Below are 72,089 nucleotides of genomic sequence, written 5' to 3' on the forward strand. Positions count from 1 at the left end.
AATGCCTTGCAGGTTTTTTATATTAAGCCTGTTAGAATTAGCTCATACCCTTTTTGTCCAATCATCTTTCTACACAGCTGTCTGTACTTTAAACATAAAAAATGGACAATTTCCCTTGCATCTTTGTGTTCATTCTGAAGGCGTCCATGTATAAGTTTTAAGTCTTTCTCTTAATCCTATTAATTTTAATGTCAGTAGATTTTCATCAAGCCTTTAGGAGAACAGTGGCCTTTGCTCCCAAACTTTGGGGGCCAGAGACACTTTAAAACCTATGATGTCAATAGATTTTTTGGGGGATGTGATGTTTTAGAAGGATCTAATTAGCTAATATCTTTAAACAAGATATTCCAAAATGACTACTATGTTTACAAAATTTAGAAGTAATGTTATATTTGTTTAAAATAAAATCTTGTTGAAATACTTATTTATTTTTCTTGGTAAGATTTATGAGTTTTTATTTTGATCCCTGTTCTGTGTTATGTATATCCAATATACAGGGTATAAAAATAGTTAATAAAAAAGTAACAAACTTAATAGCTAGGATCTAAGTGAACTGTGAATATAGATGAATTAGGTAAATACAAATGCAATAAATACAAATAAAGTTTTCATGTAATTTACTATCTTAAAGTCATTATGTGAAGTTTAAAAAGATAGTCATAAAATGTCATTATATATCCCTTATAAATGGTTCATTTATAAGGTAAAATACTAGAACATCAGTTCTTAAATATAAGTTTAAGCTTATACCTTGATAGCTTTATATTTTAGGAATACTAATAAAATTGGTGACTAAGAGTTCAAAGTTACTTTAACTTCCTAGGTTCTTCTTAGAGTTGACATTATGATTAGTATGTGAAATTAAAACTTCCAGATGAAAGGGAAACAACGCTATACAAAAACTCTTTTAATAAAAATGTTATATAGGCCAGGCGCAGTGGCTCACGCCTGTAATCCCAGCACTCTGGGAGGCCAAGGCGGGAGGATTGCTCAAGGTCAGCAGTTCGAAACCAGCCTGAGCAAGAGTGAGACCCCGTCTCTACTATAAATAGAAAGATATTAATTGGCCAACTAATATATATAGAAAAAAATTAGCCAGGCATGGTGGTGCATGCCTGTAGTCCCAGCTACTCGGGAAGCTGAGGCAGGAGGATTGCTTGAGCCAAGAAGTTTGAGGTTGCTGTGAGCTAGGCTGACGCCACGGCACTCTAGCCTGGGCAACAGAGTAAGACTCTGTCTCAAAAAAAAAAAAAATGTTATACAACATAAGTATTAGTTTTGTTAGGGTTAGGGTTTATAGGCATTTATGGAAATAAACTTTCCTCTCAGGACTGCTTTAGCTGTGTCCCACAGGTTTTGATAACTTGTGTCAACTTTGTCATTTAGTTCAAAGAATCTTTTGATTGCCATATTTTTTTTTTTTTTTTTTTTTTTGAGACAGAGTCTCGCTTTGTTGCCCAGGCTAGAGTGCCATGGGGTCAGCCTAGCTCACAGCAACCTCAAACTCCTGGGCTCAAGTGATCCTCCTGCCTCAGCCTCCCGAGTAGCTGGGACTACTGGCATGCACCACCATGCCCGGCTCATTTTTTCTATATATATTAGTTGGCCAATTAATTTCTTTCTATTTATAGTAGAGACAGGGGTCTCACTCTTGCTCTGGCTGGTTTTGAACTCCTGACCTCAAGCAATCCCCCGGCCTCAGCCTCCCAGGGTTCTAGATTACAGGCATGAGCCACCGCGCCTGGTCTATTAGGTTTTCACTAACTAAAACTAAAGTTTAAAAGGATTCATGACACACACACAAAAAATAAAATAAAAAAAATAAAAGGATTCATATTTATACCTATATAATTTTATCACCTTTAGAATCTTTTGATGGCTATCTCTCTTGGTTAAATTATTTTATAGTGGTTTGTGATTATATATGAACAAATGCTTTAAGCCTTTGATATTTGCTGACCTTTCTAAAACTTAAATTCTAAATCCAGCCTTTTGACCTTAAACTAGCTTTTTATACATTAGGATCACTAAAAGTCTAAGACAGACATTAGATTAATTTTATGTGTCAAAACCATCCAGGGAACATTGTCAAAAATAAAATGGTGTTTAACTTTCTTTGGGCTGTACTTGTATGTTATTAATATACTAGTATTGTAAAATATTGACATGTCTTGGTATGTGTTATCAGTAATAATTATAGTTATTATGTAAATTCCTATATGTCACGAAATAACCAATTTGGTTTGCCAACTCTAACCATGGCTGGTCAAGTTTTATCATCTTTTGAGTTATTATTTTACTTTGCTTCATCTCAGAAAGTGGTTCTTTCTGGCTAAGTCTAAAATTGGCTTCTTCAAGTAAAGGCCATAGAAAGGACTGACAAATCCACTTAAATACTGGTTTCTAATAACTTTCGAGATCATTTATACCACTGGACTAAAACAAAACAAAGTTCCAAGACTTTAAGTTTAATTAAAAATCTGATATGACCATGAGTATAGCTAACTCAAACCTCATGAGATGGAACTAAATTTTCATATAAAGACTCTTTATTTAAAATATTACTAGGGCCAGGCGCGGTGGCTCACACCTATAATCCTAGCTCTCTGGGAGGCCGAGGCGGGCAGATCGTTTGAACTCAGGAGTTCGAAACCAACCTGAGTAAGAGCAAGACCCCGTCTCTATTATAAATAGAAATAAATTAATTGACCAACTAATACATATAGAAAAAATTAGCCGGGCAGGGTGGCGCATGCCTGTAGTCCCAGCTACTCGGGAGGCTGAGGCAGGAGGATTGCTTGAGCCCAGGAGTTGGAGGTTGCTGTGAGCTAGGCTGACGCCATGGCACTCACTCTAGCCTGGGCAACAAAGCAAGACTCTGTCTCAAAAAAAACCCAAACAAACAAACATTAATTCTTTTCCTAATTCTTTTGTTTTCCAGAATCCTGACAAATTTTAGGTAATTAGCAAGTTTACCTGATCTCTGGGACCTTAAAACCATGGAATCTACCAAAGCTCTGTTCAAATATCCTCCCTCTAAGCCCCGTGAATGCTGCAGAAGAGGGGGCATGCCAGATTGTAAGGGCCAATTCTGAGGGATGGAATTAGTTTAGACCTCCAGATCAAAGAGGGACACACATAAGCCCAAAAGAATACTAAATGGAATACTTTTCCTTTTCAGGCCACGTGCTGTAGATATCCATCCCAATCATAAAAGATTTTTTTTCCCTGCTTCTTATAGACTTAGAACTTACTGAGTGTAATTTTTATGAGTTATAGATTATACAAAAGAAAATATAATGAGTAATTTATCAGCCACCTTAGTATAAATTACTAAATTCCCTTAGCTTAAATGTTAATAATGGTTATATTTGCTACAAGTCTACCACTACACCTAAGAATATAGTATCTCAATACTTGTAGGTAAATTAGTTTTGTAGCTTTGCCTTTGATATTTTGCATTTTACTCTTATGTCATCTAAAGGATTTTAGAGTATTCGTGAGTGCCTGTCTATCTCCAGTCCTGTTTGGCTTATTTAATTGGCTGTAAGCCCCAGTTTGGCTCTTCAGTTCCCTTTGCCACAAGGGTCCCACCGAGGGACTAGAAGGACCCAGGGCAGGGAGCCACACCACCCTGGGAACGGATGGGACAAAATGAAAGTTTGGCCATAGATGCTGCCTATGACAGATCTTGGCCAAAAGGGGGGAATTGTGAACTAAAATGTTCACCCCCACACACACACCGGCTGACTGAATGGACCCCCTCGTGGCCAAAGGAATATCCTAAACCAAAATTGCCTGCCAGGAGGAGGGAGGTCAGACTTGCCTTATCATGCCCTCCTCCCTTCTTGAGGACTTCCTTTGTAACCCATTAACAGGCCTAAGGGTATGTAAGACACACCTGCAGGTCCTCAATTCTTGTAACAAATGGTGGCTTATCTCTGATAAATAGTTTATGTTAAAACATCTAAGCCTTCAGACAAAGCTTCATGTCTTTAGCCAATTACAATTCAAAGAATCTTTAAACCCGTCTGTAACTGTAAGCGCTCTGCTTTGAGATGGCCCTCCTTTCTGGGCCAAAGCAATGTATGCCTCTCAAGTATTGATTGATGACTTTACCTGTAACCCCTGTCTCTGAAATGTATAAAAACCAAACTGTAACCCAGCCACACTGAGTCCACTTGCCCAAGGCCTCTTGGCAGTATCTCTGGGTCATGGTCCTCAAATTTGGCTCAGAATAAATCTCTTTAAAATTATTTTGCAGAGTTTGGCTTTTTTCCATTGACAATGTTTTTTTCAACTTTTATTAATGAAGCAGACATGCTTTCTCTGCCTGGACCCTTCATATTAGAGGAACAGAAGTATAAAAGGGAATGTAGCCATATCTTGAGGACAAGGCAAGTGGGGACCACAAGGGATGAGACAGTCGCCATGTATCTGGAAGCCAGAGAGCGGACGGGCTGGGGGCCAACAGACACACCACAGGCCAGAGGCAGGCTGCCAGGCACCTGTGGGAACTGGGCAAGCGCTGAGGGCGGATCAACTGTACCCACCTGCTTCTCTCCACCCCCAGTCCCTCACATGCACACCCAGCAAGTACAAACAGCTGGCATTGACCCTCAGGAAAAGGTAAACAAACAAGTCCTTGACAGCTCTTCCCTAAAGAAATGAATGCATATTGAAGAACCCAAGGCTTTTAGTCATCATCACCTTGGTACCCCAGAGCAAAGTCCTCATTCTGGGTAATCAAGTGCCCTCAGCCTAAAAAAACGAGTTCCAACCACCCTCCAAACCATGCCCAGAGCACCCTGTCAGTGTTCTCACTGGGGAGAAGCCACCCAGTTACATAGTCCCCTGCTTTTTTGTTTTTCAATAAAAAAAAAAAAAAAAGGCTGGGCTCAAACTCCTGGGCTCAAGTAATGTTCCAGCCTCGGTCTCTCAAGTGGCTGGGATTACAAGGAAGCACCACTGCTCCAGGGAACTTTGTGTTTTTTTATGAGACAGCGTCATGCTTTGACGCAGGCTAGAGTGAGTGCCGTGGCGTCAGCCTAGCTCACAGCAACCTCAAACTCCTGGGCTCAAGCCATCCTGCTGCCTCAGCCTCCCGAGTAGCTGGGACTACAGGCATGCTCCACCATGCCCGGCTAATTTTTTCTATATATATTAGTTGGCCAATTAATTTCTTCCTATTTATAGTAGAGACGGGGTCTCGCTCTTGCTCAGGCTGGTCTCGAACTCCTGACCTCGAATAATCCGCCTGCCTCAGCCTCCCAGAGTGCTAGGATTACAGGTGTGAGCCACCGCCCGGCCAAGACTGTATTTTCTAACTTAGAATATTTTAGTCAAAGTAAGGAGCATAATGGAATTATCTGGTGGTCCTGATCATGCTAGAGAAAGTTAGGAAAGAAAATGATAAGCTCCGGGGCTTCAAATTTCCACCTCAAACTTCTCACTGGCTTGAAAGCTTTATCTGCCTGGAAAGGAAAGAAACCCTTATCTCCTGTAGCCCAGTGGCTCATCCAGCAAGTGGCAAACTGAATACAATGCAAACTGAATTCCCAACTTTGCAGGGTGTCTTCTATAAAGACTTTCTCAGACAAAAGCTGAGGACATTTTTTTACCATTAAATTTGCTTGACGGCCTAGCATTCTGGGAGGCTGAGGTGGGTGGATTGCTTGAGGTCAGGAGTTCGAAACCAGCCTGAGCAAGAGCGAGACCCCATCTCTACTATAAATAGAAAGGAATTGGCCAACTAATATATATAGAAAAAATGAGCTGGGCATGGTGGTGCATGTCTGTAGTCCCAGCTCCTCGGGAGGCTGAGGCAAGAGGATCCCTTGAGTCCAGGAGATTGAGGTTGCTGTGAGCTGGGCTGACGCCATGGCACTCTCTAGCCTGGGCAACAAAGTGAGACTCTGTCTCAAAAAAAACAAAAAAACTTGCTTGACAAGAATTGATAAAAATGAGTGCTTCAAATGTAAACAAAAGGACACTAAACAACAGAAGTATTGGACACTGTCCAACTGAGATTTAAATCGCAAGGACGGGCGGCAGAAAACCTCGTCAGGAGTTGCCGTGCCTGCCAGGCCATGCAGCCGGGGAGGGCGAGAGGGACCCATGCAGCGGGGGAGGCGACCAGGGATGTTCTGGGAAATTGACTTCACAGAAATAAAACCAGGAAAATATGGGTACAAATATTTGTTAGCCATGGTAGATACCTTTTCAGGATGGGTAGAAGCCTTCCCTACCAAGGGGGAAACTGCTTTAATAGTGGCCAAAAAGATATTAGAAGAAACAGTTCCCAGACACGGGCTGCCAGAGGCGCAGGGCCGGGTAACGGGCAGCCTTCGCTGGTCTGGTCAGTCAGGGGCTGGCTCGGGCGCTGGGGACACACTGGAAATGGCACTGTGCGCGTAGTCCCCAGAGCTCTGGGCAGGTAGAAAGAACGAACAGAACATTAAAGGAGACTTTAACTAAATTGGTCCTCGAAACTGGCGGAGACTGGGTGACCCTCCTTTCCCTTTGCCCTGTTCTGAGCCCGGAACACCCCCTACCACTTAGGCTTAACCCCCTTTGAGATTGTGTATGGCACCCCTCCTCCTGTCATCCCAAAGACAAACTCTGAGACCCTGCCTGAACACCCTGAAGAGGCACTGCAGGCTGTGCAGGCTCTGCAACGGGTCCACAGCCAGGTATGGCCAGCGCTCCGAGCCCGTTACCAAATGGGAAGAACAAACGACAAGTCTCCCTACCACCACTGCCAATCAGGGGATTGGGTGTGGGTAAAAGGCAAACAAGACCCTCAAGCCCAGGTGGAAGGGACCTTTTCAAATCATTCTTGTTACCCCCACTCCTCTTAAGGTTGACGGGGTAGCAACCTGGACCCACCACTCCCACGTGAGACGGGCTGGTGAGGACGAGCAGAAGCAACAGCGGGACGAGTAGAGGGTGACAGCAGACCTCACAAATCCACTAAGGACCAGGCTGACCCGTGTGGCGTCTGCGGAGTAAACGAGACTATTGACTCAGATTCTGGTAGAACTGCTGATCGCCCTGCTAGGACTCGGGCGGGGACTAGTTACCCCAAAGATTGGGACTAAGCTACAAAGATGGAGTTTGGTATTGTTCTATGTTTCATATGCAAGTGCATTATGGATATCCTGCTCTTGGACCAAAGTTTAGCAGTTGTAATTAATAATAAGAACCCACATCTGCCATATAGACTTACATGGGAAATAACTTAGAAACCCATGAGGTATATAATAGCATCTCATGGGCAGAGCCACTAAACACCTGGTGGCCAGATTTATATTTCAACTTAGAAAAAGTCCCTTAGAAAAGCCAGCACAGACAGTAGCGATATCCTCGGGAGGCCCCGCTGCTGCCCCAATCCCCAGCACTTGGGTAACTGGATCATGGAGGGAAGATTTGCCTTTGAGTGGCAGGACGAGGAGAGGGGAATCCAGAGGCAGTTGCAGCCCTAGGGGAAAAATGCAGACCATACAGGAGTAGTCAGAAAATCCATGGCTAACGTTAGAGAGGATTGGCAAAACAAAAGTGAGAGAGAGAGAGAGAGAGAGAGCAGAGACAAGGATGGTTTAAATCATGGTTTAATAGCTCCCCTTGGCTGACCACCTTGATCTCCACCCTGCTAGGACCCTTGATTGTGCTTATTCTCATTTTGACGTTTGGACCCTGCTTCCTAAACAGATTAGTTGCCTTTGTTAGAGAGTGAGTCAATACTGTACAGTTAATGGTGTTGCGACAGCAATACCAACGGATGGATAGAGACTCCTACTTAGAAATGAAAATGATGGCAAGATCTGCAGACGAGCAAGTGCATAGGGGCATAAAGAATGGGGGTATGTGGGATACGAGTTAACTGCCTTCTTGGCCTCTGTACTTTGGCCTTTGTATATCGCTTGTTTGCTTGCCACTTAGCCTTACTGAAGCCATGACAGGCTTCTGCAGAGTAAAGAAAAAAAAAAACCAAAAACAAAAACAAACAAGACCCCCGGGAAGAAACTGCAAGGCACTAACTGATAAGGTACTGGAAAGTCCCTGGAACCTAGCCAACCCATCAGGACACACAGCCAGCATGATCGGCGCGTGGACAGCTTGAGTGGGATGTGTGGGTGCCGGGTGGGCTCCGGATACCACTTGTAACCAATAACCTGAGTTGCGCAACAACTAAAAGTATAAGACCTGTGCTGAAATCTTGCCAAGGGTCCTTGTCTAAAGAGACCACTGAGCTGGTGCTCTGGGACTTGGGACCCTGGCTTGAACTAGCCCCAATAAACTCCGTTGCACCCTAAATTATTGCGTGACCTGCTCTCTGTTCTGGGGTATTGGGATCCGGACACAACAGAAGAACAAAACGAAGTAAAAAAGAAAAACTCACTGGCAAAGGTAAATGTATGGGCAAAAAACAATTTATTACCTTAACAGTGGAGGGTAAACAGATTGTAATCCTATTATAAAAGTTAAAAAACAAAGTATTAAAAACAAATACTAAATTATGTCAATGGTATGTAATATAAATAGTAGATAATCATGGCATGAATAGTATTATAATCTGGGAAGAGGAAAGATAAAAACAGAGAGTTCTTGCATGCAAGGAAAGTTATTTGCTTAAAATAGACTATTATAACTATAAGATATTTTATGTACATCCCTTGGTAACCACAAAGAAAATACCTACAGATGACATACAAAAAGAAAAAGGGACAAATCCTAGCAATACAAAACAACGATTAAACACAAAACACAGTGAGATAAAAAGAGGAACAAAAAAATCACAGAACAAAACAATTAGCAAAATGGCAATAGTAAATCCTTATTAATAATTGCTTTAAATTTAAGTGGAATAAAGGAATTAAAATCAATATGCCAAAGAGGTATCTGCACTCCCATGTCCACTGCAGCATTATTCACAATAACCAGATTTGAAATCAACCGAAGTATTTCAGTTGAGACTATTTCAAGAGATGAATAAAGAAAATGGAATGTTATTCAGCCTTTAAAAAGAAGAAAATCCTACCATTTGTGACTACCTCTAGGATGAACCTAGAGGACATTATGCCAAGTGAAATAAACCAGGCACAGAAACGCAAATGCTGCATGAGCTCATTTACATGTGAAATCTAGAAAGTCAAGCTGATGATACTAGAGAGTAGAAAAGTGGCTACCAGGGGTGGGGTGGGGTGGGGGGGGAGTGGGGGGTGGAAGGAAGGAGAGGGAATAGAGAATTGTTGATCAAAGAGAACAAAGTTCCAGTTAGACAAGAAAAAAAACTATCTGATATCTAATGCACATCAGAATGACTACAGTCAATAATAATGTATATTTCAAAATAGCTAAGAGGCTATTGTAATCAAAACAGTATGTTACTATGATAAAAACAGACACATACTACCCATGAAACAGAATAGCAAGCCCAGAAACAAACCCAAGCATATACAGTCAACTAATTTTTGACAAGGCCACCAAGAACACTATAGAGAAAGGATAATCTTGTCTTCAATAATGGTGTTGGAAAAACTGGGTATCCACACGCAAAAGAATTAGATTGGACTCTTATCCCATACACAAAAATCAACTCAAAATGGATTAAAAATCTAAACATAAGGCCTGAAACCATAATACTACTAGAAGAAAACAAGGGAAAACCCAGAAAAGCTCCTAGATATTGGCCTTGGCAACAATTTTTTGGATGTTACACCAAAATCATAGGCAACAAAAGCAGAAATAAATAAACAATAGGGACTACATCAAACCAAAAAGCTTCTGTACAGCAAAGGAAACAACAAAATGAAAGAGCAACCCATAGAATAGGAGAAAATATCTTCAAACCATACATCTAAGGGGTTAATATCCAAAATATACAAGTAACCCAAAAAACTCAATAGCAAGAAAATAAATAACCTAATTTAAAAATAGGCAAAGAGGCCAGGCGCGGTGGCTCACGCCTGTAATCCTAGCACTCTGGGAGGCCGAGGCAGGCGGATTGCTCAAGGCCAGGAGTTCGAAAACACCCTGAGCAAGAGTGAGACCCCCGTCTCTACTATAAATAGAAACAAATTAATTGGCCAACTAATATATATAGAAAAAATTAGCCAGGCATGGTGGCGCATGCCTGTAGTCTCAGCTACTCGGGAGGCTGAGGCAGGAGGATTGGTTGAGCTCAGGAGTTTGAGGTTGCTGTGAGCTAGGCTGATGCCATGGCACTCACTCTAGCCTGGGCAACAAAGCGAGACTCTGTCTCAAAAAAAAAAAAAACAACAAAAAAAAAACAAAACAAAAAAATAGGCAAAGAACCTGAATAGAGATTTCTCAAAAGACGATATACAAATAGCCAACAGATATAGGAAAAGTTGATCCACATCACCTACTCATCAGGGAAATGCAAGTGAAAACCATACTGAGTCATTACCTCATACCTGTTAGAATGGCTATTATCAAAAAGGCAAAAAATAACAAGTGTTGGCCAGGATATGGTGAAATGGCAACCCTTGTATCCTGTTAGTGGGAATGTAAACTAGTATAGCCGCATGGAAAATAGTATGGAGCTTCATCAAGAAACTAAAAATAGTACTACTATATGAACCAGAAATCCCACTTCTGGGTATACGCACAAAGGGACTGAAATCAATAAGTTGAGGAGATGCCTGCACTCCCACATTCACTGCGGCACTATTCACAATAGCCAAGATATAAAATCCACCTAAGTGGTCATCAACAGATGAAACGGATAAAGAAAATGTGGTATATAGAAACAATGGAATACTATTTATTTATTTTTTTGAGACAGAGTCTCGCTTTGTTGTCCAGGCTAGAGTGAGTGCTGTGGCGTCAGCCTCCCTCACAGCAACCTCACACTCCTGGGCTCGAGCAATCCTCTTGCCTCAGCCTCCCGAGGAGCTGGGACTACAGGCATGCGCCACCATGCCCGGCTCATTTTTTCTATATATATATTAGTTGGCCAATGAATTTCTTTCTATTTATAGTAAAGGTCTCGCTCTTGCTCAGGCTGGTTTCGACCTCGAGCAATCCGCCCGCCTCGGCCTCCCAGAGTGCCAGGATTACAGGCGTGAGCCACCGCGCCCGGCCAATGGAATACTATTTAGCCTTTAAAAAGAAGGAAATCCTGTCATATGTGACACCATGGATGAATCTGGGGGACATTGTGCTAAGTGAAATAAGCAGCAACAGAAAAACAAATACTGTATGATCTCACTTATATGTGGAATCTAAAAAAGTCAAACTCACGGAAGCAGAGAGTAGAATGGTAGTTACCAGGGAAGGGGGCTGGGGCAGGGGTGGAGACAGGGGGAAACGGAGATGTTAGTCAAGGGTACAGTACTTCTGTTAGACAGAAGGAATAAGTTTAACAGATCAATTGTACATCATGGTGACTATAGCTAATAACAATATACTGTATACCTAAAAATTACTGAGAGAACAGATTTTAAGTATTCTATCCACAAAAGTATATGTGATAATATGTTCATTATCTTGATTTTAGCCATTTTGCAATGTAAATATACATATCAAAACATGTTGTATACCATAGATATATACAGTTTTGTCAACTGAAATAATTAATTAAAATAAATGAACAGAGCCTCTGGGATCTCTAAGATAATACCAAATATCTAGCATTTGCATCACTGGACTCTCAAAGGGAGAGGAGAAAGAAAGTGAAGCAAAAAAATATTTGAATGGTTGAAAACTTTACATATTTGGTGAAAGATATGAACGTACAATTTAAGAACCTTAACAAAACCTAAACAGGACAAATTCAAACACCCAGGCACATCGTAATCAAACCAATAAAAACTAAAGACAGATTAAAGACTCCTGAAAATAGCCAGAGAAAAATGACATGTTTAATATAGGGGAAAACTTATTTCAATGGCTGTACATTTTTCATTAGAAACTATGAAGGCTAGGAGGAAGTAACACATTTTTAATGTGCTGAAACAAAATAACTGTCAACACAGAATTTCATATCCAGCAAAAGTATCTTTTATAAATTATGGTAAAAATAAAGACATTATCAGATGAAGGAAAATTAAGAGAATTATCATCAACAGATCAGCTCTAAAGGAAATGCTAAAAGAAGTTCTCCAGATGGACAGGATTAATGTAAACCTGGAACATCAGGAATTAAGGAAGAGTAAGAGAAATGATAAATATCTGAGTAAATATGATGGACTGTCTCCTCTTGGATTCTTAAAAATATCTATAATAGTTATAAGCAAAAATTATAACATTGACAGATTTTATGATTTATAAGGCAACTATAACATAATGGGGTAGAGGGCAAAGAGATGTAAATGGTGGTAAGATGTCTACATTCCACTTAAGCTGGTAAAATACTGATTTTAAGTGAACTGTAAAAAGTTAAGTATGTTTATGGCAAGCCCTAGGGCAAACACTACAAAATGATACAAAGAGATACAGTCAAAAAACACAATAAATTAAAGCCATTAACAGAAAGATAACTGGAAAAACTTCTGAACATTTGGAAATTAAAGAAGTATCAACAAAATTGAAAAATATTCTGAATTTAGCAAAAGTGAAATTACAACACAACAAAATTCACAGGGTAAAACAAACACAAGTACTTAAAGGGAAATTTACAGCATTAAACGGTTTTATAAAAAAAGCATGCAATCAACAATCTAAGTTCCAATACAAGAAGCTAGAAACAGAGGCACAAATAAACCCAAAGCAAGCTGAAAGGAGAAAATAATAACAATCAGAAATTAATGAAACTTAAAATAGAAAAGTAACAGACTATCAATAAACCATAAAGTGGTTCTTTGAAAAGTACAATACAATTAATAAACCTATAGCAAGACCAACAAAGAAAGAGAGAAGACACAAATAAATTACCAATATCAGGAATGAAGGAGGGAATATCACTAACACTAAAGGCATGAAATGAATAAAAGAATACTACAAACACTTCTACACAGATAAATTCAACAACTCAGATGAAACAGACCACTCCTTGAAAACTGCATAGTGGCAAAAGTCATCTAAACAGAAATAACTGAAATTAGTCAATAATCATTAAAGAAATTTAATTCATAGTAAAATCCTTCCAAAATAGAAATCTCTAAGTCCCAGTGGTTTCCCTGGCAAATGCTACCAAACACTTAAATAATAACACAATTCTATACAATCTCTTCCAGAAAACAGAACACAATGAAATATTATATGAACTCATTATATGAAACCGGTGTCACCTGATTCTGAAACCAAAGACAAAAACACTACAGTCCTATCTCTCATGAACAAAAATACAAAAATTCTCAACAAATTGAGTTAAAAAATTGAGCCGGGCGTGGTGGCTCATGCCTGTAATGCTAGCACTCTGAGAGGCCCAGATGGGTGGATCGTTTGAGCTCAGGAGTTCAAGACCAGCCTGAGCAAGAGCAAGACCCTGTCTCTACTATAAGTAGAAAGAAATTAATTGGCCAACTAATATATATAGAAAAAGTTAGCCGGGCACGGTGGCACATGCCTGTAGTTCCAGCTACTCGGGAGGCTGAGGCAGGAGGATTGCTTGAGCCCAGGAGTTGGAGTGAGCTAGGCTGACGCCATGGCACTCTAGCCTGGGCAACAGAATGAGACTCTGTCTTGGAAATCAATCGATGTGATCTATCATATTAACATTCTAAAGGGGGAAAAAACAGTCATTAACACAAAAATTCAACATCTGTTCATAATAAAAACTTTCAACAAGCAGAAATATAAGAGAATTTTTTCAGTCTAATAAAGGGTATTTTTAGAATGAACACACACACACACAGTTACTCAATGGTAAAAGACCGAATGTTTCCCCCTACAACTGAAATTAAGGCAAGGATCTCTTCTCTCACTACTCCTTTTCAGCACTGTACTAGAAGTCCTCACCAGTACAATAAGGCAAAAAAGAAAAAAAAGGCACACATATTGTAAACTGATAAAACATTAAATAACAACAAGCTCCCAATGAGAGTACAAAATACGTAGGTGCCTTAATAATACGAACGGGAAATTTTTGGCTGTGGTAAAAAGAATGATCCCAGTCCAGCCCAGAGCCTGATGCGTCTCCCGCCTTTAGTTCTGGAGAGCTTGCTTTGTGTGTCTGGATAGTCGTTATTACAGCTGCGATCTTTAAGCAACATTCAAACTATAGTGAATGGGTTAAAGCAGCACAAAAGATTAGGAAAAAACAGTAAGTTAAATATATAAATACATACACACACACTTCCAAGTGTAAAAATAAAGCTTGTAATAATAGTAGTAAACGAAAAAAAGCTACATGGAAAAAAATTAAGACATTTGGTTCTAAAGATTTAAGTTTTATATACATATTTTTTTGAGATAGAGTCTCGCTTTGTTGCCCAGGCTAGAGTGAATGTCACGGCGTCAGTCTAGCTCACAGCAACCTCAAACTCCTGGGCTCAAGTGATCCTTCTGCCTCAGCTTCCCGAGTAGCTGGGACTACAGGCATGCGCCACCATGCCTGGCTAATTTTTTCTATATATTTTTAGTTGGCCAACTAATTTCTATTTTTAGTAGAGATGGGAGGTATCACTCTTGCTCTGGCTGGTCTTGAACTCCTGACCTTGAGTGATTCTCCCGCCTCGGCCTCCCAGAGTGCTAGGATTACAGGCGTGATCCACTGTGCCCAGCCCATTGCCAGGTCATTTTTACAGCCAGGAATTAAGAGAATCAAGTGCTATTACTAATTTAAGTCAAATTCTTTTCAATTTGAGCTCTTATCTCAGGAAAAACACTTATATGATTACTTTTAGGAAGCAACATGGGGATCATGCCATACTGACCCCTGCCTTTTTTTTTTTAAAGAAATGTGAAGCTGGGTACAGTGGCTCATGCCTATAATCCTAGCACTCTGGAAGGCCAAGGTGGAAGGAACACTTGAGAACAGGAGTTTGAGATCAATTTGAGCAACAGAGTGAGACCGTCTCTACCAAAATTTAGAATTAGCCAGGTGTGGTGGTGCATGCCTATAGTCATAACTTTTTGGGAGGCTGAGACAGGAGGATTGCTTGAGCCCAGGAGCTGGAGGCTACAGTGAGGTATGATCATGCCACTGCACTCCAGCCTGGGGACAGAACAGAGCAAGACCCTGTCTCAAAAAAAAAAAAAAGTGAATTTACTCTGGCTAAATTTTTGAGTTCATTTGTAATTTAAAATTTTATCTCTCATAATATAAACTGCCTCAAGCTGTTTGATCACTTCTACCAATTGCTACAGAAGAAATAATTTGTAATATTTCCCTTACTTTTACCTAATTTGTATTTAACCTAAAGCTTCCCTGCCCATAAAAATGTGAAAAAAAATGTTGTTTAAAACTAACAAACAAACAAAAAGTCAAATCACAAGTATTAAAGTGCTCCCAGAGACATTTTGGAATATCATAGGGTTGGGGTGGGGAGAATAAACATACAAATTTATATAGGTTAGCCTAACAACTCTCAAATCACTTTTATTTAATCTTGCTCACATTTAAGAATAAATTATCTTCAACAGACCTGATCTAATCATAGAATCATTTTTAGGACATTTGAATAATTATGCCATTTATAGACATTAGAGTGTAACAAATTTCAGATTAAGTAATTAAAGAACTATAACTATGCTCTTGGGGCATCTGCTGAAGACAGACTTCCTCAACACCAGTGACAAAGTGACATTTCTGGGACCTGGGACCATTATGTGCCTAGACACATTAAATTTTTACCTTTTTTGAGACAGGGTCTCATTCTGTTGCAGTGGTGCCATCATAGCTCACCATAGCCTTGAACTCTTGAGCTCAAATGATCCTCCTGCCTCAGCCTCTGAGAAGCTGGGACTACAGGCATGCACCTGGCTAATTTTTTTTTTTTTTTTGTAGAGACAGGGTCTTGCTATGTTGCCCAGGCTATACACAGCTCATAATTTTTTATCTCCAGAAAATAGAGTTGAAATAGGGGAAATCTAATTTGTCTTTTGCCAAAGCAATTTTTAAATAAGTCAACAATTCAATATTATGAGCATCTGAAATAGATGCTTTTCTATGTGCCTAGTCACCAGTATTCTCCCTTACCATATCCAATGAATATTTTAATATGACTTTCCTCTAATGGTTTTCGGCTTTAAATGGATAGACTCTACCATCAATAATTCTTTAAAGAGATGCTTACTCTACAAGTTGTTCTCACTTTTTCTGAGAACATATACATACATATATATATACACGCACAAGCATTTTTAGATATTCATCATTTTTAAGCTTTCTTGCTCAGAATCAAAGCAGTTTTCTTATAGTATGTTTTAAAGATAAAATCACATTACATTCTTGGGGAAAAGTTACTAATAGTTTATTAATGAATGCACAATAATTGCAATAGTACCTGCAGGTGGATATGAGGATTTAAGGAAAAGGAATCCTTATGAAAATTCTGCATCTAATTTCAAGTACTTATTAAGCTCCCTCTGCTGGTTATAATTTGAATAAAGTAGAAAAAAAGGCCTGGCGCAGTGGCTCACACCTGTAATCCTAGCACTCTGGGAGGCCCAGGCGGGCGGATTGCTCGAGGTCAGGAGTTCGAAACCACCCTGAGCAAGACCCCATCTCTACTAAAAATAGAAAGAAATTAATTGACCAACTAAAAATATATATACAAAAAATTAGCCGGCCATGGTGGCACATGCCTGTAGTCCCAGCTACTCGGGAGGCTGAGACAGGAGGATCGCCTGAGCCCAGGAGATTGAGGTTGCTGTGAGCTAGGCTGACGCCATGGCACTCACTCTAGCCTGGGCAACAAGTGAGACTCTGTCTCGAAAAAAAAAAAAAAAAAAAAAAAAGTAGAAAAAAAATGCAGAACTGTTTTCTTTTGGGAGGTGGTAAGAGATGCATGATGAAGGATGAAGTTGACAATGCTACTACTGAAACTAAAATAGAGATTCTCTTAAACAAGAGTTAAATATAACTGACGATTCTTCCATAATAAGGCTTTAGGACTTCCAAAAAGATTGGGAGGGGAGAGAGTGAAAAAAAGGGAAGTTAATGCCAAGTTTGAACATGTTAATTATTAAACTGGTATGCCAAAACGCAAAAACATTTAGTATATTTCATATACTAACTATAAATGGTGATGATTTAACATTAGAAAAATTAAGAATTTAAATTATTTCACAAACTTCACTAGAACAAAAAGCTTATACCACACTATTTAATCTACTGAGTTTCAATATTAAGGTTTATTTTTGTCTTCCAGAGTGACATTAAGTAACAATTTAAATAATTATCAGGATGTATAAATGAATATCCATTCAGATAAAACATTGCTGCTTAAAAGTGGCTAAGAAATATTTTGCATGTAATAAATATATTTTATGTTTAGGTTAACAGGCACCATCTTGAGAGCAGAAAAGTTTTCTTTTAACCAATAAATAAATTACATTCAAGAAAACAAGGTTTATATCTGAAGTATGATATATCTTTAAATGTTTTTCTTCATATAGCACCCAAAACTCCAAACTGTCCAGAAAGTTATCTCCTAAAATATAACTCATACCTCAAGTCATAAAAATAAAGGCCAAGAAAAAAAAATCAATTTAGACAAAATTTAGTTTATATTCTTAATTCCCCATTCAATAAAACATCAACTGCCAATTTACTAAAAGTAAATGAACTGTATATATGCAATCTGTTAGTGCTGAAAATCTGAAATATATATTTTTAAAGTCACTCTGACAGTATTTAAAATATTGCATCTCTGGTGGCAAACCTGAAAACTATCAAGCATTTTATTTTCCTAGTTTTCATACTTCCACCCCTCCCCTAATCCTTTTTATCTTTTAACATCCATCCAGCATTTCTTTTTTTTGTGTGTATACACTTTTATACACACAAAACACTGACAATACTCCTTGGTAAACAAGGGGATCCCCTAACAGTCCACCAAGCCTACAACTGTGCTCCCAGAGTGTGGCACAGGCTACACAAGGGGGGGCAATGGCCCTTATTTACTGATGCAGTCAGCATCCTCCTGAGAGTCCGGAAGTGTTTCAGAATTTGCTGATGTAATCCTGAAGAAAGTTTCAACAGATTTTGCAGACAAGTATCAGAGGATAAGTCTTTGATTGAGAATTTTTCTATTTATTTCTGCCAAGGCGACTGAAAACACAAAAGCCTTTTCATCAGAGAGGTTAGCATAGATGTCAATTTCCTTTTCTTGTTTCTCTGTTAAAAGAAAAAGGGAAAGCTTAATATAAAGGCAGCAGATGCAATAAATTTAAACTTTTCATTTCTTTTTTTGTTTCTTTTTGGAATCTTTGCAGCCAAAATTTAAAATTTTTTTAAGCTTTGAAGTATTTCTTTAAATGACAATATTATACATAACACTACAACGTACATTAAATGTTATAAAGTACTATGCTACTGAACTGAAATTTAAAAGAAGTTACACAAAGGAATTGTTGAAATAAACACTAAATGGAGGCCGGGCGCGGTGGCTCACGCCTGTAATCCTAGCTCTTGGGAGGCCGAGGCGGGCGGATTGCTCAAGGTCAGGAGTTCAAAACCAGCCTGAGCAAGAGCGAGACCCCGTCTCTACTATAAATAGAAAGAAATTAATTGGCCAACTGATATATATATAAAAAATTAGCCGGGCATGGTGGCGCATGCCTGTAGTCCCAGCTACTCGGGAGGCTGAGGCAGGAGGATCACTTGAGCCCAGGAGTTTGAGGTTGCTGTGAGCTAGGCTGACGCCACGGCACTCACTCTAGCCTGGACAACAAAGTGAGACTCTGTCTCAAAAAAAAAACACTAAATGGAGACTATTATATTTCTTTATACATGCACTCTAACAGCTACATCATTTCTGTAAGGATCTCATGTATTTTTTTCTCCTCACTAGTATGAGCTCACTGGCTCAATCAAAATGAAGGTGGTCCTGTCACAACACCAATGGTGACTTTACAAATATATTAACATCTTCTTGGCCCTGCTACAGGAAATAACAACTAATATTTAGTTCTGTTTATCACCTCCTGATTACAAACGTAATCCAAGTTAACCGTAGAAAATTTGAAAAGTAAAGAAAAAGAAAATAAAAATCACCTACTATCTCATGAGTCAGCTAGAATCACAATTATGCATATTCTTCCAAATTCTTTTTTCAGGCTCTACTGTTTTTGTTTATTTTGTTTTGACATTTTAATCAAATTTAAACACACATATAATTTAGAGTCCAATCATCTTTACAAAACTAAACACGAAAAACAGAAGTCCTTTTCCCCAATTCTTCAAATGCAAGTACTATTTTTCTCATAACTACTTTTTTTTTCAGCTGTTCCTTTTTGTTTTTACAAAAACAAACTTATCTCTAAGCAACATTTTTATAAGATGCTACCTCTTGATTTTTAGGCATTATTAATTCACTTTCCACCACTGAAAATGAGGATTATATTGTTTTGTATCTCTTACCCTGAACACATTCTGCTCATCCCCTCCCCTCATCTTATTATAGTTATTAATAAATCACAATTTCAGTAACATCAATTTTCAATGTTTACATTATGACTATGGTAAGTGCTTTCACCGTTCCTGTAAACTGTTTTCCCTGATGTGATTCCATTTTTTTTATTTGCTTAGTTTTCATTTTTAATTTAACCCAAACTCTTTCCCAGTTGTAGAAATAAATCTTCTTTCAGGATGTTTACACATATTAGGTATTATTTTTTTATTTTATTTTTTTTTTGAGACAGAGTCTCGCTTTGTTGCCCAGGCTAGAGTGAGTGCCATGGCATCAGCCTAGCTCACAGCAACCTCAAACTCCTGGGCTCAAGCAATCCTGCTGCCTCAGCCTCCCGAGTAGCTGGGACTACAGGCATGCGCCACCGTGCCCGGCTAATTTTTTCTATATATATTAGTTGGCCAATTAATTTCTTTCTATTTATAGTAGAGACAGGGTCTTGCTCTTGCTCAGGGTGGTTTCGAACTCCTGACCTCGAGCAATCCTCCCGCCTTGGCCTCCCAGAGTGCTAGGATTACAGGCGTGAGCCACCACGTCCGGCCCCATATTAGGTATTTTTTTATCAATTTTATCTTCTTGAAGAAATCTTTCCAAGTCTTCCAACCTGGTCCAATATGAAATGGTTGCTTTCTAGGCTTACTGTACAGTATCTTGTGCTCTTTCTTCAACATTATGCTAGAGATTCTCATCTCTCTCGAGTTGGATCCTCTCTGTCCTATATCTGAGGATATTTTCTTGGTTTACTTCTTCATTTTGGTGGCATGTAACTTGTATCAGATTCCCGAGAAAAGGAGTATGGGTAGCAAACTTTTTGAGACCCTGAATGTCAGAAAGTATCTTTAATCTAGCTTCACACTAATTCACAGTTTTGTTGAGTAAAGACTTGTAGGTTTTCCCTTAGAATTGTGAAGGTAATAAATTGTCTTCTGACTACTGGTGCCACTGTGGAAAACCACTTTTTCTCATTTATTTTTTAAATTATAGCTAAATTTACATACAGTGGAATATACAGATCCTTTAAATGTACAACTGGATGAGTTCTGACAAACGAATACACCCATGTAACCCATACCATAATCAGGATACTGAAAATTTCCTTCATTCAGGAAAATTCTTCATACTTCTTTCCAGTTAACCCTCCCCACCCCCACCAGCAACCACTGTTCTGATTTCTATTACCATAGATTCATTTTGTATGTTCTTAAACTTCACATAAATTGCATCATACAGTATGTACTCTGTGTCTAGTTTTTTTTTTGCTCAACGTGTTTTTGAAATTAATTGACACTGTTCATGTATCAGTAGTCTGTTCCTTGATAGGTAGTATTCCATTGTATTAATTCCAATACCATTTTGACTCCTTTCTTTTCCCCATGAAAACCTTAAGGATTTTCTCTTTAACTAGAGAGATATGAGATACGATGATACCATTATGCTTTGGTATAATTTCTATTTTTAACCATCCATGGGGCTGGGAATTTGGGGGTCCTTTTAACATGGAAACTCAGTGTCCTTCAGATTTAAGATAATTTCTTGAACTATTTGATGACTTCCTTCTATATTCTTTATCTGAAAATTCACTTATTTATACATAAGACCTCAGACTAGTCCTCTAAATTTCTTATCTTTTCCATTCTATTTTATCATCTCTTTTTATATTGTTAAGCCTTCTGGAACCTTTCTTCAATTTTATCTTTAAGCCTTCTATTAAAGTTGTTCATTTCTGTGAATCAGGTAAGTTTTGGGGTTTTTTTGTGTGCATATTTTAAAGTTTGTTTTCCAGGTGCCTTTTGTATTTCTGCCATTTACTTTTTTTTTTTTGAGACAGAGTCTCGCTTTGTTGCCCAGGCTAGAGTGAGTGCCATGGCATCAGCATAGCTCACAGCAACCTCAAACTCCTGGGCTCAAGCAATCCTGCTGCCTCAGCCTCCCGAGTAGCTGGGACTACAGGTATGCGCCACCATGCCCGGCTGATTTTTTCTATATATTTTTAGTTGGCCACTTAATTTCTTTCTATTTTTAGTAGAGACGGAGTCTCGCTCTTGCTCGGGGTGGTTTCAAACTCCTGACCTCAAGCAATCCACCTGCTTCGGCCTCCCAGGGTGCTAGGATTATAGGCGTGAGCCATAGCGCCTGGCCTGCCATTTACTTTTAAATATTATATCTTGTTCTCATTTCATGATTACAATATCCTCATTTAGTAAAGATTTTATTCAATTTTATTTTATTTTATTCCATTCTATTCTATTTTTTGAGACAGGGTCTTGCTCTGTGTCCCGGGCTAGCTACAGTGCAGTGGGATCATCATAGCTCACTGTAAACTACTGGGCTCAAGCAATCGTCCCGTCTCAGCCTCCCAAGTAGCTGGGACTTATAGGTGCACACCACCATGCCTGACTAATTTTTCTATTTCTGTAAAGATGAGGTTCTTGTACTTGCTCAGGCTGGTCTCAAACTCCTGACCGTGAGTGATCCTCCTACCTTGGCCTCCCAGAGTGCTAGGATTACAGGCGTGAACCACTGTGCCTGGCCCCCTAAAAAGCTGATTTTTGAAGCACATACTCATATATGGATCTTGACTGTGGTCATCACATTAGGATAATCTGATGCCATTTCTCTGTGAAATCCCTAATGAAAATATTTTTTATTTCAGGCATTTTCTCTTGGGCCCTTCAGATTCCCCAGAGAAGGTATTTCCAATCTCTTTTACCTGGAAGACATAAGCTATAAGCCTAACTCAAGAACTCAGTATTTACCATGTCCAATTTTCATCTAGTCTTCCTGACCTTAATAGAGTACCCCTGCCCTCAACAGATGCCTGGTGTTCCCTAGACCAGATGCTCCATTTTATCTTATCCTTTTCAAAGGATAAACTTGAGGGGTATAGGATGAGGTAAACGACCCCACTAGGCTATTCATAAACAGACTTTCAAATAATCTTCTTGTTTTTAGCCTTACCTTCTCCTCTACTTCCAGACACAACTGACACACAAATTCGTGACTTTTAGGTAGCTGTGTAATAAAAATCAGTTTCTTTCTTAGATTTCCCCACAGGATTTTACAGTTTAGGTTTCACAGATCTGCTGAAACAGTTACTTTTCAGAAATTTGCTTCTGCCATTCCTTGTCATTGTGAGATTTTATACTTTTTAAAAAATCCCTTGTCATTTTACTAGGATTTGGGGAGGGTAAAGAGCTGTATGTATTTTTTCAATCCACCAACTTTAACTTGAAGTCTAACTCATTCTTCGATTCCTTAATATGATATTCAGAATAGCTTCATATACATTAATCCGTCAAAATATCACTCCTACATTATAATACCCAGAATAGTAATACTCCCAACATATAAAATGGAGACTTACATTAGACTAACCAAAAATTCTTTTTTTTTTTAGATGGAGTTGTACTCTGTCACCAGGCCTAGAGTGTCACGACATCAGTCTAGCTCACAGCAACCTCAAACTCCTGGGCTCAAGCGATCTTCCTGCCTCAGCCTCCCAAGTAGCTGGGACTCCAGGCACCACAACACCCGGCTAATTTTTCTATTTTTAGTTGAGACGGGGTCTCGCTCTTGCTCAGGCTGGTCTCGAACTCCTGACCTCAAGCAATCCTTCCCTCCTCCACCTCTCAGAGTGCTAGGATTACATGCGTGAGCCACTGAGCCCAGCCCAAAAATTCTTCAATGATTTGTTTTTATGATTTTATAGAACTACATTACTACCTAGATGTCTAAGAAGTTTCGTTTTCCATTCTTCCTTTTTTCTATTCTTTTCCAAAATAAAAAACAATAAGTCAATTTTTAAAAGTTTTGTTTTTTAAGACACACTGTCAGGTTTTCCTTAATTCATATGTTAAAGTAAAGTTAAATCTTGCTTCAAATTTTTCAAGTGCCCTAACAGCAGGGAATCAAATATGATTAAACTAAATAGCTATTTAGCACTTGAAGAAGCTTATCAAATAAGTCTACTTTAAAATATATTGACATTTCAAAGTCTGTAGTACCTATCTATATCATATTTTGAGAACATGGTTTATGTCAAGGATTGGCAAACCACAGCCCACATGCCAAATCTGGCCAACGACCTGCTGTTACAAAGTCTTATTGGAGCACAGCCATGCCCATTCATTTACATACTGTTTATGGCTGCTTTTCAGCTATAATGACAAAGCTAGGTAGTTGTGACAGGGACAGTATAGCCCACAAAGCCTAAAATATGTACTATCTGGCTCTTCACAAAAAGTTTGCTGACCCCCCTGTTTTGCATTAAAAGATTCCAGTTTGTGCCATAAAAATTGCTTTGAGGAACTTCCTGCAATTTGTATCAAAAGGAAATAAACTATTAAAAGTATAACCTTACTCTAGAAATAGCTTTCTTAAAATGTTTCTCTGATAAACAGAAATGCCTCAGAAATATTTATAAATATTTATAGCTTTTCTCAAGTTATGAAATAAAAGTTCAAGCCTGCAAAATATAGAGTCCTAGTACAACTATATAGAGTTCTTTGCCCCAACTAAAGGATTCTCATTATCTGTTTTTTCATCTCAGCTTACCCACCAACAAAGCATTCCTTCTCTGTTTTTTGTTACATTCTCTTTACTTCAACTGGAAAGAATGTTCTGTTTTCCAGGCCAAGCAGTATTTCTTTCTTTTCTTTTTTCTCTGTTGACTTTTCTTTACCCAGCTTCCCTTCTAAAATAGTCTTTGGCATAGGTTTTCTGACCATTCTATTATTAGGGAAGCACATTCAAATTGAACAAACAATTCAAGCCCTCTGGAAGAGCATAATACAAGAAAAAAAAAATAGCAGTAAAAGTACCCAAGGAAGGCCGGGCACGGTGGCTCACGCCTGTAATCCTAGCACTCTGGGAGGCTGAGGCGGGTGGATTGCTCGAAGTCAGGAGTTCGAAACCACCCTGAGCAAGAGTGAGACCCTGTCTCTACTATAAATAGAAAGAAATTAATTGGCTAAGTAATATATATATAGAAAAAATTAGCCGGGCATGGTGGCGCATGCCTGTAGTCCCAGCTACTCAGGAGGCTGAGGCAGGAGGATTGCTTGAGCCCAGGAGTTTGAGGTTGCTGTGAGCTAGGCTGACGCCACAGCACTCACTCTAGCCTGGGCAATCAAGCGAAACTCTGTCTCAAAAAAAAAAAAAAAAAAAAAGTACCCAAGGCTGTACCTAAGTACAGCCTTTACAGAATACAGTCAAATATAATAAGGTTAATATTCAAACCTTATTCCTTTAGGCATACAATACTAAGACACCTTTAACTTTGGTAAGGACAACTATACCAGTGAAGTTTTCTCTGACAGTAGTAACCTCATTCAAATAAAAGCACACATAGCAGGGGGACAGACACGCTTGAAGCTCTGAAGGGGGCGGGGGGCAAGGCAACATATGTAACCTAAATATTTGTACCCCCATAATATGCTGAAATTAAAAAAATTAAATATATATATATATTTAAAAAAAGGACACAAAGCAGAGAGAAATGGTGAACACGTACAAAATTTTCAATGTTTAAAATAAGAGAAATTTACATTTATACAGAAAGCACTTGAGTTCCTAAGACTGAATATCTGAAAAAGCAAAGCGTAACTCACAAATAATATAAGAAATTATAAATGCATTTTGATGAAGATGAAATCATTTGGACAGAGGTTTTAAAAAATAATAAAAAGCAACTATCCCTTTTTTTCATTAATTACTGGCTTGAAAATCCCAATTTTAAAAAGATATTCATAGGTATACAGGGATTTATTATACTGTTCCCCCTATTCTCATATATGTTGAAATTTTCCGTAAAAAAGTTTTTAAAAAGATGTATAAATCAAAGAAAAAGAGAAGGTGAAATTTTAGTTAACTGCTACAAATAAGTTATTGGTAGACAAGCTACTTATCAGAAGAAAAGACAATACCAGTAAGGAGGAAGAATTCACCTAACTATGCAAAAGCTGCCTCAAAGTAGGAAGCACACAAATCTCCCAAAGAGCAATTTAAAAATTCACCAAGAACACTTTCAATAGTAAATTTTTTAAACTAATAGTATAACAGTTTGAACAAGTCTTAACAGATCAGTCTTAAAAAAAAAAAGTATAATCATTTTTAACAGGCTTCTCCAAGATGTCATATACAAATTATCTCAGAATTCTACTACCATCAAAGTATAGCAAGGTTAATTTTACCTAATTTAAACCTTTAAGTTTCCAATAAGAATTAAATGTCTGTGATTTTTTCAAAAATAAGCATCTACCATAGAGGAAATGCTTTCAAACTAATATGAGTTGTGATTTTAAGTCCAGGAGCTCAATGCCTCCACTTTTTCTTTACTACTATCTAATTAATCCCAGATCAATTTAATACTTGAAAAAAAAAACTGCTTAGATTTATTCATACCTCTTTCTTCCTCATGTTTTTTGGCAGATGCACTTTTAGGTCTTCCTCTTCCTCGTCTGATATGATCTGAATGGCTGTTACTTCGAGATCTCTTTCTGTTTTCTAAATCTTTATTTACTGTAGAATTTATCTTCTCTCTCCTAACTCTCTCTGTTCGCCTCCTTTTGGCCTCATGCTTGTTTTCTGTATGGATGAATAAAAGTGATATATTTTAGGGCTTAGCAAGAACTGTTTGCCCAAGTTCTCATTGTCTTCCTTTTCTCTTTCTAAATAGCACTGGAGTATGGTCAGTGGCATATTTTATAAAACTACAACCGTAACATACATGTCCCCAACACCCACATATGAGAAAAAAGAAATTCAACAGAATTCAGATCAATGTAACACATGAAGTAGAAGGAATCTTCAAAGAGAAGGAAAGTTTCTTTGTTTGGCAGCTTAAATTTCAGCCCCTACAAGTTCACACAATCCCTCAGCAACCTTTCTGTCATTTTCCTGTTTCCAAGCTTAAAAGTGTTGAAGTAGGAATGAAAACAAAATTCCATTCCTTTTTGCCCCTACTTGAATTAAAGATCGAAATATGTCACATATGCAGAAGCAAAACGACAGCTATAATGTATTAAAGTTACAATAAAAAACAGAACGCATCCGTAGAAAACATAAAAACACGGGCTTCAGCGGTCCGGCGGAAGGAGCCGGCGCCCGGGCGCTGGCGTCGGGGTGGCGGTCGCGGTCGCGGTCGCGGTGCTCGGGCTGGGAGCCGGCCCGGGGCTGCAGCCAGCTCCTGCCTGCAGCAAGCTCGCGGAGGCACTCGCCAAGACGCCCACGAAGAAGGCGCCTAAGGACGCGACTCGGGCAGAGATGGAAGAGGAATGTGTCCTTCAACTCAGGAGAATCGGAGACAAACTGCATTTCCAGCAGAAACTTCTGAATCTGATAGCCAAACTTTTCCGCTCAGGAAGCTGACTGCATCAAAAACTCTGCATGAGGAGACTCCTTCAAAAGGGAAGTTTCCCAAAGTAGGTACAAATTTCATCAATTAGAAGATAGAGCTCACTGTAATTGAAAGGAATGAGGAGGATTCATTTGCTTTTGGGTGCTCTTGGAAATAAATGGAAGATGGAATACATCAAAAATGATTTTCTGTTGGAGGTTTCCCAGATGTCATTCTTTAGGATATGAGGGCATTATAAAACCTTTGTTTATTTGAAAGCAAGAATGGAAGAACCTTGAAAATAGGGGAGTAATTACTGATACATTTCTTTTATACTTAGAGAGTTACTCTAGTATTTTTTCTGAAGGTTACTGCCCAACCTGGTGTAAAAGGAGTTGACAAATAAGATTAAGACTGGAAGAAACAGTTCAGTGTTGTTTTGGGTTTTTTTATTTTTTTGCTTTGCAATGTCAACTCCAGAGCAACGTTTATTATTTAGTTTATTAATCTTGTTAAAAGAACAAATTTCATTCTGAGAACACTGAATGTCATAGTGAATGTTTATTTCATAGGTCACTACATAATGTAAAATAAGTTCATAATTTATTTCCTTTTATTCAAATTGTATTGCTTCTGATCCTATTCCCTTTCATTAATGTGTTCCTGGGAGCATTAATTGGAAAGTAACTTGGAAAAAATTGAATTTTGTAGGAAGTAAAACTGTTGCAGATAGAACATTACATGTAAAAAGAGCAGGGGGATTTTGTATAACCAGGGAAAATGAAAAAGATATCATAGAACTTGAGCTTTTAATTGATGTAATTAAACTTGGTAAGAAAATTAATGTGTTTCTAAAAATGTGTAAAATGCCCCTTTTCATACTAGTCTGGGCATCTCTTATGGAATCTTTTAAAATAAAGAATATTTTCATAATTAGAATATACTTTTTATAAAAATGTGGGAAAGAGGCCGGGCGCTGTGGCTCACGCCTGTAATCCTAGCTCTTGGGAGGCCGAGGCGGGCGGATTGCTCAAGGTCAGGAGTTCAAAACCAGCCTGAGCAAGAGCGAGACCCCGTCTCTACTATAAATAGAAAGAAATTAATTGGCCAACTGATATATATATAAAAAATTAGCCGGGCATGGTGGTGCATGCCTGTAGTCCCAGCTACTCGGGAGGCTGAGGCAGAAGGATCACTCAAGCCCAGGAGTTTGAGGTTGCTGTGAGCTAGGCTGATGCCACGGCACTCACTCTAGCCTGGGCAACAAAGTGAGACTCTGTCTCAAAAAAAAAAAAAAAAAAAAAAAAAAAAAAAATGTGGGAAAGATATTTGTCATCCCAGAATGAAAATTCCATGTATACATACGTGAATATGTATGTACACACACATACATACATAATACGGATATCCATACAGACAATTTGTATTATGATATTATGTAGATTGTTAGAAGAGTTTCCTAAGTTTCATTTTTTTAAATATGGGCTATAAACAAAGTCCTCAAATACGTAAGAAATAATGTCATGATTGAATTTCAGCAGGAATAACTATTTATTTTACATATTTATAATTAAAATATTTTTGTTTTGTTTGAAAACGTGTAGAGGTTACATTTTTGAGTTATGACACAAAGGTTTTATAACTATTTGAATTTTTACAGTAAAAATATCTTAATACAGTCTGTAGTCACTTTTGATGAAAAATTACCTCACATTTGCTTTCTTCAGTACTAAGGCTGTTTATTTAGTTGGAAAGATTTTTTTTTTCCTGCCTAGAGGTAGATATTTTGCCATATGGGTATTTATGGTCTGTAACTGTATTTAAATGTATATGCACATGTGAAAGTTGATATGTTGGCATTATAAAACTATTAAAAGTTAACACCATTAAAAAAAAAAAAGAAAATATAAAAACACTAAGGAATTGAGCAAGTTTTCACTTTAGCCACAGATGAGGTAATATCTGATATAAGAGCACATTGTTCCATAAATGGAATAGCAAGAGGGGAACATTACTAAATATAGTGATTTAATTCATACAAGAAGCCACCCCTCCCACTCTAAATATATCAAAATGTTGGATAAAACAATGATTTTAAAAAACAAAACACCTTGTTTTAGTACGTACCTGAACTCAAAAGCAAGAAAGAGAATTCCCCAATGCCTAAAATCACAGTGGTAAAGGGACAAAACAAGTAGGAAAAGTCATATCCCAGGAATGGAAAGAAACAATATGAAAGACTATAAAATAAGTATGCTTAACAGGCTACTGAAAGAAATAAAAAGGTAAAATAGGCCAGGTGCGGTGGCTCACGCCTGTAATCCTAGCACTCTGGGAGGCCGAGGCAGGTGGATTGCTCGAGGTCAGGGGTTCAAAACCAGCCTGAGCAAGAGCAAGACCCTGTCTCTACTATAAATAGAAAGAAATTAATTGGCCAACTAATATATAGAGGAAAAAATTTGCCGGGCATGGTGGCGCATACCCATAGTCCCAGCTACTTGGGAGGCTGAGGCAGGAGGATTGCTTGAGCCCAGGAGTTTGAGGTTGCTGTGAGCTAGGCTGACGCCATGGCACTCACTCTAGCCAGGGCAACAAGTGAGACTCTGTCTCAAAAAAAAAAAAAAAAAAAAAAGAAAATCAAAATTGCATAGCTTCCTTTCTAAATAAAGCCTTTCATAAGCTTTTCATTATATTTAGAATACAGTCAAAATTCCTTACCAAAGACAAGTTTCCATAAGATCTGGCATTTGCCTTTCTCCAATCTCATCTCATACCACTCACCACTTTGTTTACTACACACCAGACATGACCTTCTTTTAATAAAACAAGCTCCTCACTCTGCTCGAGTCTATATAGCTGCTAACCCTTCTGCCTAGAGCTCTCCTCCCAAGGTTCTTCGTGAGACAGGCTTTTTTTCTTCAGATATCAGTTCACTGTATGTCACCTGCTCTCAGTCTCAGCCCATTAGTTCCTATAATCCACTCCTCCTTTTTATTTATTTATATGCTCAATGTCTCCCCTGTCAAAATATAAGTTTTATGAAAGTTGCGACTCTTTTGTCTATCTCATTCACAGAATCTAGAATGTTACCTACACATATTAAGTACTGTTGAATTAAATAAAATCAGACTGAGCACATGCATTTATCTCATGACCTCAAAATCCCACTGAAATGAAAAGAAACATGGGAAAAGAAGAAGGGGAAAAGGTAAATATATCTGTGGTGCTGGAAACAAGGAAAAGGTATTATTAATTATCCAAAGTTATAAAATTTCAGCCAACCGGCAAGTTGAAATAAGAAACCAGAATAGAAGAAACTATATTCCAAAACAGGAATAAGTGATGGCTCTTATAGAAGGAAGAGCTGTCCTTCCCAAAAGAATTCCAAAGATAATGCCAGGGAGAGCAGGCCATTGGGTGATCATCAGAATAACTAAGCAGGGGTCCTCAAACTAAGGCCAGCGGGCCACATGCGGCCCACCGAGGACATTTATCCGGTCTGCCGGGTGTTTTTGCTGCAGCTGCCTGTCCTGGTTAGCAGCTGACTCGTCCCGGTCCACAGTGCGCATGTGTGGAATGTGCGCCGCACTCTCCAATGGCCCTCCAACGGTCTGAGGGACAGTGAACTGGCCCCATTTAAAAAGTTTGAGGACCCCTGAACTATAGCACTACTACAGAACAGCTGAGTCTATGTGAACAGAACAATTGACATAAGGAAGTAAAGCTCTCAGGAAACAGAGCAATGTGAAAGAGATCTTTAAAGCTCCATAACAGGAAAAAGGCAGTTCCTCATAAGAATAAAAATATTATAAGAAATTTCACATTCTGCCCCAGAATGAAGCCTTCCCTATTTTGGCCATGAGGGAATTTACCAGTGTCCTGCCTGCTTGCCTAATTTACATCTAAAAACCTGCCTCTAGGCCGGGCGCTGTGGCTCACGCCTGTAATCCTAGCTCTTGGGAGGCCGAGGCGGGCGGATTGCTCAAGGTCAGGAGTTCAAAACTAGCCTGAGAGAGACCCCGTCTCTACTATAAATAGAAAGAAATTAATTGGCCAACTGATATATATATATAAAAAAAATTAGCCGGGCATGGTGGCGCATGCCTGTAGTCCCAGCTACCCGGGAGGCTGAGGCAGAAGGATTACTTGAGCCCAGGAGTTTGAGGTTGCTGTGAGCTAGGCTGACGCCACGGCACTCACTCTAGCCTGGGCAACAAAGCGAGACTCTGTCTCAAAAAACAAAAAAACAAAAAACCTGCCTCTAAACTCCCCTGGATTATACACTAAAGAGATCTATTGTCAAAACAGACCTTTAAAACAATAAGATATTTATGCAAGTTTTCTACAAATATCAACAGGCAGTTAATGATTACCAGACATATGAGGAAAATAAAAAGCATGAGAGAGAAGGAATGAGATAAAACAGGAAGAACAAAGGTAGCTCGGGAAACAAGAAAAAAATTTTAAAACATTTCCATTGCACACCTTGAGAGATCTATAATGAGATTATATCATTAAGCATAAGATTCTTTGGCCGGGTACAGTGGCTCATGCCTGTAATCCTAGCTCTCTGGGAGGCAGAGGCGGGAGGATGGCTCAAGATCAGGAGTTCAAGACCAGCCTGACCAAAAGCAAGACCCCACCTCTACTAAAAATAGAAAGAAATTAATTGGCTAACTAAAAATATATAGAAAAAAATTAGCCAGGCATTGTGGTGCATGCCTGTAGTCCCAGCTACTTGGGAGGCTGAGGCAGGATTGCTTGAGCCCAGGAGTTTAATGTTGCTGTGAGCTAGGCTGACCCCACGTCACTTTAGCCCAGGCAACAGAGTGAGACTCTGTCTAAAAAAAAAAAAAAAAAAAAAAAAGAGTAAGATTCTTTTGCAGAAATAGAAAAATCCATCCTAAAATTCATGTGGAATCTCAAGGGAATAGCCAAAACAATCTTGAAAAAGTACAAAGTGAAGGTCTCACACTTCCTGACTTCAAAACTTACTACAAAGCTACAGTAATCAAAATAGTATGGTACTGACATAAAGACAAATATATAGACCAAAAGAATAAAATAAAGAGCGAAGAAATAAATACTCACATACATGGTCAAAAGATTTTCAGTAAGAGTCCAAGACAATTCAAGGAAGAAAGGACAGTGTTTTCAACAAGTCATAATGGGAAAACTTGGTATCTATATGCAAAAGAACAAAGTTGTGTTCTTACCTTATAGCATACACAAAAATTAACTCAAACTGAATCAAAGCTTTAAATATAGCAGCTAAAACTATAAAACTCTTAAAAACATAATGGAAAAGGAAAGCTTCATGATACTGGATTTTGGGAATAATTTCTTGGATATGACATCAAAAGCACAAGCAACAAAAGACAAAACGGACTTCATCAAAATTTTAAAATTTTGTGCATCAAAGGACACTATCAATAGAGTGAAAAGGCAACACGTGGAGTGGGAGAAAATATATGCAAATTATCACATAAGAGATTAATATTCAGAATATATAAATAACTTTAACAAATCAACAACAAACCACCCGATTCAAGAACGGGCAAAGGATTTGAACAGACATTTCTCCAAATATTAACCAGATACACAAATGGCCAGTGAGCACAGAAAAGATGTTCAATATTGCTAATCAATAGGAAAAGACAAATCAAAACCACAGCAAGATACAACTTCATACTCATTAGGAAATTATAAAAAGCAAATCAAAACAAAAACAGAAAATAAATGTTGGCAAGGATAAGGAGAAACTGGAACCTTTGTACAACGCTAGTGGAAATGTAAAATGGTATAGCTGCTATGGAAAACGGTATGGTGATTCCTCAAAAAAAAAAAAAGCAGAATTACCATCTGATCCAGCAATTCCACTTCTGGATATACAGATAAAAGAAATGAAAGAAGGGACTTGAACAGATTATTTTACACTTAAGCCATGTTCATAGCAGTATTATTCACAATAGACAAAAGGTGAAAGCAACCCAAGTGTCCATGAGTAAGTGAACAAAATGTGGCACATATGTACAGTGGAATATTCAACCTTAAAAAGGAAATTCTCATGCATTGTTTCAACATAAATGACATCTCTAAGACATTGTGCTGAGTGAAATAAGCCAGACATGAAAGGACAATTATTGTATAATTCCATTTACATGAAGTAACCAGAATAGTGAAATTCAGACACAGAAAACAGAATGGTGGTCGGCCTAGGCCCTAGGGCAAGAGAGAGATGGAATGGAGAGTCATTATTTAATGGGTTCAGAGTTATAGTTTGGGAAGATAAAGAGTTTTAGAGATGGATGGTGATGGTTAAGTATAAAATATGAATGTACTTAATGCCACTAAATTGTACGGTTAAAAATGGTTAAAATAGTAAATTTTATGGGTATTTTACCACAATGAAAAATATTTAAAAAAGAGGATTCTATGAAAAAGAAGAAATTAGAAAACAGGCTACTAAAGTGCTAAAGACAAACTAAATGATTAATGGACATGTCTGATGACAGAATTACAGATCTAGAAAGGGTAATCAAAAAAATTTCCTGGAACAAAGCAAAAAGACAAAAAGATTATGTGATAGAAAGAGAAATGAAGGAAAGATCCAAGAAATCCAATATATATCTATGATAGAACTGCTAATTATCTACCTAATATTCATTCTCCCCCTCCTCATCGAGAACAGAATCTTGTTCTGCTAAAGAGGGCAATGTGCCCAACTAAAATATTAATATATATACATTCTCAAGACTCTCCTGTAGATGAGGTGGCATGAAATCTAGCTCTGGTCAATGACATGTAAATGGAACTGGGTAAGGTTTTCAGAAAGATTTTTTTCAAGAGAATAAGCATGGCTGGCATGCTTTGTCCTGCCCTCTTCTTCCTTCTTACAACATTTATGAGATGCCCAGACATACAACAGCTGCCATATGAAAGCCACATCTTCTTAGGATGGAAGAAAGAGAAGAAACTAGGTCCTTGATGACATCATTGAGCCACTAGTCATATACTGCCTATCTTCATCATTCTTCACTAAATAGGGAAAGCAAACTTTTTGTCCAATGCAGTGTTAGGTTCTGTGGAATGCAATCCTGACATATTATCCAATAAGCATGCCAGAATGAAAAGAAAAGAGGAATGAGGAAAAAGAAATAATGGATAAAAAACTGCCCTGAGGGCCAGACGCAGTGGCTCACGCCTGTAATCCTAGCACTCTGGGAGGCCTAGGCGGGTAGATTGTGGGTGGATTGCTCGAGGTTAGGAGTTCCAAACCAGTCTGAGGAAGAGCGAGACCCGGCCTCTGCTAAAAATAGAAAGAAATTAATTGGCCAACTAAAAATATATACAAAAAACGAGTTGGGCATGGTGAGGCATGCCTGTAGTCCCAGCTACTCGGGAGGCTGAGGCAGAAGGATCGCTTGAGCCCAGGAGTTGGAGGTTGCTGTGAGCTAGGCTGACGCCATGGCACTCACTTCTAGCCTGGGCAACAAAGTGAGACACTGTCTCAAAAAAAACAACTGCCCTGAGTTGAAGATTTTAGCTTTCAGATGGAAAAGATCCATGGAGTACCAAGGAAGAATGAGAACAATGTTAAAGTCTGAATGCAAAATAAAGACATTCTCCACAATGGAAGATAGGCAATGTAGCAGCACTTATCTTTTCTGAAAACTTTTTTCTAGGTATGAAACAATTTCTGGGAAAGTTGTTCCAAAAATAAAAACACATGGGTTAAAAAGAATAGAGTTTATAAGAAAGAGTGGGATTATACTGGAAAGAAATCTTAGTTTGACAGCTATGCAGTAGACCTAAAAACAATCCATTTTTTTTTTTTTTGAGACAGAGTCTCACTTTGTTGCCCAGGCTAGAGTGAGTGCCCTGGCATCAGCCTAGCTCACAGCAACCTCAATCTCCTGGGCTCAAGCAATCCTCCTGCCTCAGCCTCCCGAGTGGCTGGGACTACAGGCATGCGCCACCTCGCCTGGCTAATTTTTTCTATATATATTAGTTGGCCAATTAATTTCTTTCTATTTATAGTAGAGACAGGGTCTCGCTTTTGCTCAGGCTGTTTTCCAACTCCTAACCTCGAGCGATCCGCCCGCCTCAGCCTCCCAGAGTGCTGGGATTACAGGCTTGAGCCACCGCGCCAGGCCAACAATCAATCTTAATTAGAAGCCAGAGGACTCTATGAAAATGTCTTAGATGAATATATCAATAGATATCAATATATAAACTATATGATTAAGAACCTAAAAGTTCAGGTTCAAAGGTAAAGGTGTGCATTTTCTTTATAAAAACGCAAAAGAAAAACTAAAAAAAGTCATGTTCCATGTATAAATGTATAGCCCTTTTACACAATTAGCATGTAGGGAAAAATGCATTCTGAAATAACAAAACCAAACCTCCACTGCCACGCCACCATTCACTGTTGAGGAGTACTTAACTACTGAATCAACATTAAATCACTTTTGGTTTATAAAGGTACAGGTGATAATTATTTCCCCACTTTCCCCTCTTAACCAAAAGTGAACTTTTCATTTACAGACTTTTTTGCTCATTAGCCTTTGCTTATCTTGGAGAATAATTTGAAAAGTTTAGGTTTTTTTCCCTTTTTTCCTTCTCCCAATAAAAAACAGGGAGGTTGGCCAAGCGCGGTGGCTCACGCCTGTAATCCTAGCACTCTGGGAGGCCGAGGCGGGTGGATTGTTTGGGTCAAGAGTTCAAAACCAGCCTGAGCAAGAGTGAGATGCGTCTCTACCATAAATAGAAAGAAATTAATTGGCCAACTAATATATATAGAAAAAATCAGCCGGGCATGGTGGCGCATGCCTGTAGTCCCAGCTACTCAGGAGGCTGAGGCAGGAGGATTGCTTGAGCCCAGGAGATTGAGGTTGCTGTGAGCTAGGCTGACGCCACGGCACTCACTCTAGCCTGGGCAACAAAGTGAGACTCTGTCTCAAAACAAACAAACAGGGAGGTTGTTTATTTATTTGACCATCCTTACCCTAAAGCATAAAACCACTGAGAAATATACAGTTAAAATGCTAATAAGCAATTCCTATTTCCTGTTATCTATGATCTTTTTTTCTTACTTTTAGAGAAAGGTTTTTATAAACTAGTATTTCCTTTAGAATTTCAGTTTACTTTTCATTCCATAGTTTTGTTTTGTTCTTGAGGCAGATGTAGGGCAGAGAAATTTGTAGGGCAGAGGAAGGGCAGAGGAATTTACTTGGGTGGGGCAAGTAACCCCACCTAAGTAAGGTTTGAGCTAACCACAAACCTTTGCTTCTGGTCATTGCTTGCTCGCTACACTGCTGTAAGGGGAATTATGGGATGAGGTCATTGAAGCACGGGCGACTGGCCCATCAGGCAATAGAGGGCAACCAACCCGCCAATTATTTCAAAAGGCAACAGTGGGCAACCAATCATTTTAAAGGTCAATGATCCATGCGTAGTCGGCTTGTGCGCAGCTTGTGCACCATGGGGATAAAAGGCGTGCCGTTGTTCCGGTCGGGGTCCTTGCCTGTGAGAGTGGCCACTGCGTTGGTGCTCTGGGGCTTGGACCCTGGCTAGCCAGAAAATAAACCTCCTCTTGTGTGATTGCATCCTCGATGTCTCTGCTTTTCTGTCCGGTGGGGCTGTGGAAGGTCGGTCCCTAACATTTGGGGGCTCGTCCGGGATTTGCCTTCCCCACAGACTACCGGGTAGAACTCAGGGCTGAGGGAGGAGTGTGAAAATCCACCCCGGACTAGCCGGGTGTGGTGTTAGGCAAGGGATGCGGAATCCCCTTGCAGGACCCCGGATCAGGACGCCGGCACAGGACCTAGGCGGACGCGCTGGTGGGTCACCGGTCGGAGCCAGGCGGAGACGTCCTCTGGCCCCGTTTGGACTCCGGAGCTGACCTTGTAGCCAAGGGCTCGGTCAGGAGGAGACCGGGGAGTAGGTCCGGACTAGGTTAGGTTGTCTGTTTACCTCAGTGTCCACTTGTCTGTTGTCTGCGTTGTTTGTCGCCGGCTTTCTGTGTGTGTGTGTGTGTGTGTGTGTGAGTGTGACATCTCTCATTGGCTTGTTGGAGTCTCTGGGTTCTATAGTTTCAGCCCGAGAACCCATCAGGGTTGCATGGGTTTTCGGGCTGGGGCCGTGGAATCAGGGGACCCACGAAAAGATCCGCAGGGGCGACTAGAACCTCCAGGTAAGCATTCCCCTGCATGGGTTGGCAGTGCACAGTGTATCTCCTGCCGCCCGTGCCAGGAGTGGCTAGTGCGGGAGGGGCACAGCCGTTACCTCCGTAGGGAGTGAAAGGCTAGGGATTCAGATCCTTGTCCCCAGTGCCCCAACTGCGGAATATCGGTTTGCACATCTGCCTATTATTGACTAGCCATGGGACAGGCTCTAACAACGCCATTGTCCATCCTGGTGAGCCATTTTAAGTATGTCAGGGAAAGGGCACACAACCTGTCCCTGGAGGTCAAGAAGGGAAAGTTTGTTACCCTTTGTAAGGCCGAGTGGCCCACGTTTGGAGTGGGGTGGCCCAGGGAGGGCTCATTTGATGCCTCCTTGATCGAAAAGGTAAAAGGGGTGGTATTTGGCCACCACGGCCACCCTGATCAGATCCCCTATATTGTGGTCTGGCAAGACTTGGTTCGAGACCCACCACCTTGGCTGAAGGCCCTCCTACCTGCCCCGAGGGGAAAGGCGGAAGTTCTGGCAGTTAAAAAAGTCAGAAAGGAGGGGGCGCGGAGTCCGAGGTCCGTTGGGACGCCAGTGTTGCCGGATTCCAATCTCTACCCAGACCTAACAGGTCCCGAATGGAACATGCCTCCGCCCTATAACCCTGGGGCAGCCTCTGCGGCTCTCCCGGCCGAGGCGGATGCGGGACCACCGGCAGCGGGGCCAGCCTATGGGACCAGACAGCGGGCTGGCCGAGCCACAGATCTGGAGCCCATAAAGGCGCTCCCTCTAAGGGCAGTGGGACCCCTGGGGGAGGATAGAACAGAGACATTCCAATATTGGCCCTTCTCTACCAGTGATCTTTATAATTGGAAATCTCAAAACTCGAACTTCTCCGAGAATCCGAGAGACCTAATTAATCTTTTAGACTCTGTTCTTTTCACTCATCAGCCCACCTGGGATGATTGCCAGCAGTTGCTTAAGGTGCTCTTCACAACGGAGGAAAGAGAAAGGATTCAGGGGGAGGCGAGGAAGCTGGTTCCGGGGAGGACGGAAGACCTACTACAAACCCGCGAACCATTGACCGAACTTTTCCCCTTGAACGGCCGCTTTGGGACTACAATGAGGCTGAAGGTAGGGAGCGTCTCCGGGTCTACCGCCAGACTCTGATGGCCGGTCTCCGTATGGCGGCGCGAAAGCCGACCAATTTGGCCAAGGTAGGAAATGTTCGTCAGGGGCCGGAGGAGAGCCCGACAGCATACTTAGAGAGGATCATGGAGGCCTTCCGGCAGTACACCCCCATAGATCCCACTATGGAAGAGAGCAAGGCAGCTGTTATGATGGCGTTTGTCAATCAGGCAGCCCCCGACATTAGGCACAAGGTGCAGAGAATAGATAGATTGGGCGAAAAGACTCTACAGGACCTGTTAGAAGTGGCAGAGAAGGTCTATAATAATAGAGAGATGCTAGAAGAGAGGTTAGAGAGGATCAGAAGAGAAGACAGGAAATTCGAAGCTGGGGAAGCACGGAAAGCAAACAGAGAGATGGCTAAAATCCTGCTAGCTGCCACAAGAGGGGGACAGATAGGGTCAGAGGACAGAGAAAGGCCCTGGCGGGAGAGGCTAGGCAAGGATCAATGTGCCAATTGCAAAGAGCATGGGCATTGGGCCCGAGAGTGCCCCAAAAGAAAGGGGGGCAAAGACTTGGAGGTCCTGAAAAAGTCATGGTTGCAGGACAGGTGACAGACAAATAGGGAAGATGGGGTTCGGTCCCCCTCCCCGAACTTAGGGTAACTTTGCAAGTGGAGGGGAACCCAGTCAGCTTCCTCATAGATACAGGAGCAGAACATTTGGTACTAACGGAAGACACAGGAAAATTGTCCAGTAAGACCAGTTGGGTGCAGGGGGCAACAGGAGCCAAACTATATCGGTGGACCACATAGCAGAGATTGGGTTTGGGTTCAGGAAAAACTCGCCTACCCTGTTCAACAAGGCCCTCCATGATGACCTTGGGTTTTCGGAAAAGGCTCCACCTCTGTATGAAGGGTTTAGGGCGGGGCGAGCATGGGAGTGGACTGCAAATGAAAGATGCTTTTCAGGCCCTGAGGGCAGCCATGCTGGAAGCCCCAGCCCTAGCACTCCCTGATCCTACTTGTCAAAAAAAAAAAAAAAAAAAAACTAGATCCGGTGGCGGCCGGGTGGCCAGCGTGCTTGCGATTCATCGCAGCCACGGCCCTGTTGGTCAAAGACGCTGATAAGCTCACCCTAGGGCAGCGGCTGCAGATCACCACCCCGCACGCCATAGAGGGGGTTCTGAAGCAGCCACCGGGACGGTGGATCACAAATGCGAGGCTGACTCATTACCAAGGGCTTTTGCTGGACGCACCCCGCATCGAGTTCCGGGCCCCTGCCGACTTGAATCCAGCTACGCTTCTGCCAACCCCCGCTGCAGCCGCACCTGAACGTGATTGCCTTGAGATCCTAGCCGAGACCCAGACGACCCGTAGAGACTTGAAGGATCGCCCCCTTCCAGGTAGCGACCTGACCTGGTTCACGGACGGAAGCAGTTTCATCCGGGACGGACGCAGGTACGCAGGGGCGGCCATAGTAGATGACCAAGGTAAACTTGTCTGGGCGGCACGCCTTCCGCAAGGGACATCTGCTCAGAAGGCAGAACTAATAGCGCTGACGGAGGCTCTTAGCCAGGCCCGAGGAAAAAGGCTGACGGTGTACACTGACAGCCGCTATGCCTTTGGGACTGTGCACATACATGGGGCCCTCTACAGGGAAAGGGGCTTCATCACGGCAGAGGGAAAGGAAATTAAGCACATGCCTGAAATACTCCACCTACTAGAGGCCGTTTTGCTGCCAAAGGCAGTGGCGGTAGTCCATATCCCGGGACACCAGAGTGGGGATTCCATGGAAGCATGGGGCAATCGGAGAGCAGACGCTGAAGCTAAGAAGGCTGCAGAAGACACTCCGCAGCCAGACATCCTGCACCTTAGCCTGCCACCCCCAGGCATGGGATGGTTGCCTCCTCTGCCGGACTGTAGATGAGGTCTGGGCCTCAGAGCAGCTACGTGAAGATGGCTGGTTGCGGGACAAAGGGCATCGCCTAATAGTGCCAGAACTCTTAAGACGCCACCTGTTAGAACACCTGCATCAGACCACACATCTAGGGAAGAGAAAGATGCTGCAACTGCTGGACACTGCTCAACTAAGGTTCAAGTCACAAGGACGGGTTCCAGATGACATCGTCAAAAGTTGCCGAGCCTGTCAGGTCATGTAGCCAGGGAGGACCAGAGGGACCCACGCAGGTACGAGGGAAAGGGGGAGGCAGCCAGGACTATTTTGGGAAGTGAATTTCACAGAGGTCAAGCCTAGAAAATACGGGTACCGATATTTACTAGTCATAGTAGATACGTTTTCCAGATGGGTAGAAGCCTTCCCTACGAAAGGAGAAACAGCTTTGGCAGTAGCTAAGAAAATATTAAAAAAAATAGTCCCCAGGTATGGACTGCTGGAAGGGATAAGATCAAATAATATCTGTCAGGTTAGTCAAGGGCTGGCCCAGGCTATGGGGATAGATTGGAAATTACATTGTGCATATAATCCCCAGAGCTCTGGGCAGGTAGAGCGAATAAATAGAACAATAAAGGAGACCCTGACTAAATTGGCCCTGGAGACTGGCGGAGACTGGGTGACCCTCCTTCCCTTCGCCCTGTTCCGAGCCCGGAACACCCCCTTATCACTTGGGTTTAACCCCTTTTGAAATCATGTATGGCACACCCCCTCCTGTAGTTCCTAGAATGAGCCCTGAGGTAGGCTCTGCAACGTGTCCACAGTCAAGTATGGCCGGGCCTCCATGCTATCTACCGGCCTGAGGAGGAGGGTGCCGGACACCGTTTCACCCACACCAGCAGGGGATTGGGTGTGGGTGAAACGGCATAACAGCAGAACCCTTAAAACCAAGGTGGAAGGGCCCCTATCAAATTATTCTTGTTACCCCCACTGCTCTTAAGGTCAATAGAATAGTAGCGACCTGGATACACCACTCCCACGTGAGATCTGCTAATAAAAAGACCAGGAGCGGTGCCAGGACCAGTGGAAAGCAACTGCAGACCCGAGGAATCCTCTGAAGACCAGACCTGACCCGCATGGCGGTGACAGCCCAGGACTGCTGACCTAGACTTGGACTGGGGTTGTGGCATCTAAAGATTGAACTGGGTGACAACATGGACGGGTCGCGGTGGGGGTTGGTTGTTGTGTTTTGGGGATGTTGTGTTTTTGGTCTAATGTTTTTGGGGTAGAGACCTGCAGCTGTACTTACCGCCCCGAACCCCCACCAACCCCATAACCTTACATGGGTCTAAAGATTACTGTATAATGGTGTTAGTGTTCCCAAAAATAATATACCACACTGAGGAGACAATGTATGAGGGCACAGTAGGGCGAAGAGTCACCAACCTAATTTTTGAAAGAAAGAGAGCCCTTCACAGCCATAACCCTGGCTACTCTTTTTGGCTTAGGGGCAATAGGAGCAGGAACTAGTATCTCTTCTCTGGCAATGCGGCAAAGAGGGTTTAATACTCAAGTCACTAACCTCCCTAGTCACTAACCTCCCTATCCGAGGTAGTGCTCCAGAACCGGAGGGGGTTAGATCTAGTATTCCTCCAGCAAGGAGGACTGTGTGCTGCCCTCAAAGAAGAATGTCGTTTCTATGCAGACCATACGGGAGTTGTTAGAGAATCTATAGCTAAGGTCAGGGAAGGGCTTGCCCGGCGCAAACGAGAATATGAACAGCAAGCAGGTTGGTTTGAGTCTTTGGTTTAACAGTTCCCCCTGGTTAACAATGCTACTATCCACCCTACTAGGCCCACTCATTATGCTAATCTTAGTCCTTACTTTTGCGCCATGTGTAATTAATAGACTAGTAGCTTTTGTAAAAAAACGGATAAACACTGTCCAGCTACTAGTATGGCAACAACAATATCAGCAGCTATGGTCAAGTGCTATAGAACTAGAGCACCTAAGAGAACTTGAGGACGAGCAAGAGTGCTCGTCTGCTACCTAGAGAAAGGGGGGAATGTAGGGCAGAGAAATTTGTAGGGCAGAGGAAGGGCAGAGGAATTTACTTGGGTGGGGCAAGTAACCCCACCTAAGTAAGGTTTGAGCTAACCACAAACCTTTGCTTCTGGTCATTGCTTGCTCGCTACACCGCTGTAAGGGGAATTATGGGATGAGGTCATTGAAGCACGGGCGACTGGCCCATCAGGCAATAGAGGGCAACCAACCCGCCAATTATTTCAAAAGGCAATAGTGGGCAACCAATCATTTTAAAGGTCAATGATCCATGCGTAGTCGGCTTGTGCGCAGCTTGTGCACCATGGGGATAAAAGGCGTGCCGTTGTTCCGGTCGGGGTCCTTGCCTGTGAGAGTGGCCACTGCGTTGGTGCTCTGGGGCTTGGACCCTGGCTAGCCAGAAAATAAACCTCCTCTTGTGTGATTGCATCCTCGATGTCTCTGCTTTTCTGTCCGGTGGGGCTGTGGAAGGTCGGTCCCTAACAGCAGAGTCTCACTTTGTTGCCCAGGCTAGAATGAGTGCCGTGGCATCAGCCTAGCTCACAGCAACCTCATACTCCTGGGCTCAAGCAATCCTCCTTCCTCAGCCTCCCGAGTAGCTAGGACTACAGGCATGTGCCACCAAGCCCAGCTAATTTTTTGTATATATATCAGTTGGCCAATTAATTTCTTTCTATTTATAGTAGAGATGGGGTCTCGCTCTTGCTCAGGCTGTTTTGGAACTCCTGACCTCGAGCAATCCATCTGCCTCGGCCTCCCAGAGTGCTAGGATTATAGGCATGAGCCACCGCACCCAGCTTCATTCCATAGATTTTATAATTAAAAATTTTAAAAGGACAAAGAGACAATAACCATGGTTATTTTATGCGAAACGGCACCCCCGATGTCACTAACTATTTGGAATCCCCCATCAGAAAACCAAATTTAAAGATTTGGAACAAACTGAGTCAACTAATGCTTTTCTTAGTATTTGGTGATTGATCAAATATTTGATTAGATAACTACTACAGCGTTCAAGGTTTGATGCCCATTACAGGTACCCTCAATTTTAGGAATTACAATATTTTCTTTAATCCCTCCTTTAAAGAATTTCTTCAAATTGATCATTTTAAACTTAATTTCAAGGCTACTTTTTAAACGCTCAATTATTCAATTTAAATATGAAATCCCAAATGAGTAAGAAAGTTAATTTTAAAAAACTTTTCTCCAATTCATACAAAAAAAAAAGAATGCATGCCTAACTCACTTGGAAAGGTGTCAAAAATAATTAATTGCCTTGAGGTTCTAGGTACTCGTACAAAACAATGAACATTCCTAACACGGCTTTACTTGTAACACTCCTCCCTTGCTCTCATGAAAATTAACTTTTAAAAATTCCTTAATTTCTACAATAGTGTATTTATTTATATATTTTTCAGTGAGATTAAGTTCAATATTGTTCTAGTCTACCATCTCCCTATTTTTATGTATGTTTTGAAGATAGAAAGATGATTAGTATATATGAAAAACATGAATTTTAAACAATTCACTAATCTATTCACTAATCTATTCAATCTAACAGATTCCTTTTCTCCTGCATGTCATGAAATGTGCCTAAGAGGGTTCGACCCACTGAAATTTACATCTTTTATAGCTTTGATTTTAGTTTTAAAATGAATAAGTACAACTTGAGTTTTAATGATTCTTTTTTAAATGTTTAATTATGAAAACAAAAGTTTTCCTTGATTCCATGCTTACTATATAGTTATCTATCTAAGCATTTATGTATTTAGTGATTAGTACTACATGTGGAAACCATTTTGTGGAGTTTTAAAAACAAATGAGCTCATATTGCAGATATTGTTTTGCATTTTTTTCTTAAATTAAGTGTTTTAGAGATCTTTCCATGTCAGTTCATAAAAATCTGGATCATTCTTTCTAACAAGCATACACTGTTCTCTAAAAGAAGTACCCCACTTTAACCATTTCCATACTGATGACACCTACCTTATTAACAACCTTTTGCCATTATAAAGTGTTGCCTTGAAAATCCTAGTAAATATTTCTTTGTGTATACAAACAATTAGGCTCTCTAGGCTGCATACCTATCGATTAAAAAACTCTATAGATTGCAGATTATGCTGTGCATTTAAAACTTTTAACAACTACTATAAGATTGTTCTCCAAAAAGGCTATGTCAGTTTATGTTCCCAACAGTAAGCATGGAAGTACCCATTCGGCCATACTCATAAAACCACTTAGAAATTTTTTACACTTTTGTCAGACTGTGGGCAAAAAGAATCGTATTTCATTCAAACTACATTTCCCTGATTATTTAGTGCAGTTGCTTATCTTTCAGATATATATTATCTACTTTCATTTCTTCCTATATAAATTCTCTGCTAATATACTTTCCTTAAAACTGTTATGTTCTAGATTTGATTGACAATGTTCGCTGAGTACTTGATAAACTGTAATGACTTTAAAATTATTCTCTTCTAGTTTCCTATACACTATGGATTACCCAAGGCAAATCCTACTTTTAAGAAATCTAATTATAAGAATGGGTATTTACTTACTACCTATATAACGTACCAAGCTTTGCATGTGTTAGAGGTTTTCATATATACTTCACCTACAATTCAATATGCTAATGCAGGTACTATAAATCTATCTTATAAACAAGCAGACAGTAGTTACTCATGGAGGTTAACTAGCTTGCTTAGAAAGTGACGGAATTTGAACCCAAAGCAGGTCTTCTGCCCCCTTGTCTGTACTCTACAAAACTTTTTTCCAAGCCTGAATACTCTTAACCCTCTCCTTAAAATCTTTTCCTCCTTTGGTTTCGGTTTTTTTTTCTGAGTCAGAGTCTCACTCTGTTGCCCTGGGTAGGGTGCTGTGGAGTCATCATAGCTCACTACAACTTCACACTCCTGGGCTCAAGGGATCCTCCCTCAACCTCCCAAGTAGCTGGGACTAAAGGCCCTTGCCATGATGTCTGGCTAATTTTTCTATTTTTAGTAGAGACGGGGTCTCACTCTTGCTCAGGCTGTTCTTGAACTCCTGAGCTCAAGCAATCCTCCCACTCAGCCTCCCAGAGTGCCAGGATTACAGGTGTGAGCCACCACGCTCAGCCCTCCTTTGATTTCTATGGCACAGCCTATTCCTAATGTTTCTCCTTCCTTTCTGTTTCTTTTGTTGGTTCTTCCTCCTCTTCCTGGGATTTGTAGGCTTCAATGTTTCATCTTCACTTCAAGGTTAAAAGGCCACTCTTATTATCCAAGAGAACCTCAGGAAACTACAAATGTAAAATAATAATGACTTACTTCTTAAAACTCACTTATTGCCATGACTTACATACCACCACTCTCTGTTGTTTTTTCTTCTACAGCTGACACTACTTCTTAGTTGACCTGACCTGCCTGTAAGATCAGTGTTTGCCAGTACAGTGCCTGAACTCCTTCCTCTTCCACCCTATAAACTCTCCAGCACATGCTCATCCGTTTTCCATGATGTCATCTAACATCTATTCACTGATAGCTCAAAAGTTTTATCTGCAACTAAGCTATTTTCTGAGCTTTAGACTATGTACAATTGGAAAAAAAAATCCACATGGATGTTTCCCAATTATATCCAAAATTAAATTCTTCATCTTTCCGTCAAAGTTCATTTTCCCTCTTATTTTCCCTTTCTAACCAGCAATCCCAGTTAGAACTCTGAGAATCATTCTAAATTCTTCCCTCTGGTTCAACTGGTTCAGATTTCTTAACACTTGTATCTTCTTTCTTTCTTTGCTGGGTTTCTTACCTCATTCTCACCTGAATCACTGGTACCTAATAGAAACCCCAAAACACTTGCAGAATAAACACACAGACACACACATACATATACAGAGTCCCACTAAGAGCAGGGATCATGTCTTACTCATTTTTGGAGACTCAGCACTGAGCTAACATGACACCCCAAAATAGCTATTGAATGAATCATCATTCCAGGGTTCCTGTACCTAAACCAAACTCTCAGGGAATAAGATCTAGGAATCCATTTTTTAATTTTTTTAATTTTTAAGACACGGTCTCACTTTGTCACCCCTGCTTGAGTTCAGTGGAATCATCATAGTTAACTGCAACCTTAAACTCCTGGGCTCAAGTGATCCTCCTGCCTCAGCCTCCCTAGGAGCTGGGACTACAGGTGTGCACCACCATGCTCTATTTTTTGTAGAGATGGGGTCTCACTATTGCCCAGATTGGTCTCGAACTCCTGGCCTCAAGCAATCCTCCCAACTCAGCCTCCTTGAGTGCTAAGATTACAGGTGTAAGCCCCCATGCCCAGCCAGGAATCCATTAGTAGCAGCTCTCTAGATGAATCCTACATAGCCAATAAAGCAACACCCTTTGTGAACCAATGAATTAAGTTCCTCCTCAAGAGAAAAGGGAACAAACTGAAACTGAGACAGAAATGTAATTAAACAACTTTCTTGCCATTTCTACGGAGACCTAAAATAAATAGACCTCTCAGACATAAATGAAAGTACTACTTCAATAATCTGCTACTATAACCACTCTTTGTGTAACCCAGCATCCTCACTCAGGTAAGCTACTGCAATAGTCCACTTTCATCTTTGTACCCGACAAACTATTCTCTATACAGCAGCCAGAATGATCTTTCTAAAACTCATATCAGAGTATGTCATCTTCTCCTCACTCCACTTCATCTCAGAGATATTTTCTCCCCACATTTTACAAACAAAAAAAAATCCAAACTTCTTATTTTGGTTTACAAAGCCTTATATAATATAATCTGGTCCCTGATTATCCCTCTGAACTCATCTTCTATTCCCCTGCTCTTAATATCTGTACTGAAATCACAGTGGTCTTCTTTGTTGATAAAGTATATAACACTTTGTCCAGCCTAGAACTTTTGCTATTTCCACCTGACAGGAATGTTCTTCGCCCTGATCTTATCATGGCTAGCCCCTTCTCCCTATGGAGGCTTAATTTAAATGTCATCTCCTCAAAAAGACCTAATCAAGAGTAGCCTTCTAGTCACTTGCTAGGACAGTACCCTATTTTAATTTCCTACAAGGCATTTATTACAAGGTGGTATTTGCCCTGTGTATTTGTTCACTATCTCCTGCCCACAAGAATGTCAGTTCCATGGCAGCAGTATAAACATGCCTTTGTCACAGAGCCACTGCTTTATGCCCCAGGCTTGGAATAGTGCCTAGAATATACCAGATGCTCCCTGCGCATTTATAATCAATCTATTGTTATTCTGAGATCACCACTGTATGAAAATCTGATTTTAATCAATGAATAAAAAAAATTTTTAATTACGTATCTATTGAATACATCCAATTTGTCTATGTTAATGGGAAAACAACAAGTTCAAAGAAAATTATTTTTTAGATATTCTCAATCAGGGGCTTATAAAAAAATAACCTATATGCCTAAAAATTATATTCATCCCAAAACGAAGTTATATTTTTCTACTTTCTTCACTAGGTGAAAAAAAAATCTTTCGGGCTGGGCGCGGTGGCTCACGCCTATAATCCTAGCACTCTGGGAGGCCAAGGCGGGCGGACTGCTCGAGGTCAGGAGTTCGAAACCAACCTGAGCAAGAGCAAGACCCCGTCTCTACTATAAATAGAAAGAAATTAATTGGCCAACTAATAAACATAGAAAAAATTAGCTGGGCATGGTGCCTGTAGTCCCAGCTACTTGGGAGGCTGAGGCAGGAGGATTGCTTGAGCCCAGGAATGTGAGGTTGCTGTGAGCTAGGCTGACGCCACGGCACTCACTGTAGCCTGGGCAAAAAAGCGAGACTCTGTTCCAAAAAAAAAAAAGAAAAAGAAAAAAAGAAAAAAAATCAAGTTGTTGCAAATTTTACCAACATCGTGATAGAAAAAATTCAAATGTCCACCAACAGAAGAATGAATAATCAAGTCGTGGCATATCCATACAAATAGTACTACTAACCAATAAAAAGGAATGAGCTCTTACTGATACATACAACAAGGCTCAATTTTAAATAAGTATGCTCAGTGAAAGCCCGGCAAAAGAGAGTATATACCGTATAATTTCACTTATATAGTGACAGAAAGCAGATCAGTGGTTACCTGGAGGAAGGGTAGCAGAAAAAGGGATTGCAAAAGGGACCTAGAAAACTTTGAAAAATGATGAATGTTCATAATATTGATTATAGTGACTGGTATATACCTATGTCAAAACTTATCAAACTGTATACTTTAAATATGTCCAATTTACTCAATGTCAATCATTACTTAAGCTATTTATTAATAAAAAATATATTTTTTAATCAGATCAGGTCACTCCCTTGCTTAAACTCTTCAATAGTTCTCCATCTTACGAAAATAAAAAATTTGTTATAGGGCTGGGCATGGTGGCTCATGCCTATAATCCTAGTACTCCGGGAGGCCAAAGCAGGAGGATCACTTGAGGTCAGGAGTTTGAGGTTGCTGTGAGCTAGGCTGACGCCACAGCAGTCTAGCCTGGGTGACAGAGCAAGACTCTGTCTCAAAATAAAAAAAAAAATTGTTATAAGCATTACAGACACTACAAGAGAGTTAACATTTAAATGGAATGCACATGAAACCAATGTCATAAGCTTATTCCAATAGCTCATAAAAGCCAAAGACACAATTCAACAGATTTAATTTTTAACTTCAACAAACAATATAAACAGTAAATTTACAAAAATTAACTTTACATTTCTATACCAAAAAGATAAAAATGCATTAAACTCTCAAAATTACCTGTAGAAGGAGGTGATTTCTCTGAGTGTTTTGCATTTAACAGTTTTCTGCTAATAAATATGTAACCACAGGGACATGATTTACATGCAACAGGAACCTGTAAAGTAAAAGGAAAATATATATTATTACAATTTTTCTTTCTCTCTTTCTTTCTTTCTCTCTCTCTCTCTCCCTCTCCCCCCCCCTCTTTCTTTCTTTCTTTTTATTTTTTAAGACAGAGTCTCACTTTGTTGCCCAGGCTAGAGTGAATGCCGTGGCATCAGCCTAGCTCACAGCAACCTCAATCTCCTGGGCTCAAGTGATCCTACTGCCTCAGCCTCCCGAATAGCTGGGACTACAGGCATGTGCCACCATGGCCGGCTAATTTTGTGTATATATATTTTTAGTTGGTCAATCAATTTCTTTCTATTTTTAGTAGAGACAGGGTCTCGCCCAGGCTAGTTTCGAACTCCTGACCTCAATCCGCCCGCCTCTGCCTCCGCCTCCGCCTCCCAGAGTGCTAAGATTACAGGCGTGAGCCACCACTCTTGGCCTTACAATTTTTCTATGATTAAATTGCTCAGTGGTTAAGTGGTCTTCTTGAATGATAAATTACTTGGAGTAGGAATCACAAATTTATTTAAACCCCAACTCCTTACAATAAATTGAGATGGATATTATATGGTCATATATTCACATTCTCCTAGTGCTTAACAATATCATGAATATCCATACCATACTCATACCATAAATAATAAGTGGCTATTAAACATATGCTGATTACCAACAGAACACCATAATAGGGTGAGAGCAAGGCAAACTATGTAGGGAAAAAAAGGTAGCATTTCCTAAAATGTTAGTTTGATAGCAGTTTATGGTACAGAACAAAGTGGAAAAGAGAGCAGTTAGAAGTTGTTGAAGTTTAGTAATCCCAGTATAAGATTATGAGGGACCACTGGAATAGTGAGAATGGAAATGGAGAAAAGGTAGATATGCCAACAAGTTTCAAAGATGGGAAAAATAACAATAAGGCCCCAACTGACTACTGGTGATAAAGTAGGAAGAAATGAAAATAACTCAGGGTTCTAACACAAGTGGAGAGGATGCCAATTACCACTGATAAAAAAAGAATAGTTTACATCAAGTTTGAGCAGCAAAAGTATACTGATATAAACAAAAGAGAATATAGGAAAAGTAGGAGTTAAGATCTTACATTCTCAGCTCCAGGAACATTTAAACTCTTTAGGTTTCTATTTCCAAATTTGTAAAATACATAAATTTCCCTTCTCCATTTCAAGCCTATAAATATTTCTTAAGACAAACATTTTTGAAAAAACCGAAAAAAATGTTTAGACTTCCATCCATAATCATTTCACTAATATTAAGCTTAATGATCCCTGGAATGAAGACATGTTCACCCAAAATCTGAAATTAATCGCAAAAAAAAGTACTCACAAAATAATTACAGTCAGAAAATTGCAATTCTCTTTGTAAGATAAATTCCATTTGGCAGCTGTTCTGTTTATGTAAAAGTACAGTTATAAAGCTTCTTATCCATGTATGTATAGAACACTTCATATTCTAGAATTATAAATACTTAATCTAGGCTGGGGGCGGTGGCTCAGGCCTGTAATCCTAGCACTCTGGGAGGCCAGGGTGGGCGGATTGCTCAAGGTCAGGAGTTCGAAACCAGCCTAAGCAAGAGCAAGACACCGTCTCTACTATAAATAGAAAGAAATTAATTGGCCAACTGATAGATACAGAAAAAATTAGCCGGGCATGGTGGCGCATGCCTGTAGTCCCAGCTACTCGGGAGGCTGAGGCAGAAGGATTGCTTGAGCCCAGGAGATTGAGGTTGCTGTGAGCTAGGCTGACGCCACAGCACTCACTCTAGCCTGGGCAACAAAGCGAGACTCTGTCTCAAAAAAAAAAAAAACAGGCCGGGCGCTGTGGCTCACGCCTGTAATCCTAGCTCTTGGGAGGCCGAGGCGGGCGGATTGCTCAACGTCAGGAGTTCGAAACCAGCCTGAGCAAGAGTGAGACCCGGTCTCTACTATAAATAGAAAGAAATTAATTGGCCAACTGATATATATATAAAAAATTAGCCGGGCATGGTGGCGCATGCCTGTAGTCCCAGCTACCCGGGAGGCTGAGGCAGAAGGATCACTCGAGCCCAGGAGTTTGAGGTTGCTGTGAGCTAGGCTGACGCCACGGCACTCACTCTAGCCTGGGCAACAAAGCGAGACTCTGTCTCAAAAAAAAAAAAAAAAAAAAAAAAAAACCTTAATCTAATTAAGTTAAAATGAAATTCTGGCAGAAGAGTTCCTTTTCTTAGAATAAAAACACTGGGCCGGCTCGGTGCCTCACAGCGCAGTGGCTCAGGCCTGCAATCCTAGCACTCTGGGAGGCTGGGGTGGGGGTGGGAGAGGGATTGCTCAAGGTGAGGAGTTCGAAAACAGCCTGAGCAAGAGCAAGACCCCATCTCTACTATAAATAGAAAGAAATTAACTGGCCAACTAATATATATAGAAAAAAATTAGGCGGGCATGGTGGCGCATGCCTGTAGTCCCAGCTACTCGGGAGGCTGAGGCAGGAGGATCGCTTGAGCCCAGGAATTTGAGGTTGCTGTGAACGAGGCTGACGCCATGGCACTCACTCTAGCCTGGGCAACAAAGTGAAACTCTGTTTCAAAAAAAAAATGTTCGTATCTTCATAGAAACCAAGCTCAAATGGCACTGACTCATTTCCTTTATATTTAAACATATCACTAAGGGCATCCATAGTAATGTAAATTTTAAATTTTAAATTAATGCTATCAAAAATACACAGAAGCATAATGTTCTTATTCAACAGTTCCTTTGCTAATTAGTAAGCATTTTCTTCCAGCTACCGAAATTCAATAAATTTGAACTTAGGTCTCTGTCTTATACACAAGAAAATCGTATCAACCCATAGAGTGCTGTAGTCAGATAAGAAATGTATGACATTTGGCTTTGGGACCCAGAATATATAAACACTGAGTAATTCAATTCACAGGTTGACTTTCATTTTAATGCAAGTGTTCTATGCTTAAGAAACCTCCAAGTGCCTAAACTAATTCATTCTGAAGTTCTATTTAAATTGAAAAGTCTCTTCCTCTCAACTCCCACCCTAGGGGGAAAAAAAGCCAACCAACTACCATCACAAACCAGATCCTATAAAAAGAACTATGAAATAGGTTGGACAACCTCAGTTAATCTCAATTATAGAATAATTTGGATTTTAAACACACTAAACTTTCTTTAAATTTCAGTTGATAATACTAAAAATAATAGTTATAAAAATTCTAATGCTGGGTCGGGCGCGGTGGCTCACGCCTGTAATCCTAGCTCTCTGGGAGGCCGAGGCGGGATGATTGTTTGAGTCCAGGAGTTCGAAACTAACCTGAGCAAGAGCGAGACACCCATCTTACTATAAATAGGAAGAAATTAATTGGCCAACTAATATATAGAGAAAAAAATTAGCCGGGCATGGTGGTGCATGCCTGTAGTCCCAGCTGCTCGGGAGGCTGAGACAGCAGTATTGCTTGAGCCCAGGAGTTTGAGGTTGCTGTGAGCCAGGCTGACGCCACGACACTCACTCTAGCCTGGGCAACAAAGCGAGACTCTGTCTCAAAAAAAAAAAAAAAATTCTAATGCTATACTTCAGGGTTTTTAAATAGAAAGAAAATATTCAAAGTACTGTTTACTCATGGTTTATTGTGCATCAATTCTTTCCTTGAAAGAGCTATTTAGGTTGTTTGTATGTTTGTAAAAAAGGTTAAAAAAAAAACTTCCTAAAAGAAAAATCCTGGTCCTATAGTGTTTCACTGATTTTATAAAAGCTCTAAAATAACCACATTACAGAGAACTCATTTAAAATCTTTACTAAGCGAATCAAAGTTACCTATAGCAGACATGTTTGCTGTATGTCACATAAAATTTCCTGTAAGTGAAAAAAAAAACTACTCTATTTTTAAAAAACAAAGCCAAAAACAGAAATATACACAAAAGATGGTAGAAAACTGACAAGAATCTTAAATAGTACTGCACACAAAATGGCTCAGTAATTGTGAGAGATTGATGGATGTGAAACTCCTTGAAATAAAAAGGACTCCAGTTTAGATGTTTTTGAACTATATTTTCAGTAGAGGCCTAAAAAGGAGATGTTATAAAGCAGCAGAAACTCTCCCAGCTTTGTTTGCTAATCTCTGTACCTGTTTTTTTTTTTTTTTTTTTTTTTTGAGAGACAGAGTCTCGCTTTGTTGCCCAGGCTAGAGTGAGTGCCGTGGCGTCAGCCTAGCTCACAGCAACCTCAAACTCCTGGGCTCAAGCCATCCTTCTGCCTCAGCCTCCCCAGTGGCTGGGACTACAGGCATGCACCACCATGCCCGGCTAATTTTTTTATATATATATCAGTTGGCCAATTAATTTCTTTCTATTTATAGTAGAGACGGGGTCTCGCTCTTGCTCAGGCTGGTTTTGAACTCCTGACCTTGAGCAATCCGCCCGCCTCGGCCTCCCAAGAGCTAGGATTACAGGCGTGAGCCACAGCGCCCGGCCTCTGTACCTGTTTTTTAAATTTACACACACACAGACACACACAGCATATGTAAATCTAGTCAATTGTGGAAATCAAACTTTAATAATTTTACATTTATGTTTATGTTTATAAATTATACCTAAATTCTAATTTAATGTTCTTTAGGCAATTTAGAATCATAGCAGTACTCTAATGTTGTTTAGAAAATGGCTTTCTGGACTGTAGTAATTTTCTATTTTACAACTAAAAGAAGCTTGTACTTTTAAATAATCAGAAAGCTAAAATTAACCTATTACTTTCTTCAATTCTTTTAATAAAAGAAAAAACGCTTTTAAGAATCATCGAAAGTTTTAATTAGTCCACATGAATGTTATATTCTAAGTATTTAGAATAAAGGACAAAACACACCAACATATTAAATTATGTAACTAGCTTGCTATGGACTGAATAGAGTCCCTTCAAAATTCTTATATTGAAGCCCTAACCCTCAATGTGAGGGTATTTGGAGATGGGGCCTTTGAGAGATAATTAACACACTAACTGCCAGTGAGTTGTACTCGTGCCAGTTTTGAGCCTGGGGCCTAGTACTGCAGTTGGTTTGTGAAAATCTTACTTGTTGATGTTCTTACTGTTACAGTTAATATTCACAATTTAATTACATGTAACTCAAACACAGAATACAATAAAAAATAACAAATTTTTCATTAAATTAGAAAGGATCATTTTGGTTTTGAAGTGTTTATCCTATTTTTGTATAATAAAACACCATAGGCCCAAGGAAATTTTTTTTTCCCCTGTGGCAGTCAATGTGTTAGGTTTAGATGGGGCCGTGAGGGTGAACCCTCGTGATAGGATTCGTGACCTTACAAGAGACAGGAGAGAGCTTGACCCTCTCTTTCCCATGTGAGTACACTGAGAGGACACCCATATGCAAGCCAGGAAGAGAGAGCCCTCACCTGAAGCAATCATGTTGGCATCCTGATCTTTGACTTCCAGCCTCCAGAACTGAGAGAAAATAAATTTCTGTTGTTTAAGCCACGGAGACTATGGCATTTTTTTATGGCAGCCACAGCAGACAAAGATACAGCCAACTTCATACAAAAGAATATATATATATGGGGGGGGCAGTGGTATGACAAAAGTAATGTGACCTTTCCAAGTAAAATGCTGATCATGTTTTGTTGAACAGTTTCAGGGACTCCTACAAGCTGATTATCTTTTGCTCCTTCTTCAACTAGGATATTAAAAACCGGTTCTTTTTCCCAAAAGGTTGCTTTATGCCAATTAGAACAAGGTTTGGATTTGTAATAACTGGAGCCCTACAGACATTAGAATGCATAATGCATACCATGTAAACCTTGGAATAAGGTTACATGGAATTAACCTTAATTAATTAACTGGAATAAGTGGAAATAAAGTAAACATTGAAATAGTCTCCTGCAAAGATATTTACATCACAAAGTTCAATTTTGTCAAAATTGAACAAATTTCGTTTAATGGTAAAAAAGAAACTCTTTACTTAGGAAAAGATGACTAAATTGTTTTTATACTGCATACTGGTATAGCTCAAAAACTATATCCTTGCCCAACCATTCTCTGATCAGTATTTTTACCACTGCTCATAAATGACACTGAATAAAACGTGTTTTCTTTCCTGTTCTGTATGTTTATGAAAAAAAAAAACAAAAAAAAACAAAACGTGTTTTCTGTTACAAGATTTGATCAACCTACAAGATTTCTCCTTAAAGGATACACTAAAATCAGCTTATTTATTTATTTATTTTTGATACAGAGTCTCGCTTTGTTGCCCAGGCTACAGTGAGTGCTGTGGCGTCAGCCTAGCTCACAGCAACCTCAAACTCCTGGGCTCAAGCCATCCTCCTGCCTCAGCCTCCCGAGTAGCTGGGACTACAGGCATGCGCCACCATGCCCGGCTGATTTTTTCCATATATTTTTAGTTGGTCAATTAATTTCTTTCTATTCTTAGTAGAGACAGGGTCTCGCTCTTGCTCAGGCTGGTTTCGAACTCCTGACCTTGAGCAATCCGCCCGCCTCGGCCTCCCAGAGAGCTAGGAGTACAGGCGTGAGCCACCGCGCCCTGCCGAAAATATACGTTCCGAATTCACGAAACACATGTATTTTTAAAACATCTAGAAGAGACAGGCCGAACTGGTAGCAGCGGACAGCGCGAGGGGTGGGAGAGGAACACCCCAAGGGAAGGGCTTCAATGGGGACCTTATTCGATCTTGATCCACTAGCAGCAACGTAAAGACGGGACTGGCGACTACACAACATCAAAAATATAACAAATACATCTGGGGGAATCACCAAATTCACCAAAACTTTAAATCATTACGCTGCGGCCCCGTCTGCCACACGTGCGCGTCCGCGGGTCGCGGGGCCGGTGGGGACCCGCCGCGCACGTCTCCAGCGGGAACAAAGCGACCCTGCGCGGCAGGAGGGGCTTTCGGAGCCGGGCCTGGGCTCGGGTCGGCACCGGGCATCCTCGCCGGCGGCCGGGCGAGAAGGGGCCGCGCTCGTCCGCTCGCGCCGCGGCCCCAGGCGCCCCGCGCTGTCACCCGAGGCCGGAGGCGACTCCGGACGGTCCCGACGGACGCCCCGTCCCGCGCGGCCGAGCCACAGCGCCCAGGGCCTCCCCGTCGGCCCGCCGCCCATAGGTGGGAGCGGCCGGCTGCGGCGCCGGTTTCCCGGCAATCGCTCGGCCGCCGGGACGGCGAGGCGGCCTCTCCGCAGCCAACGGCCGCCCGCAACGCCCGCCCGCCGCGCGCACCCGCCGCGCCGCCCCGCGCGCCCGGCGCCCACCTGTTGGTCGCACTCGGGGCACGACTTGGTGGCCATCTTCACTTTCTTGGCTCGAGTTGCAGACATGCTCCTCGCCCTCGGCGGCGGCGGCGCCCCTCCCGCGCACCCCGGCGGCCCGGCCTGGCCCGCCCCGTCCCGGCAGGCCGAACGAGGCTCGGCGGGGACGAGCGCGCACACGCCAGCTCGCGCGGGCCTGCGTGCCGAGGGGCGGGGCGGGCGCCGGTCGGCGGCGAGCCGCGGGCCTCTGGCTGCTCGGGACCGCGGCGCGAGCCCCCACGGCGGCCCGCGCCCCACTCGCCGCCGGCGCCCGAGCTCGCCCCGAGTCCCCGAGAGGAGCCGGCCGGACCACCGGGCGCGGCAGTGGCCACGCCCTCTCCCGGCCCGGGGACGGCGGGGGCGGGACTCGGCGGGAACGGGCGTCGAACTCAACCAACCAGGGCACAGTAGGCCGGGCCGTGGCGATGGACACGCCCCCCGGCCCTTTGGTCAAAACTGAAACGAAGGCGAGTTCCTCTTTCCGTAGTAAGTGCCAATAAGCGCACGTGAGTGAATAACGTGCGTAGAAATATTCAAAGCTTTCATGTGCCCACGAGATCGCGGCTTGCTTGGTCGTTTACAGGCATACCTGGGAGATACTAAGGCTTCATTCCAGACCATCCCGATACAGCGAGTCACACGAACTTTTTGGTTTCCCAGAGCAAGCAAAAGTTATGTTTATACTATACTGTAGTCTAGTAAGCGTGCAATAATAGCATTATATATAAAACTGTACATATCTTAATTTTAAAATATTTTATGCTAAAACATGCTTTGCGCAAGTCGCCTTCGTTGTTGGTGGAGGTCTCCTCCATATTGGTGGGTGCTGGCTGACCAAGTGACGGCCCTGAAGGCTGGGGTGGCTGTAGCCGGTGCTTGAAATAAGACAACAATGAAATGTGCTGTGCTGATTGACTGTTCCTTTCACAAAAGACTTCTCTGTAGCCTATGACGCTATCTCATAGCATTTTACCCGCAGTAGAACTTCTTTCGAAATGTGGTCAGTCCTCTCAAACTATACCTTAACCGCTCTGTCAACTAAGTTTATGTAATAGTCTAAGTCCTTTGTTGTTATTTCTACAGCAGTCACAGTGTCTTCACTTGCAGTAGATTCCATCTCAAGAAACCACTTTCTTTGCTCATCCCTAAGAAGCAACTGCTCATCAGTTCAAATTTTGTCATGAGATTGCAGCTACTCAGTCGCATCTTTAGACTCCACTGCTAATTGTTACGCTCTTGCTATTTGCAGCACATTTGCAGTGACTTCCTCCACCGAAGTCTTGAGCCCTGCAAAGTCCTTCATAAGGGTTGGAATCAACTTCTTCTAATCCCTGTAAATGTTGATATTTTGACCTCCTTCCATGAATTACAAATACTCTAAGTGGCATCTAGAATGGTGAATTCTTTCCAGAAGGTTTTCTATTGACTTTGCCCAGATCCATCAGAGTAATCACTATCTATGGCAGCTATAGCTTTATGAAATGTATTTCTTAAATAATAAGACTTGAAGGCTGCGCATGGTGGCTCACACCTGTAATCCCAGCACTTTGGGAGGCTGGGGCAGGAGGATCACTTGAGGCCAGGAGTGTTAGGGACCGACCTTCCACAGCCCCACCGGACAGAAAAGCAGAGACATCGAGGATGTAATTACACAAGAGGAGGTTTATTTTCTGGCTAGCCAGGGTCCAAGCCCCAGAGCACCAACGCAGTGGTCACTCTTGCAGGCAAGGACCCCGATTGGGGTTGCAGCGTGCCTTTTATCCCTATGGTGCATACGCTATGCAGTGGCTGATCACGCGTGGATCATGCATTGACCTTTAACATGATTGGTTGGCTGGCAGCCCCACTATACAGGGGTCCGAACAATGCAAAGTTGGCGCAATCAAGCAAGCAAGCAATGGTTTCCATGGCAAGCAAGCAACAGTTTCCAGAAGCCGGATGTTAGTTCCGGCTTCACTGGGGTGTGGGCCTTGCAGGTATGCAATGTCTCGACCCCTCACATTCCCCCCTTTCTTTAGAAGCTGGTCGAGCACTCTTGCTCGTTTCTTGGGTCTTCTAAAGGTTCTAAATCTGTGCTACCTGACCAAAGCCTCTGATACTGCTGCTGCAACACTAAAAGCTGTACTGTATTAACTCTTTCCTTTACAAAGGTTATTATCTTGTTTAATATGCAGGGTCCGAATGTAAAGATTAAGAGCAGAATTACTAGTGGTCCTAATAGCGTTGAGATAAGGGTAGTTAGCCAAGGGGAGCTGTTAAACCAAGATTCAAACCAACCTGCCTGCAGCTCGTTTTCCCGCTTGTGGCAGGCAAGCTCTTCTCTAACTTTAGCCATAGATTCCCTGACGACTCCTGTGTGGTCTGCATAGAAACAGCACTCTTCTTGGAGGGCAGCACATAGTCCCCCCTGTTGAAGGAACACTAGATATAGCCCCCTCCGATTTTGTAGTACTACTTCGGACAGGGAGGTCAGAGACTTTTCTAGATGGGAGATAGACTCTTCTATTCTTGCAATGTCTTTATTAATGGCTGCTCTCAAGGTGCTGAACCCTCTCTGTTGCATCACTAGGGAGGAGATACCAGTCCCTGCTCCTATTGCCCCCAAGCCAAAAAGTGTGGCCAGGGTAATGGCTGCAAGGGGTTCTCTTTTTCTCTGGAATATTAGGTTAGTGACCCCTTGGCCTGCCCTGCTGGTGTATATGGTCTCTACTGTATGGTATATTATTTTAGGGAACACTAACACCATAACACAGTATTTTTAGATTCATTAAAAACTGATAGGCTGGCCGGGCGCTGTGGCTCACGCCTGTAATCCTAGCTCTTGGGAGGCCGAGGCGGGCGGATTGCTCAAGGTCAGGAGTTCAAAACCAGCCTGAGCAAGAGCGAGACCCCGTCTCTACTATAAATAGAAAGAAATCAATTGGCCAACTGATATATATATATAAAAAATTAGCCGGGCATGGTGGCGCATGCCTGTAGTCCCAGCTACTCGGGAGGCTGAGGCAGAAGGATGGCTTGAGCCCAGGAGTTTGAGGTTGCTGTGAGCTAGGCTGACGCCACGGCACTCACTCTAGCCTGGACAACAAAGCGAGACTCTGTCTCAAAAAAAAAAAAAAAAAAAAAAAACTGATAGGCTAAGGCAAGGGGTTAAACTGGTTTTGGAGCAAATCCACCATCCACTCGGCCCGGGAATGACCCATTTTTTTTTTTCCGTTTGATTTATTACTGTTACCCCCGGCACAGAGCTGTGCATGGCTGGGTGGCACTGTTCCGAGGCAGGTCCCCTTGCCAAGAACTGACTGAAAAGTGAGACCAGGGCCTTTACGGTGCCATTGACATGACCTAGGGAAGGCTTCTGTGGAGAGGTTGAAATTGACGGCCATTCCCACTGCTTCGTATGCAGCTGTCAACATCTTCCACAGAGGATCTCTAAGTTCTACTTCAGGCACCGTGCTTATGGGGCTCCCTAGGGTGAGTGAGTTTGTCCCTAACTTTATCACTGGTTTGGGGTGCACCGTGGCTGGCCGTGGGTGGAGCACCTGGTTGGTCCCTACTGCCTGTGGTGACACAATCCCACTTGGCCGAGGGCCGGGCGCCCCTGGAGGCTCACTCACGCTGATGGGGCTTATTTCTTCTAGGTTAAACATAAGGTCTGGCCACCATTCGTTTACGGGGCCTACCCCCGAAGTCACATTCTAGAATTTATGAGTCTCTTGATTGGCAATCTCTCATGTGAGGTTATGAGGTTGGTGGGGATTGCTATTTATCACGGCTGCCACACTCCTGCTCACAAGCAAAGTAACCCCAAAGCACCCACATAAAAGATATAAAACAAGCCTAGCATGCATCTCTGCGACGGAGTCCAACCTCCAGGTGCTACAGTCCCAAGTCCGACTCCAACTAGTATGACCAGTACTCCAAAGAGGACTGGAGTCACTAAGTTCCTCTATGCTGGTGTCACTCGGGTCAGCCTGGTCTTTAGGGGGTTCTCCGGATCCACCGTTGCCTTCCACTGGCTCTGGCACTGCTCTTGGTCGCTCTTGCTAGCCGACCTCACGTGGGAGTGGTGTATCCAGGTTGATATTCCATCCACCTTGAGGGCAGTGGGAGTAACAAGGATAACTTGAAAGGGGCCCTTCCATTTAGGCTCGAGGGTTTTGCTGTTATGTCTTTTTACCCACACCCAGTCCCCCGACTGGTGTGGGTGATAAGAATGTTCAGCACTACCCGCCCCCAGCCCTGTGGCCTGGTATATGGCGCGGAGGGCCGGCCACACTTGGCTGTGAACGCTCTGCAGAGCTTGTATGGCTTGCAACACGTGTTTGGGGTGTTTTGGGAGAGCCTCGGGGCTCACCCTGGGGACCACGGGCGGAGGAGTGCCACACATGATTTCAAAGGGGGTTAAACCTAAATGATAGGGGGTGTTCCGGGCTCGGAACAGGGCGAAGGGAAGGAGGGTCACCCAGTCCTCGCCAGTCTCTAGGGCCAATTTAGTCAGACTCTCCTTTATTGTTCTGTTCATTCTCTCCACCTGCCCTGAGCTCTGGGGGTTATAGGCACAATGCAGTTTCCAATTGGTCCCCAGAGCCTGGGCCAGTCCCTGACTAACTTGGCTGACAAAAGCAGGCCCATTATCTGATCCTATTCCTTCTGGCAGTCCATACCTAGGAACTATTTCTTCTAATATTTTCTTGGCTACCGTTAGAGCAGTCTCTCTCTTAGTGGGGAAAGCCTCTACCCACCCGGAGAACGTATCCACCATAACTAGCAGATACCGGTACCCATATTTCCCAGGCTTCACTTCTGTAAAATCTACTTCCCAGAACAGCCCTGGCTGCCTCCCCCTTTCCCTTGTACCTGCGTGGGTCCCTTTGACCCTCCCCGGCTGCATGACTTGACAGGCTCGGCAGTCCCGGACGATATCGCTTGCCACTCGTCCCTGTGACATGAACCTAAGCTGGGCGGTGTTTAGTAGTTGTAACATTTTTCTCTTTCCTAAATGTGTGGTCTGGTGTAGGTGCGTTAACAGGTGACGCCCCAAAGTCTCTGGCACTATCAGGCGGCGTTCTTCGTCTCGCAGCCAGCCATCCTCGTCTTTTTGCACTTTTAACTGTTTTGTAGCCCAAGCTTCATCTGCACTGGAGTAGTTTGGCTGAGGAGGTATCTGTCCCATGCCCGGGGGTGGTAGGCTTATATGCAGAATGTGGGGTGGCGCGGCGCCTTTTGCTGTTCTTTTAGCCTCGGCATCTGCCCTTCGATTGCCCCGTGCCTCCAGTGAGTCTCCACCCTGATGTCTAGGGGTGTGGACTACCGCCACTGCCTTTGGCAGCAAGACAGCTTCTAGCAAGTGGAGTATTTCGGGCTTGTGCTTAATCTCCTTCCCTTCTGCTGTGATGAACCCCCTTTCTCTGTAGAGGGCTCCATGTATGTGCACAGTACCAAAAGCATAGCGGCTGTCAGTATATACTGTCAGCCTCTTCCCTCGGGCCCGACTAAGAGCTTCTGTCAGTGCGATCAATTCTGCCTTTTGGGCAGATGTTCCCTGTGGAAGGCATGCCGCCCAGACAAGTTTGCCTTGATCATCGACTATGGCCGCCCCCGCATACCTGTGTCCATCGCGGACGAAACTGCTCCCGTCTGTGAACCAAGTTAGGTCGCTGCTTGGAAGGGGGCGGTCCTGCAGGTCCTGCCGAGCCATCTGGGTCTCAGCCAAGATCTCGAGGCAGTCGTGTTCAGGCGCGGCAGAATCGGGGTTTGGTAGAAGCGTTGCGGGGTTTAGGACAGTGGGGGTTTGGAACTCAACTCGGGGTGCATCCAGCAGGAGCCCTTGGTAATGGGTCAGCCTTGCATTTGTGATCTATCGCCCCGGTGGCTGCTTTAGAACTCCTTTTATAGCGTGTGGCGTGGTGATTAACAGTCTCTGCCCCAAAGTAAGCTTGTCAGCGTCCTTGACCAACAGGGCTGTGGCTGCGATTATTCGCAGGCACGCAGGCCACCCCCGCCACCACTGGATCTAATTTTTTTTTTTTTTTGACAAGTATGCCACTGGCCTTTTCCAGGGCCCTAGGGCCTGTGTGAGTACGCCCTTAGCGATTCCCCTCTTCTCGTCTATGAACAGGTGAAACTCTTTTGTCAGGGAGTGCTAGGGCCGGGGCTTCCAGCATGGCTGCCCTCAGGGCTTGAAAAGAGTCTTCCATTTGCACAGTCCACTCTCATGCTCGCCCCGCCTTACACCCTTTATACAGAGGTCGAGCCTTTTAGTCCTTACACCCCGGTTTCTTCATCGGCAACAGGGGGGTGTTCCAGGCCGACTGGCATTTCCAGAGAATCCCACTGTCCAGGAGTCTCTGAATATGGGGTGTAATTCCCACTCTGGCTTCCTGGGACATGGGGTACTGTCTGACTTGGGCTGGCTCGGCTCCGGGTTTTAACTCAACGTAAAGAGGCGGCCTGTGTTTTGCCCATCCTGTGCCCCCTGTCTTGGCCCACGCCATGGGAAATTTACAGAGCCATTGTTCCATGCCTTTTTCTCTGCTCTTTATGGGCTGGTACAGTCTATATTCATTTGCCTGTGTCAGGGTCAGGATCTGAGTGACCCGGGGCTGTTGATAGCCTTAAGCTTGGTAAGGATGTCTCTTCCCAGTAGCAGCGTGGGGCACTCAGGGATGACCATAAAGGTGTGACTCACTTGTCCTGAACCCAAATTTAATCTCCGCCATGTGGTCCACCGATATAGTTTAGCTCCTGTATTTATGAGGAAGCTGACTGGGTTCCCCTCTACTTGCAAAGTTACCCTAGGTTCGGGGAGGGGGACTGAACCCCATCTTTCCTATTCATCTGTCACCTGTCCTGCAATTATGACTTTTTCAGGACCTCTAAGTCTTCGCCCCCCTTTCTTTTTGGGGCATTCTCGGGCCCAGTGCCCATGCTCCTTGCAATTAGCACATTGATCCTTGCCTAGCCTCTCTCGCTGGGGCCTTCTCCTCTCCTCTGACCCTGTCTGCCCCCCTCTCGTGGTGGCTAGCAGGATTTTTGCCATTTCTTTGTTTGCTTTACGCGCCTCTCCAGCTTGGAATTTCCTATCTTCTATCCCGATCCTCTCTAACCTCTCTTTTGGCGTTTCTCTATTGTTATAGAGCTTTTTTTTTTTGCCACTTCTAACAGGTCCTGCAGAGTCTTCTTGCCTAATCTATCTATTCTCTGCACCTTGCACCTGATGTCTGGGGCTGCCTGATTAACAAACGCCATCATAACAGTGGCTTGCTGCCTTCCATAGTGGGATCTATGGGGGTGTACTGCCGGAAGACCTCCATGATCCTCTCTAAGTATGCTGCCGGGCTCTCCTCCAGCCCCTGACGAACATCTCCTACCTTGGCCAAATTGGTCGGCTTTCGCACCGCCATAAGGAGACCGGCCATCAGAGTCTGGCGGTAGACCTGGAGACGCTCCCTACCTTTAGCCTCATTGTAGTCCCAGGGTGGCCATTCAAGGGGGAAGGTCTGATCAACGGTCTACGGATTCGTGGCAGGTCTGCCATCTTCACCCGGGGCCAGCTTCCGTGTCTCCCCCTGAATTCTTTCTCTTTCTTCTGTGGTGAAAAGCACCTTGAGCAGCTGCTGGCAATCATCCCAAGTGGGCTGATGTGTAAAAAGAACAGAATCTAAAAGGTTAATGAGATCTCTGGGGTTCTCAGAGAAGTTTGAGTTTTGAGCCTTCCAATTATAAAGATCACTGGTAGAGAAGGGCCGATATTGGAATGTCTGTGCTCTGTCCTTCCCCAGGGGTCCCACTGCTCTCAGAGGGAGCGCCTTTAAGGGCTCCGGGTCTGGGGCCCGGCCAGTCTGCTGTCTGGTTTCATAGGCCGGCCATGCTGCCAGTGGTCCCGTGTCCTCCTGGGCCGGGGGAGCTGCAGAGGCTGCCCCAGGATTATAGGGTGGAGGCGTGTTTCATTCGAGACCTGTCAGGTCTGGGTAGAGATTGGAGTCCAGCAACACTGGTGTCCCAATGGACCTCGGACTCCGTGCCCCCCCCCTTTCTGACTTCTTTAACTGCCAGAACTTCCGCCTTTTCCCTCGGGGCAGGTAGGGGGGCCTTCAGCCAGGATGGCGGGTCTCAAACCCAGTCTTGCCAGACCACAATATAGGGGGTCTGATCAGGGTGTCCGTGGTGGCCAAATACCACCCCTTTTACCTTTTTGATCAAGGAGGCATCAAACGAGCCCTCCCTGGGCCACCCCACTCGGCCTCACAAAGGGTAACAAACTTTCCCTTCTTGACCTCTAGGGACAGGTTGTGTGCCCTTGCCCTGACATCCTTAAAATGGCTCACCAGGTTGGACAACGGCGTTGTTAGAGCCTGTCCCATGGCTAGTCAATAATAGGCAGATGTGCAAACCGATATTCCGCAGTTGGGGCACTGGGGACAAGGATCTGAATCCCTAGCCTTTCACACTCCCTACGGAGGTAACGGCTGTGCCCCTCCCGCACTAGCCACTCCTGGCGTGGGCGGCAGGAGATACACTGTGTGCTGCCAGCCCATGCAGGGGAATACTCACCTGGAGGTTCTAGTCACCTCTGCGGATCTTTTCGTGGGTCCCCTGATTCCACGGCCCCAGCCCGAAAACCCATGCAACCCTGATGGGTTCTCGGGCCGAAACCACAGAACCCAGAGACTCCAACAAGCCAACGAGAGATGTCACACTCACTCACACACACACACAGAAAGCCGGCGACAAACAAAGCAGACAACAGACAAGTGGACAGTGAGGTAAACAGACAACCTAACCTGGTCCGGACCTACTCCCCGGTCTCCTCCTGACCGAGCCCTTGGCTACAAGGTCAGCTCCAGCTCCTCCTGACCGAGCCCTAGGCTACAAGGTCAGCTCCGGAGTCCCAACGGGGCCAGAGGACGTCTCCGCCTGGCTCCGACCGGCGACCCACCAGCGCGTCCGCCTAGGTCCTGTGCCGGCGTCCTGATCCGGGGTCCTGCAAGGGGATTCCGCGTCCCTTGCCCAACACCACACCCGGCTAGTCCGGGGTGGATTTTCACACTCCTCCCTCAGCCCTGAATTCTATCCGGTAGTCTGTAGGGAAGGCAAATCCCGGACGAGCCCCCAAATGTTAGGGACCGACCTTCCACAGCCCCACCGGACAGAAAAGCAGAGACATCGAGGATGTAATTACACAAGAGGAGGTTTATTTTCTGGCTAGCCAGGGTCCAAGCCCCAGAGCACCAACGCAGTGGTCACTCTTGCAGGCAAGGACCCCGATTGGGGTTGCAGCGTGCCTTTTATCCCTATGGTGCATACGCTATGCAGTGGCTGATCACGCGTGGATCATGCATTGACCTTTAACATGATTGGTTGGCTGGCAGCCCCACTATACAGGGGTCCGAACAATGCAAAGTTGGCGCAATCAAGCAAGCAAGCAATGGTTTCCATGGCAAGCAAGCAACAGTTTCCAGAAGCCGGATGTTAGTTCCGGCTTCACTGGGGTGTGGGCCTTGCAGGTATGCAATGTCTCGACCCCTCACAGGAGTTCAAGACAAGCCTGAGCAATATAGGAAGACCCCATCTCTAAAGAAAGGAGAGGAGAGGGGAGGAGAGGAGAAGGAAGGGGAGGAGAGGGAGGAAGGAAGGAAGAAAGAAAAAGACTTGAAAGTTGAAATTACTCTTTTTTTTTTTTTTTTTTTTTTGGGACAGAGTCTCACTTTGTTGCCCAGGCTAGAGTGAGTGCCGTGGCATCAGCCTGGCTCACAGCAACCTCAATCTCTGGGGCTCAGCGATCCTACTGCCTCAGCCTCCCGAGTAGCTGGGACTACAGGCATGCGCCACCATGTCCGGCTAATTTTTTGTATATATATTTTTAGTTGGTCAATTAATTTATTTCTATTTTTGGTAGAGACGGGGTCTCGCTCAGGCTGGTTTCGAACTCCTGACCTTGAACAATCCGCCCGCCTCGGCCTCCCAAAGTGCTAGGATTACAAGCGTGAGCCACCACGCCCGGCCTGAAATTACTCTTGATCCATGGGCTGCAGAGTAGATGTTAGGCATGAAAACATTAACCTCCTGGTGCATCTTCATCAAAACCTTTGGGTGACCAGGTGTATTGTGAATCTTTTTTCTGAGCAGCAGTTCTCAACAGTGGGCTTAACATACTTAGTAAATCATGCTATAAACAGGTATGCTGTCATCCAGGCTTTGTTGTTCCATTTAAAGAGCACAGACAGAGTAATAGATTTAACATAATTCTTACAGGCTTAATATTTTGGGAATGGTGAATGAACATTAGCTTCAACTTAAAGTTGCCAGCTGCATTAGCCCCTAACAAGACAGTCAGCCTGTCCTTTGAAGCTTTAAAGCCAGGCATTAACCTCTCCTGTATAGCTTTGAAAGCCCTAAATAGCATCTTTTTTCCAATAGATGACTATTACATCTACATTGAAAATCTGTTATTTAGAGTTGCCACTTTCATCAATTATCTTAGCTAGATGTTCTGGCTAACTTGCTGCAGCTTCTACATCACAGCTTGCAGCTTGACCTTGCACTTTTATGTTATGGAGATGGCTTTTTTCTTTAAACCTCACAAACCAGCTTCTGCCAGCTTCCAAATTTTATTCTGCAGTTTCCTCACCTCCCTCAGCCTTCACAGAATTAAAGAGAGTTAGGACCTTCCTCTGGATTAGGCTTTGGCTTAGGGAATGTTGTAGCTAGTTTTATCTTGTATCCAGACCACTAAAACTTTCTTTAGGCCAGGCGCGGTGGCTCACGCCTGTAATCCTAGCACTCTGGGAGGCCGAGGTGGGCGGATTGCTCAAGGTCAGGAGTTCGAAACCAGCCTGAGCAAGAGCGAGACCCCGTCTCTACTATAAATAGAAACAAATTAATTGGTCAACTAATATATATAGAAAAAAAAATTAGCCAGGCATAGTGGCACATGCCTGTCCAGCTACTCGGGAGGCTGAGGCAGGAGGATCGCTTGAGCCCAGGAGTTTGAGGTTGCTGTGAGCTAGGCTGATGCCACGACACTCACTCTAGCCTGGGCAACAGAGTAAGACTGTTTCAGAAAAAAAAAACAAAAAAAACTTTCTTCATAGCAGCAATAAGGCTTTCACTTTCTTTCTTTCTTTTTTGTTTGAGACAGTCTTGTTGCATAGCCCAGACCATGGTGCAGTGGCACAATCATAAGTCACTGACTACAACCTGGAATTCCTGGGCTCAAGCAATCCTCCTGCCTCAGCCTCCCAGTGTTTCACTTTCTTATCATTCCTATGTTCACTGGAGTAGCAATTTTAATTTCCTTCCAGAACTTTTCTTTTGCATTCACATCTTGGTTAACTGTTTGGCACAAGAGGCCTAGCTTTCAGCCTTTCTCAGCTTTTGATCTCCTTTCCTCACTAAGCCTAATCATTTCTAGTTTTTGAATTAAAGAGAGAAACTTGTGACTTCTCCTTTCACTTGACTACTTAGAGGCTATTGTAGGGTTATTCATTGTCATAATTTCAGTATTTTTGTGTCTCAGAAATAGGGAAGCCTGAGAAGTAGAGATAGATGGTGCTGTCTGAGCACACACATTTATTGAATAAGTTCACCATCTTATATGGGCGCACTTCATAGTTCCCTAAAACAATGACAATAGTAACATCAAAGACCACTCATCTGCCTGTGCGGTGGCTCACGCCTGTCATCCTAGCTCTCTGGGAGGTGGAGGCGGGCGGATTGCTCAAGGTCAGGAATTCGAAACCAGCCTGAGCAAGAGCAAGACCCGGTCTCTACTATAAATAGAAAGAAATTAATTGGCCAACTAAAAATATATAGAAAAAATTAGCCGGGCATGGTGGCGCATGCCTGTAGTCCCAGCTACTCGGGAGGCTGAGGCAGGAGGATTGCTTGAGCCCAGGAGTGTGAGGTTGCTGTGAGCTAGGCTGACGCCATGGCACTCACTCTAGCCTGGGCAACAAAGCAAGACTCTGTCTCAAAAAAAAAAAAAAAAGCCGGGCGTGGTGGCTCACGCCTGTAATCCTAGCACTTTGGGATGCCGAGGAGGGCGGATTGCTCAAGGTCAGGAGTTCGAAACCAGCCTGAGCGAGACCCCGTCTCTACCAAAAATAGAAATAATTTAATTGACCAACTAAAAATATATATACAAAAAATTAGCCGGACATGGTGGCGCATGCCTGTAGTCCCAGCTACTCGGGAGGCTGAGGCAGGAGGATCGCTGAGCCCGGGAGATTGAGGTTGCTGTGAGCCAGGCTGATGCCACGGCACTCACTCTAGCCTGGGCAACAAAGTGAGACTCTGTCTCAAAAAAAAAATAAAAATCAGCATAATGGATACAATAATAATGGAAAAGTTTGAAATATTGGGAGAATTACCAAAATTTGACACAGAGACTTGAAATGAGCACGTTATTGGAAAAATGGTACTAACAGATTTGCTTAACACAAGGTTGCCTCAGACTTTCAAGTTGTAAAAAAAGCAGTTATTTGTGAAGTGCAATAAAGTGAAACGCAATAAAATAAGGTATGCCTGTATCTAAATGGCTTGGATGGACAATAGCACTATTTGTTGCCAAGAAGAATTTATGTTTATTTATTTATTTTCATCCTCATCCCTCCCCACAAGAATTTATGTTTAAGCTATGTCTATGCTCTCATGGTAATAAAATCAGATTTGTAGAGATATGTTAATAGGAATGGAGGAATAGATGTAGAACACTTTCAGTAAATTCAGTGTATGCATTCTTTTATCCAAAATGAACTGATGATATATTTTCAAAATTCATCTCAGTCATCAGAAGTGACCAGCTTTAACAATCTATACCATACTATAATAGTTAGATTTTAAATTATCTTTCCATAAAAGAAATGGATTCACATGCATGATTTTGCTATATGGAGATTTTCTTTTGAGGGAAAATAAAATTCAGACAGTTTAATCACATTTGTAAACTATTTATTTACACCTATCATAGAGTTGCAATGTCAAGTTCATTGTCTCTTTCATTAATAGTTATTGTTAAAATATCAGAACAATTTATAAAATCTCTGTTTTTTCAAGTTTACAACTTAAATTTGCATCTTTCAATCTTAATTGTCAGGGGAAAATATGCTACGTTGTTTCCTCACACTAAAATATTAAGACGTGAAAATCTTCCATAAAATACTAGCAAACCACATTCATCAACATATCAAAAGGATTCCATACCACTATAGATTGGGATTTATTCCTGTATTTCAGAGATGGTTCAACATACAAAAATTGATCAGTGTAATACACTACATTAATAGAATGAAGGGGGAAACCATATAACTGTTTTTATGGATGCCAAAAAAGCATTTGACAAAATTCAACACCTTTTCATAACAGAAAATAACAAATCTTGGCAAGGTTATGGAGAAATTGGAACCCTTGTGCATTTCTTGTGGGAATGTAATATGGTGCAGCTGCTGTGGAAAGTGTATGGAAGATCCTCAAAAAATTAAACATAGAATTACCATTTGATCCAGCAATTCCACTTCTAGGTATACACACAAAAGAATTGATAGCCAGGACTCAAGCAGTATTTGTATGCCGATGTTCATAGCAGCATTATTCACCATAGCCAAGAGGTAGAAACAACCCAAATGTCCATTGACAGAGGAATGGATAAGTAAAATGTGGAATATACCGTCACACACCACATAAGGACATTTTGGTCAACAATGGATTGTATGTACGATGGTGGTCCCATGAGATTATAATACCATATTTTTACTTTACCTTTTCTATGTTTAAATACACAAATATTTAGCATTGTGTTACATTTGCCCACAGTATTTAGTATGGTAACCTGCTGTTTGTAGCTGAGGAACAACAGGCCATACCATATAACCCAGGTGTGTAGGAAGCTATACTATTTAGGTTTGTATAAGTTCATGTTTGCATGATAAACTCACCAATGACACCTTTCTCAAGACATATCCTCCTCATTAATCAACTTGTGACTGAATGTACAATGGCATATTATTTCACCATAAAAGAAAGGGAATTCTGACACTTGCTATGACAGGGATGAACCTGGAAGACATTATGCTAAGTGAAATAAACCAGACACAGAAGAGCAAATACTGTGTGATTCCACTTACATGAGGCACCTAGAGAAGTCAGATGCACAGATGCTTAACGCAGAGCAGTGGTTTCCAGAGCCCAGAGGAAGGGTGGGAAGAGGGAATTACTGTTTAATGGGGACAGAGTTTCAGTATAGGATGATGAAAAATTTCTGGAGGTGGATGCTGATAATGGTTGCACAACAATGTAAATGTATTTTATGCCACTAAATATACACTTTAAAATGGCTAAAATGGCCTGGGCATGGTGGGTAATGTCTGTAACTCTAGCACTTTAGGAGGCCAAGGCAGGAGGACCACTTGAGGCCAGGACTTTGAGAGCAAGGAGACTCTGTCTCTACGAAAAAATAAAAGTAAAAATTACCTGGAGCCTGTGGCATGCGTCTCTAGTCCTAGCTACTTGGGAGGCTGAAGCAGGAGGATCACTCAAGCCCAGGAGTTGGAGGTTGTAGTGAGCTATGATTGTACCACTGTACTCCAGCCTGGGCAACAGAGTGAGACCTTCTCTCAAAAAAAAAAAAAAAAAAAAAAAATGGCTAAAGTGGTAACGTTTGTCTGTCTATTTTACCACAATAAAAGAAGAAAAAAATACTCAATAAGCTAGGAATAAAAGGAAACTTCCTCGACATGATAAAGTCCATATATGAAAAACCCATAGCTAACGTCAGACTCAGTGGTGAAAGACTGAAAGCTTTTCCCTTAAGATTAGGAACAAGACAAGTATGTTAATACATTTTGCATTTCTATAAAGGAATACTTGAGGCAAGTAATTCACAAAGAAAAAAGGTTTATTTGGCTCACAGTTCAGCAGGCTATACAAGAAGCATGGCATCTGCTTCTGGTAAGGGTGTCAGGAGCTTCCAATCCAGGCAGAAGGTGAAGGGGGAACAGGGGTCACGTGACTAAGAAGGAGCAAGAGAAGGAGGAGGTGGTGCCAGGTTCCTTTAAACAACCAGCTTTCATGTGAAGTAATAAAATGAGAACTCATTATCACAGGGAGGGCACCAACACATTTATGAGGGATCTGCCCCCATGACCAAAGAAAGCACCTCCCACCAGGCCCCTCCTCCAACACTAGGGATTGAATTTCAGACTAAAATTTGGAGAGGCCAAACATCCAACCATATCAACAAAGGTGCCCAGTTTCACTTGAGTTCAACATAGTATTAGAAGTTCTAGCCAGAGCAGTTAGGCAAGAAAAAGAAATCAGAGGCATCCAAATTGGAAAGTAAGAAGTAAAGTATTAGGATCATTAAAAATACTGAAGATATTTTAAAAATGAAGAAGTCTGAATGACCAATTTTGTCTTTAAAAAGTTGATAACCGCCGGGCGTGGTGGCTCACGCCTGTAATCCTAGCACTTTGGGAGGCTGAGGCGGGCGGATTGCTCAAGGTCAGGAGTTCGAAACCAGCCTGAGCGAGACCCCGTCTCTACCAAAAATAGAAATAAATTAATTGACCAACTAAAAATATATATACAAAAAATTAGCCGGGCATGGTGGCGCATGCCTGTAGTCCCAGCTACTTGGGAGGCTGAGGCAGTAGGATCGCTGAGCCCAGGAGATTGAGGTTGCTGTGAGCCAGGCTGACGCCACGGCACTCACTCTAGCCTGGGCAACAAAGTGAGACTCTGTCTCAAAAAAAAAAAATAAAATAAAATAAAAAAAAATAAAAAGTTGATAACCAAGCTGGGATCAT

General features: G+C 42.3%; 1 protein-coding gene across 2 annotated transcripts; it reads right to left on the bottom strand.

The window, feature by feature from the left end:
- Positions 1-13,762: 13,762 nt before the first annotated feature.
- C20H16orf87 (chromosome 20 C16orf87 homolog) lies at positions 13,763-56,651 on the bottom strand. Of its 2 annotated transcripts, XM_020282687.2 has the most exons (4): positions 56,251-56,645; positions 48,889-48,985; positions 25,947-26,129; positions 13,763-18,250 (listed from the first exon to the last, which is right to left on the bottom strand). In XM_020282687.2, the coding sequence occupies exons 1-4, from the start codon at positions 56,314-56,316 to the stop codon at positions 18,132-18,134; spliced, it is 465 nt and encodes a 154-aa protein (XP_020138276.2). In that variant the 5' UTR covers positions 56,317-56,645; the 3' UTR covers positions 13,763-18,131. The 2 variants fall into 2 exon arrangements, with proteins under 2 accessions (XP_020138276.2, XP_075851716.1); XM_075995601.1 differs by lacking the exon at positions 25,947-26,129 and having other exon boundaries at positions 56,251-56,651.
- Positions 56,652-72,089: the final 15,438 nt, after the last annotated feature.

This window comes from Microcebus murinus, chromosome 20, assembly GCF_040939455.1.
Source record: "Microcebus murinus isolate Inina chromosome 20, M.murinus_Inina_mat1.0, whole genome shotgun sequence".
Taxonomy (NCBI): Eukaryota; Metazoa; Chordata; class Mammalia; order Primates; family Cheirogaleidae; genus Microcebus; species Microcebus murinus.

Bases quoted from the DNA above. Each gene is read 5' to 3' on its own strand.
- C20H16orf87 (XM_020282687.2), bottom strand. From the start codon at position 56,316: ATGTCTGCAACTCGAGCCAAGAAAGTGAAGATGGCCACCAAGTCGTGC. The intron at 26,130-48,888 runs GTAATTTTGAGA...TCATCCATACAG, and splicing joins GAAATCACCTCCTTCTACAG to AAAACAAGCATGAGGCCAAA. The intron at 18,251-25,946 runs GTATGAATAAAT...TTCTTTTAACAG, and splicing joins AAAACATGAGGAAGAAAGAG to AGAAACAAGAAAAGGAAATT.